The sequence below is a fragment of the Moschus berezovskii genome, chromosome 14, assembly GCF_049115385.1.
Source record: "Moschus berezovskii isolate FMDL1 chromosome 14, NW_MosBer_1.0, whole genome shotgun sequence".
Taxonomy (NCBI): domain Eukaryota; kingdom Metazoa; phylum Chordata; class Mammalia; order Artiodactyla; family Moschidae; genus Moschus; species Moschus berezovskii.
In genome coordinates this window covers 84035411-84107499 of record NC_142473.1, presented here as the reverse complement: position 1 = coordinate 84107499, position 72089 = coordinate 84035411, and the positions used below count along the sequence as shown (strand labels likewise).

General features: G+C 41.4%; 6 protein-coding genes and 1 pseudogene across 6 annotated transcripts; 5 read left to right on the top strand and 2 right to left on the bottom strand.

Annotated features, from left to right (window-relative positions):
• Positions 1 to 8779: 8779 nt before the first annotated feature.
• Positions 8780 to 9712, top strand: LOC129554134 (olfactory receptor 4C16-like). Its single transcript, XM_055422762.2, has one exon. It carries the CDS (start codon positions 8780 to 8782, stop codon positions 9710 to 9712), a length of 933 nt encoding a protein of 310 aa, XP_055278737.2.
• Positions 9713 to 17234: 7522 nt separating this feature from the next.
• On the top strand, positions 17235 to 18182 carry LOC129554125 (olfactory receptor 4C46-like). Its single transcript, XM_055422755.2, has one exon. The coding sequence runs from the start codon at positions 17253 to 17255 to the stop codon at positions 18180 to 18182; it is 930 nt and encodes a 309-aa protein (XP_055278730.2). The 5' UTR covers positions 17235 to 17252.
• A 4651-nt stretch (positions 18183 to 22833) lies between these two features.
• On the top strand, positions 22834 to 23742 carry LOC129554072 (olfactory receptor 4C3D). Its single transcript, XM_055422718.2, has one exon. The coding sequence runs from the start codon at positions 22834 to 22836 to the stop codon at positions 23740 to 23742; it is 909 nt and encodes a 302-aa protein (XP_055278693.2).
• Positions 23743 to 29323: 5581 nt separating this feature from the next.
• On the top strand, positions 29324 to 30253 carry LOC129554128 (olfactory receptor 4C45-like). Its single transcript, XM_055422758.2, has one exon. It carries the CDS (start codon positions 29324 to 29326, stop codon positions 30251 to 30253), a length of 930 nt encoding a protein of 309 aa, XP_055278733.2.
• Positions 30254 to 46230: 15977 nt separating this feature from the next.
• Positions 46231 to 47138, bottom strand: LOC129554074 (olfactory receptor 4C3-like; annotated as a pseudogene).
• A 7128-nt stretch (positions 47139 to 54266) lies between these two features.
• LOC129554075 (olfactory receptor 4C45-like) lies at positions 54267 to 55196 on the bottom strand. The gene has a single exon (XM_055422721.2). The coding sequence runs from the start codon at positions 55194 to 55196 to the stop codon at positions 54267 to 54269; it is 930 nt and encodes a 309-aa protein (XP_055278696.2).
• Positions 55197 to 55835: 639 nt separating this feature from the next.
• Positions 55836 to 69089, top strand: LOC148775713 (uncharacterized). Its single transcript, XM_088843415.1, is given in 4 exon segments — positions 55836 to 55898; positions 63997 to 64236; positions 64328 to 68197; positions 68658 to 69089. Coding segments are annotated over 4 exon segments (4605 nt in total).
• Positions 69090 to 72089: the final 3000 nt, after the last annotated feature.

Below are 72089 nucleotides of genomic sequence, written 5' to 3'. Positions count from 1 at the left end.
TTTCTATGTACAAGTCTTTTGTTTCCTTAGGTAGATATATTCCTAAGTATTTAATTCTTTTTATTGCAACAGTGAATGGAATAGTTTCCTTAATTTCTCTTTCTATTTTCTCATTATTAGTGTATAGGAATGCAAGGGATTTCTGTGTGTTGATTTTATATCCTGCAACGTTACTGTAATCATTGATTAGCTCTAGTAGTTTTCTGGTAGAGTCTCTAGGGTTTTCTGTGTAGAGGATCATGTCATCAGCGAACAGTGAAAGTTTTACTTCTTCTTTTCCAATTTGTATTCCTTTTATGTCTTTTTCTGCTCTGATTGCTGTAGCCAAAACTTCCAGAACTATGTTGAATAGTAGTGGTGAGAGTGGGCACCCTTGTCTTGTTCCTGACTTTAGGGGAAATGCTTTCAGTTTTTCACCATTGAGGATAATGTTTGCTGTGGGTTTGTCATATATAGCTTTTATTATGTTGAGGTATGTCCCTTCTATTCCCACTTTCTGGAGGGTTTTTATCATAAATGGATGCTGAATTTTGTCGAAGGCTTTCTCTGCATCTATTGAGATAATCATATGATTTTTATTTTTCAGTTTGTTAATGTGGTGTATTATGTTGACTGATTTGCGGATATTGAAGAATCCTTGCATTCCTGGGATAAAGCCCACTTGGTCATGATGTATGATCTTCTTAATATGCTGTTGGATTCTGATTGCTAGAATTTTGTTCAGGATTTTTGCATCTATGTTCATCAGTGATATTGGCCTGTAGTTTTCTTTTTTTGTGGGGTCTTTACCAGGTTTTGGGATTAGGGTGATGGTGGCCTCATAGAATGAGTTTGGAAGTTTCCCTTCCTCAGCAATTTTCTGGAAGAGTTTGAGTAGAATAGGTGTTAGCTCTTCTCTAAATTTTTGGTAGAATTCAGCTGTGAAGCCATCTGGACCTGGGCTTTTGTTTGCTGGGAGATTTTTGATTACAGTTTCAATTTCCGTGCTTGTGATGGGTCTGTTCAGATTTTCTATTTCTTCCTGGTTCAGTTTTGGAAAGTTGTATTTTTCTAGGAATTTGTCCATTTCTTCCAGGTTATTCATTTTATTGCCATATAATTCCTGATAGTATTCTCTAATAATCCTTTGTATTTCTGTGTTGTCGGTTGTGATCTCTCCATTTTCATTTCTAATTTTATTGATTTGGTTCTTCTCCCTTTGTTTCTTGATAAGTCTGGCTAGTGGTTTGTCAATTTTATTTACCTTTTCAAAGACCCAGCTTTTGGCTTTGTTGATTTTTGCTATAGTCTCCTTTGTTTCTTTTTCATTTATCTCTGCCCTAATTTTTACAATTTCTTTCCTTCTACTGACCCTGGGGTTCTTCATTTCTTCCTTTTCTAGTTGCTTTAGATGTAGAGTTGGGTTATTTAGTTGCCTTTTTTCTTGTTTCTTGAGGTGTGCCTATATTGCTATGAACTTCCCCCTTAGCACTGCTTTTACAGTGTCCCAGAGGTTTTGTGTTGTTGTGTTTTCATTTTCATTCATTTCTATGCATATTTTGATTTCTCTTTTGATTTCTTCTATGATTTGTTCGTTGTTCAGCAGCGTGTCGTTCACCCTCCATATGTTGGCATGTTTAATAGTTTTTCTCCCGTAATTGAGATCTAATTTTACTGCATTGTGATCAGAAAAGATGCATGGAATGACTTCAACTATTATGAATTTACCAAGGCTAGATTTATGGCCCAGGATGTGATCTATCCTGGAAAAGGTTCCATGTGCACTTGAGAAAAAGGTGAAATTCATTGTTTTGGGGTGAAATGTCCTATAGATATCAATTAGGTCTAACTGGTCTATTGTATCATTTAAAGATTGTGTTTCCTTGTTAATTTTCTGTTTAGTTGATCTATCCATAGATGTAAGTGGGGTATTAAAATCTCCCACTATTATTGCATTATTGTTAATTTCCCCTTTCATACTTGTTAGTAATTGTCTTAAATATTGCGGTGCTCCTATGTTGGGTGCATAAATATTTATAATTGTTATATCTTCATCTTGGTTTGATCCTTTGATCATTATGTAGTTTCCTTCTTTGTCTCTTTTCACAGCCTTTGTTTTAAAGTCTATTTTATCTGATATGAGTATTGCTACTCCTGCTTTCTTTTGGTCTCTATTTGCATGGAATATCTTTTTCCAGCCCTTCACTTTCAGTCTGTATGTGTCCCTCGTTTTGAGGTGGGTCTCTTGCAGACAACATATATGGGGGTCTTGTTTTTGTATCCATTCAGCCAGCCTTTGTCTTTTGGTTGGGGCATTCAACCCATTTACGTTTAAGGTAATTATTGATAAGTACGATCCCGTAGCCATTTTCTTTATTGCTTTGGGTTCGAGTTTATACACGCTTTCTGTGTTTCCTGTCTAGAAAAGATCCTTTAGCATTTGTTGGAGAGCTGGTTTGGTAATGCTGAATTCTCTCAGCTTTTGCTTGTCTGTAAAGCTTTTGATTTCTCCTTCATATTTGAATGAGATCCTTGCTGGGTACAGTAGTCTGGGCTGTAGGTTATTTTCTTTCATCACTTTAAGTGTGTCTTGCCATTCCCTCCTGGCCTGAAGAGTTTCTGTTGAAAGATCAGCTGTTATCCTTATGGGAATCCCCTTGTGTGTTATTTGCTGTTTTTCCCTTGCTGCTTTTAATATTTGTTCTTTGTGTTTGATCTTTGTTAATTTGATTAATATGTGTCTAGGAGTATTTCGCCTTGGGTTTATCCTGTTGGGGACTCTCTGGGTTTCTTGGACTTGGGTGATTATTTCTTTCCCTATTTTAGGGAAGTTTTCAACTATTATCTCCTCAAGTATTCTTTCATGGTCTTTCTTTTTGTCTTCTTCTTCTGGGATTCCTACGATTCGAATGTTGGAGCGTTTAACATTGTCCCAGAGGTCTCTAATATTGTTCTCATTTCTTTTAATTTGTTTTTCTTTTTTCCTCTCTGTTTCATTTATTTCTACAATTCTATCTTCTAGCTCGCTTATCCTGTCTTCTGCCTCTGTTATTCTACTGTTTGTTCCCTCCAGAGTGTTTCTGATCTCATCTATTGTATTATTCATTGTATATTGACTCTTTTTTATTTCCTCTAAGTCCTTATTAAACCTTTCTTCCATCTTCTCAATCCTTTTCTCCAGGTTATTTATCTGTAACTCCATTTTGCTTTCAAGATTTTGAATCATTTTCACCACCAAAATTCGAAATTCTTTTTCATGTAGATTCCCTATATCTTCCTCTTTTGTTTGTGTCGGTGCGCATTTATCTTGATCCTTTACTTGCTGGGTATTTCTCTGCTTCTTCATCTTGCTTATAATGCTTTGCTTGGGGTGGCCTTTCCCTCTTCTGGCCGTTCGTGGAGTTCTCTTTATTATGTAGTTTCCTTGCTGTGTGTGGGGTTGGACAGGTGACTTGTCAAGGTTCCCTGGTTATGGAAGCCTGTGTCGGTGTTCTGGTGGGTGGAGCTGGATTTCTTCTCTCTGGAGTGCAATGAAGTGTCCAGTAATGAGTTATGAGATGTCAGTAGGTTTGGAGTGACTTTGGGCAGCCTGTATATTGAAGCTCAGGGCTAGTTTCCTGTGTTACTGGAGAATTTGCGTGGTATGTCTTGCTCTGGAACTTGTTGACCCTTGGGTTTAGCGTAGGTATGGAGACGTTTGATGAGCTCCTATCGATTAATGTTCCCTGGAGTCAGGACTTCTCTGGTGTTCTCAGGATTCGGGCTTAAGCCTCTTGCCTCTGGTTTTTGGTCTTATTCTTGGAGTAGTCTCTAGACGTCTCTATCTGTCATTTCCAAGGTGGTTCCCTCTGTTTTAGCTTCTGTCTGCTGGTCTCTTCAGTGTCTAATTTCCGCCCTGATACTAGGGGGTGGGTGGACACTTTTTAAGGCTCAGTTGTTCAGTCCTGTTCTGGGAAGGGAGGGACGCTGCAGTCAATTATCTCTGGCGTCTGTGGGGAGTGCTCGCAGCGTCTCGGCCACACTGGGTTTGCCCCCGCTCACAGCACGTATGCTGTCCCAGTCTACACTGCACAGGCTCTAGGTTGCTCTGCCGGGAACTGTCCGAGGCCGGCACCGGGTTGTATGCACTTCCCAGGTCTGAGCGGCTCAAGTTCAGGTTCTCAGGTACTCCACAAAGGCGCAGACTTGGTTGGGCCTGCGTTTTGTGCCTTCCCCGGTCCGAGCAGCTCAGGGGACCAGGTGTTTGGCGAGCGCGGTCTCTGCGACTTATCGCCTCCCCAGTCCCCGCCACTCAGTTTTCTGGGTGTCCAACCGGCGCACCTTCTCAGGGGCATATCGACCAGCCCGAGCCCAAGAAGTCCTGAATAGCAACAAGCCTGCCTGCAGTTTGTATCGGATGCCTTTCTGGGGCCGCGGTTGCCCGCTCCGGCTCTGGCTGACCTCCCTACCTGTCTCGGCGGGGGACGGGGGATGGGCCAGCCGCAGCCGGCTCGCTCTGCTTAGACCTTTATTCTGTGAGCGGGGCTGGCCAAGTCATAGGTTAGAGCTTTCTGCCTTTTCGTGGGGAAGCTATTCCACAGTCTGCTTTGCTCTCCCCAGTTCTCTCAGATTGTTCTCGCGGCATTCAAGCCCAGTCCTCTCTCCAAGCAGTTCAGCCGGCTCCTCCCTGCCCAGCCCCCGCTGCTAATGGCCTATGCGGGCGTCTGCGCTGCTTCTCCGCTGGGAGTTACCGTTTGGCGGGTAGTCTGTGGGTTTTAAAAAAATCTTAAAAAAAAAGAGGGTTATGTGGCCCTCTGAGCTTCCAAGGCTCGCCACAGATTCTCCAGTGAGAATGTTTCCTGGTGCTTGGAAACTTCTCTCTTTTTAAAGCCTCCCTTCCCGGGACGGAGCTCCGTCCTTACTTCTTTTGTCTCGCTTTTTATCTTTTATGTTTTTTCCTACCTCCTTTCGAAGACAATGGGCTGCTTTTCTGGGTGCCTGACGTCCTCTGCCAGCATTCAGAAGTTGTTTTGTGGACTTTACTCGCGTTCAAATGTTCTTTTGATGAATTTGTGGAGGAGAAAGTGGTCTCGCCGTCCTATTCCTCCGCCATCTTATTCCTCCCCTCGACCCACTTTCTTTTTAATGAATAACTTTTTTATTCTTTTTTTTTTAACATTCTCTCTCTACCATTCATTTGTTTTATTCCTCTTTTTTCCCTGGTAAGGTTGTTCAGAGGGAAGAAGCTAAGAATTCCAAATACTTGTTTATATGTGATTAGAGGGCGTGAGAAAAATTGACTTGTTTTCCTAATAAGATAAACAGACAAATGAAAGCTGTTTATCACACATGAAGTGTTTCTGACCAGCACAGTTGGGGGACTTTCGGGAGGACACTGTCTATGATGCCAAACCTTTTGTCATTGTTTCTTAAAATAATCCCCCTGGAATTCAGAGAAGAACGATTTTTTTTGCTGCTCTGTGAAAAGGTTGCTATCATAAAGGATGGTCAGAATTGACACTTCCTCAGTGTCTTCTAGCAGGTAAGTGAAACACATTTTTCATGTTTTACTCTAGTGGCGTAATTACAAAATTAGCCATCACAATTTTCTAATATATTTCCATATCTATTTTGAATGCACTTATAACCACAGAACTCTGTGAAAGTTTTTTTTTTAAGATTTACTGTTAATAAAAGAAATAAATAAAATGAACACAAATGAGGAAAAACGATGTTACAAACTCAATAAATCTTGACATGTTAAAACTCATATTGTAACGAAATAATAGAGGAATGTATTTCATGTGTTATTGTTTTCATTACAAATTCTAGAGATAGCAGAGTGTAAGAAAGTTCATGCATAACGTTGATGCAAGGAAGTGTGAGAAGATAAACCCTCACTAGGAGTTAGGAGTACTAGAAATAACACATGTACACCCAGGGCAGATTCAGGTCAATGTATGGCAAAACCAATACAATAATGTAAAGTAATTAGCCTCCAATAAAAATAAATAAATTAAAGGCTTATGGAAACAGTGATCTTCACATAGCTTTGGGAAAATGGTAACTTTTCCATCTCCATGTGACAACTTTGCACAGAATATTGCATATCACTTTATAGAATCATTCAGTTCAGTTCAGTTCAGTTGCTCAGTCGTGTCTGACTCTTTGCAACCCCATGAATCACAGCACGCCAGGCCTCCCTGTCCATCACCAATTCCTGGAGTTCACTCAAACTCATGTCCATCGAGTTGGTGATGCCATCCAGCCATCTCATTCTCTGTCGTCCCCGTCTCCTCCCACCCCCAGTCACTACAGCATCAGAGTCTTTTTCCAGTGAGTCAACTCGTCGCATGAGGTGGCCAAAGTATTGCAGTTTCAGCTTTAGTCAGTCCTTCCAATGAACACCCAGGATTGATCTCCTTTAGAATGGACTGGTTGGATCTCCTTGCAGTCCAAGGGACTCTCAAGAGTCTTCTCCAGCACCACAGTTCAAAAGCATCAATTCTTCGGCGATCAGCTTTCTTCACAGTCCAACTCTCACATCCATACATAACCATGGGAAAACCCATAGCCTTGATTAGACGGACATTTGTTGGCAAAGTAATGTCTCTGCTTTTTATTACTCCTTCTATTCTCCCAAAATAGCATCATAAGTTTTTAATTGGCGCTTTCCACATTTCAAGCATTTAATTTGAAAAGGTAAATACCTAATTCTCAGAAAACTTTTGGAGGAAACACGGCAATGAAGAGCCTGAAAACTATAATTAAGTTGAAAGATAATGTGTCATTTATGGGGGATGAGCACTCCTGAGAAATATTGGGTAGAAATATTTTCTTTTCATCAGTATTTGTATCTGTCAGTGTTCTTCCACATTTGGTCTTTTTTACCCTTACCCCTCCACCAGGCACCAGTTCTATGCCTAATAAGATTTGAACAGAAAAGAAATATTAATTTATCTCTACATATGGTAAGCAGAGATATACATAAAGCATGAATAATGAGCGCCTTGGGGCCACTTTCTGACTCGCAGGCCGGCTGTTTTCTAAGGCGTCTGTGGGTCAGATAATCAGGAATCGTGCGGACAGATGAGGAGCTCAGCGAGGGAAGATTATGTACTCTTTTCCTTGGACTATTGAGTGATAAATAATCTCCGGACAATCTGTTGAAGTTTCCACAAAGAATGGCAAGTTCTGCAAAGAAATAAAGTGAGTGGAGAATTTCCTCTAAAGATGGACATCTAGGGCAACCGAGTCAAGGGGAAGTGGACAAAGAGCCTCCTTAAATTAAGCAATGCTTCTCCCTGTGGCCTCTGCCGTAAGACAGCTCTTTAAGCACAGAAGAATCTGCCTAACGCTAAATAGTTAATGTTTCACCCTTATCTATTTTTCAGCTTTGCCTGCGTGCTTTTCTTTTAGGCCTTCTCTCCCAGCCCCCACATCAAAAGATTATCTCCTTAACAAATATAGTCATTTTAAATTTGTAGCATCCATTTCAAGAGTAGAAGTGAAGACCGTATCTATTGAAAACCAGCATTGCTTCTTTTTAAAAGTACATCTTCTGTCTTCTCCTTCTTTGCTTTTTTCTGAGACTTGAGGATTTTCAGGTACTTGAAAAATACAAGCTCTCCTGGGAATAAAACCATGATTGGATCCTATACCAACCACCTGATGGCACACAACTATCTCCCCAAATTACTCCAGATCTAAGATGCTTAAGAGAAAAATACTAACTTTTGAGCAATAACCCGCCATCCTTCATTTAGTACCATAACTTCAGGAATTCTGAGTTTTCTAAATGGTGTTTTTAGAAGTTGGAAAAAGATAAACTGGAATATTTGAGATAATAGCATATGAAATAACATTTATTTCTGATCGCTGCTGCTGCTGCTGCTAAGTCACTTCAGTCATGTCCGACTCTGTGTGACCCTTTAGACGGAAGCCCACCAGGCTCCCCCGTCCCTGGGATTCTCCAGGCAAGAACACTGGAGTGGGTTGCCATTTCCTTCTCCAATGTGTGAAAGTGAAAAGTGAAAGTGAAGTCGCTCAGTCATGTCTGACCCTTAGAGACCCCACGGACTGCAGCCTACCAGGCTCCTCCATCCATGGGATTCTCCAGGCTAGAGTACTTTAGTGGCTTGCCATTAGTATTTGTTTAATACAGAATTTCACATTCATTACGATAATAGCAGATTATTTAAAGAGTATATTTCCTGTTCATTGCTCAAGTTGCAATAATTGGAATAAGAGTGCAAGGAAGAGGTGGAACACATGAAATATATATATACATATATATGATTATATATCTCTATGTATAGCAATTATGTGATACATAAATGTTTATGCATGATGTTTTTAACAGAGTTAAAGGGGTAGTGTGACCTTATATTTATATCATGAACCTCCAAAGGCAGTCATGTATATCCTAAATCCCAAGTGATATACCATGAAAAACATGTGCCATAAAATTTTTGAATATGACAAACAAATGAAAGAAATAACAAAGACATATCTCTTAACTATGCATTCAACAAATTGGAAACTTTAATCAATAATGGTATCACACTTAGCAAGCTTTATGAAAAGAAAATCTTATAGGAAATTCTTACTTTCAGAAGCTTATTTGAAACTCACAGTAAACCTTTGCAGTGATCATTAAAAATTATCACACAAAGTTTTAACATGAGTTATTAAGAAATCACAGGTACAATGGCCCCCAAAAGCAATATTCCATAACATCATGTAACATCCTATGAATTATTTCCTTATTTTTTTCAGATTAATCATTTAACACTCATCTCTTCTCCTCTTTCATAAAATCATGCAGCTGAAAAATAATGTGACTGAATTTATTCTGCTTGGGTTGACACAAGATCCTGTTAGGAAGAAAATAGTGTTTGTCATTTTCTTGATTCTTTACTTGGGGATATTGCTGGGTAACCTGCTGATTATTGTCACCGTCAAGACCAGCCGGGCACTTGGGAGTCCAATGTACTTCTTCCTTTTCTACCTATCCTTATCTGATGCCTGCTTCTGTACTTCCATAGCTCCTAGAATGATTGCTGATGCCCTTTTGAAGAAGACCACTATCTCTTTCAGTGAGTGCATGATCCAAGTCTTTGCATTCCACTTCTTTGGCTGCCTGGAGGTCTTCATCCTGATCCTCATGGCTGTTGACCGCTATGTGGCCATCTGTAAGCCTCTACACTACATGACCATCATGAGCCATCGAGTCTGCGGTGTGCTAATGTCCCTGGCCTGGGTGGGGTCCTGTGTGCATTCATCAGCTCAGATTCTTCTAGCCTTGAGTCTGCCTTTCTGTGGTCCCAATGTGATTGACCACTACTTCTGTGACTTGCAGCCTTTGTTGAAACTTGCCTGTACAGACACCTATGTGACCAACCTACTCTTGGTGTCCAACAGCGGGGCCATCTGTACCGTGAGCTTCGTCATGCTGATGCTCTCCTATGCTATCATCTTGCATTCTCTGAGAAACCACAGCGCTGAGGGGAGGAGAAAAGCCCTCTCCACCTGCATCTCCCACGTCATCGTGGTCATCTTGTTCTTTGGTCCTTGCATATTTATATACACTCGCCCGGCTACCACCTTCTCCATGGATAAGATGATAGCTGTGTTTTATACAATTGGGACACCTTTGTTGAACCCTCTGATTTATACCCTGAGGAATGCAGAAGTGAAAAATGCCATGAGGATGTTATGGAGTAAGAAGTTGATGTCAGATGACAAAATATGAGTAGAAATTTCAAGATTTATTCAGTGTTTGAACTGACCTAGAAAAAGTCCATAGAGACCATTCTCGTCTCGTTGTGCAGTTAGCATAATTCTATCTTAGGGTGTGACAGCCACTGCCCTTAAGATTGAAAAGCAGCGTGCACACACATACTTGTTAGTGTTGAGTCCGTCTTATGTAGAGGAAGAGAGGACACTAGGTATAAGCAGGCTTTAAAGCCCAGCAGCTTGGACGCTGTGTCTCTGTATCTCTCACTTGCTGTATTAATGTCTCTGAGGTTTTCATCTAATGTGTTCCCTGCCCTTCTTCACCTTGCTGTCTCCTGTTTTGCTCCTATGTAATCTTGCCCTATATTCTTAAATACACAACTTAGTAACATTTTTGTTTCCTCAACATTTTTATTAAAAGTTTCTCTTTCATCATGTCTAGTCAATGCCCTTCAATTAGCTTTTTTGTTCCTGATTAATACTAGATTCAAATAACAGCAGAAGCTTCATGTAGTAAGAGACAGTATATCAGATCAGATCAGATCAGATCAGTCGCTCAGTCATGTCCGACTCTCTGCGACCCCATGAATCACAGCACGCCAGGCCTCCCTGTCCATCAGAGACAGTATATAATCTAGCATTTTTTTCCTTTCAATATTTTTTGATCACTCCAAATTCTTACCATACATTTAAGCAAACCCTTCCTTCTCAGGTGGAAAGTTAACATTCTGAGGTCAGATTTTTCAATCTTAAGAAGGTTTTAATTGTTCAGTTTCTTCTCACTTTCGCATTTTTAATAAAGTCTACACTGTGCTCCTCACATGACTGAAGTGACTTGGTTCACATGCACACTATGCTCCTAATATGGTTTCTTCTAATTCGGGGACAATATAAAGGTTTCTCTTGAATCGTACCAATCATGATATTGAAAAAATAATGGTGGCTATTATAAATATAGTATGTATATTACAAAATAAATAGATTTATGTGGGACTGTAGATAGAGTGTAGACAGTTGATGTCAGTGAATTTCAAAATATTAATATATTGAATATGCTGAATGATATAAGTCAGAAGTTATTTATGCTTGAGAAAGAATTATTTATGTACACATATATGAATTATGAATTTCCTTTCTTGAAAAGGAAAAACTAGAATCAGGAAAAAGTATAGTGGTCTCTAGAAATTCCAAAGGAGAAGCAATGGGAAGAATAGGTAGCACAAAAACCAGTTTTAGCAAAGGAAAATAATTCTGTTTTAGATACTTCAAAGACGACATACAAATGAACAAGAGGCATATTAAAGATGCTCAATATTACTAAGTATTAGAGAAATGCAAGGTGAAGCTACAATAAGATGTCACCTCACAGCTCTCAGAATGACCATCATTAAAAATGTCTACAAATGATGAATGTTGAAGAGGGTGTGGGGAAATGGGAACTCACCCTCATTGCTGGTGTGAATGTAAAATGATACAATACCTAAGGAGAACGATATAGAGGTTCCTTAAAAATGTACTCAATATACCTACTATGTGACCCGGCATACGTATCCTGGAAATATACTAGGAGAAAATAACGGTTCAAAATGTTACACGCACCCAATGTTCATCACAGTGCTGTTTACAATAGCCAAGACTTGGAAGCAACTTAAATGTCATAAAAGAGAATGGAGAAACAAGATACACTGTATATATATATATATATATATATATATATATATATATATATATATATATATACATACACACACAATGGAATATTACCCAGTAATTAAAAAAAATGAAATATACCAATTACAGCAACAAGGTTGGACCTGAGATTAATATACTAAGTGAAGTAAGTCAGACAGAGAAAAACAAATATCATATGATATGGCTTATATGCCAGAATCTTAAAGTAAAAGATACAAATAGACTTATTTATAGAACAGGAACAATCAGAGACTTAGAGAACACAATTATGATTAACAAGGGGATAAAGGGGGGAGGGGAGGGATAGACTGTGAGTTTGGGATTGACATGTACATGCTGCTGTATTTAAAATAGATAATCAAGAACCTAATGTACAGCACAGGGACCTCTGGTTAATATTCTATAATAATCTAAATGGGAAAATAATTTAAAAAACAAAGGATGCTTGTATGGGAATAACTGAATCACTTTGCTTCATACATGCAACTAACACATTATTGCTAATCAATTGTATTTTAATATAAAATAAAAATATAAAAACAACTAAATGAACGAAAGCAAGGTTGTGAAGTGCTGATACAAGAATAAACATAAAAATCATTGAAACATAATTGAAAGTCCATAAATAGACTTAAAAAATGAAAAGTTTTACAAAGATATTGAAGTAATTAAAGCAGAAATTATATATTTTTCAACAAATTATACCACATCAATTGGATATCCTTATATAAAAAAAGGAACCTCAATCACTACCTCATGCTATAGATGAAAATTAGCTCAAAATGAGTCATAGATCAAAAAGTCAAAGTTAAACCCATAAAAATTCTGTAAAAAACTACAATAAGAACCATAAAGAAACTAAAAAGTTGACATTGTTAATATTTTAAATCTTCTGATCATTAGAGATCATAATTTTGAAAATAAAAAGGCAGTTCACAGAGTACGAAAAAGTTGTATCTACATCCACATGTACCAAATTTTACATTATATATAAATTTATGTGTAAAATTGTATATGTAAATTCATTTTATATATGATGCATATATATGAAAGAAGAACTGTATCTAGAATATATATATAAATCACCTACAATTTAGTGATGAGAAACCCAGAACTCCTATTTTAAATTGCATAGAGTGTTGGGCCAGCCTTTGCCCAAACCAACGTCTGGGTGGGCGACCCTGGGACCCAAGCACCATGCCTACAGATGCAATCAGCAAGAGGATTTTATTGAATGTTTGCGCAAACGGGCCCTCCATGTCAAAAGCGAGCCGAGGACCCCTAGCAACAGTTACAGACCGGTTTTAAAGCCCAAAATCTACATAATTAGCATATCACACGGGTATACAGCTCAGGGACTTTCCTTGAGAAACGTGAGCCTCTGGGGAGGGGCTGTTTTTTTTCCCTTCTGCAAGGCACTTTTGGTTGCTCAAGTCCCAGGAACTTGTGAAAGTGTGAGCAAATGTTGGATTGCCCAAGTCCCAGGAACTTGTGAAAGTGAGCAAATGTTGGATTGACGTTTACGGTGGGGGGGGGGGGGGTTTCAAGAGTTCTTAAAAAAATTCCAAAAAAGGTATAGATATTGCCTCTAATATAATTTTAAAAATTATCAGCTTCAGTAGTTATCAAGAAATCAAAGTAAAAACTCAATAGTTTATCACTACATACTTCCTAGAAGGACCAAAATGATACCAAGTGACAGAGACGTCAAATAATTCACTTTGACATCAGAACTAATTTCCTGTGTTTTATGTATCTATCCACATGTGTAATGTCACTCAGTATTCCACAATGTCTGTCACAACTGTCCCAGACAAAACTTATTGAAAAACTTTTTAGAGTTTCTCTTTATACTCATAGCCTTCTAATGATTGTGAAGAACAAGTTTTGTATTCAAATACTTTTAAATGGCTGCCATTAGTCTTATGGCCTCACTGCTCCAGCTCTCAAGAAATCAGTACTAGGTTTCCAGGAACTCTGATACTGATAACAAGAAAGACGTTCTCTGACATGAGTGCAGAAATTAACTTCATCGCAGGTCCCAAGGCTGGAATACTGCTCTCCTTGTCATTCACATGGCATTGTCCTTCTTAGAAAACCAGGCTCGTATAAAGGGGATTCACCTATTTTAGCTGCAAGTGCAGGGAATACAACTCTCCACTCAAGAATGAGTGTTTCTCAAGCATGTCTCTTCAGAATACCTGCTTGTAAGAAAAAGCCTTTCCATCAAAGCAGATAATTAGTTCCTGGGAGAGAAAGAGCAGCTATAAGACAAAGTCCTTGAACCTTTATTGGAACCTTGTTAAATATCCACACGTGCAATTGAAAATGTTTTTATCTGCTGTTTACATTTCCAGAGAAAGACTTGTCAAGAGTTGAAAGATCCATTTGAAGGTGTTTCCACCACATTTTCTGCCTACTGAGTTTTGGAGTAGACCATCCATGGATGATCATTTCTCCATGGTTTTCTATCTCAATTTATTCTAAGTTCAAGTTCCAGGTTTTCTGTGAAATTTCATTGACTCTTTAGGCTAGAAGGAAATATGTAAACATATAGAATGACTTATCTCCTACTGATTTGATACTGAGTTATCTGAATAGCTTCTTTCTGAATGTGTCGCATCTTTCTTATTGAAAGTTCCTTATCCTAAGAGGAGGTCAGTTTGAAGATGGGACTAGTTCTGAATACCGTCAAATATCATTAATGTCATCTAAGACCAGAAGGTAAGTTCTTCAGCAGTGGTGATGCTTAGTAAAGACTGTTACTTTATGTACGTTGCTGTTGTTCAGCTCCTCACTTGTGTCCGACTCTTTGTGGCCCCATGGACTGCAGCACGCCAGGCCTCCCTGTCCTTCACCATCTCCTGGAGCTTGCTCAGACTCCAGTCCATTGATATGAGCTTATGTATATAGTAATTATGTTTTAACACTTTTCAAAAGCAATAGCAATTTTGAGTGGGGTTCAGGATGGGGAACACATGTTCACGTGTGGTGGATTCATGTCAGTGTATGGCAAAACCAATACAATATTGCAAAGTAATTAGCCTCCAATTAAAATAAATATATATAAAAAAGCGATACTTAAAATGTTAAAAAATAAAGAATTAAATTTTAAAATTTATTTTTAATTGTAAAAGAAAAAATTCACGTTACTCTTCCACAAAATGTTGAAAATGACAGTCCCAGTGATTGAGCATATTAGCTTGGGAATTAGAAACCCAGATTAGAATCTTGCCTTTTCCCACCTGCAGCTTCTTGATCTGGGGTGCATTTCTTGCCCTTTTTTTCTTATTTCTTCTAATATCAAGTGAGAAGACTAATCTCCCTCACAGGCTGTTATGTGAATATAAATGTATCCAGCACACCATTGAAGACACACAGGAGAACTTTACTTATTTTTATCACTATTTTTCACAGAGGACTAGGAAGAATTTACTTTTTTGGAAATAATACAGAAAAAAAATTAACCCTACATTAAACCGAGGAACAGTCATCTCCAATTTTAAAGAAGCCAAAGAGGCCCATATTATGCATAGCAGTTGCTCCAAAGAGTTCTACATATCCATGTTTGGACTAAACAAGTCATGGTTTGTATCAATTAATAATCATGTTGATGTATTTTTGTGTGTGAGGTGTATTTAAATTTTGTTTCCAATGGCATGACTAGTCTTAATCATTAAAAAAAGTATATGATGGCAAAATAAGTGTAGGTTAGAAAATTGGGTCTTACAAATTTCTTAATCTGATGAGATTCAATTTTTTCATTTGTCAAATTAAGTTAATGACATAATTATTGCTATTGTGTGCTATGATTATTTCTTCTATATGGATGGAATGATACCATTCACATAGATTTATCCCAGATCACTTCTCTACCTGGATGACTCCTTGCAGGTAGCTCTGTCTGTGTTTGAAAGCTGAATGGTCCATTCATAATGTACATATTTATTTGTGCATCGTTTGCATACACACTTTTTTTTAGCAGTTTACTAATATCACACATTTAGCCTCTGATTATTTGCGACTTCATATACTAACAGTCCAGAAGTGTACTTGTTGGAAAGGAACTGTCCTTTTTTTTCCTGACCCCCTCCCCAACTCCCCCATCATTCTTTCCAGAAGTAATGAACTGCAGTTAATGGCTAGATGTGCATTTTTCTAGATGGTTTGTATGCATAAGGGTATATTTTGAAGCGGCAGTGGGTCATAAGGTATAGCTGATTTTTTAAGTGTTACTGAATAGTGTGGGCACCTTTTTATGTGTGTGTGTGTGTGTGCTTCTGCCTAATCCTTTTCCTGTTGTCTGGTCTGTGTTCATCACTTTAATAGCTGCTTCCTATTCTGTGAGTCATTCAATCCAGTCCTCATGATGGGACTGATCTTGTAAATAACTTTACAGCCAGCATCTTTGCATACAGCTGTTTGTCCCTTTATCTGCTTCCTCAGGATAAACTCCTAGAAATGAGGTTGTTAGAGCAAAGGTAGGTCTTTACATGGAGGGCCCAGGAAGTTTTGCCAGCCTGAAACTCTCATTGGCAGTGTTGAGAACCCATTTTCTCCCAGCTGTCTTCACTGGTCACTGCACAGATGGGCCTGCCACCAGTATTAACAGCCACACATCTTAGGCTGAGGCTCTAAGCTTAAATTTGCATTGATCTCTGTTTACTCGGCATGCCCACTTTTTTCTCTATCACTGCACACTATGAAGTAGCACTAGTGGTAAAGAGCCCACCTGCCAATGGAGGAGAATTGAGATGTGGGTCTGTTTGCTGGGTCAGGGCGATTGCCTGGAGAAGGAAACGGCAAGCCACTCCAGTATTCTTGCCTGAAAAGTCCCATGAAGAGAGGAACCTGTTGGGTTACAGTGTATGGGGTCGCATAGAGTCAGACACGACTGGGGTGACTTAGCATGCACACAGCCATGCCATGCATGTAGTGATCTATCGTTAGCAGTGTACCTATGAATGACTGGATTAGGGAAATTTATAGGAAAGGTGTTAATTCTGTTGCAGTCACTGCTGTATCTTTTCAGTACTTTCCCATACCAATGCTCGGCTACAACTTGTGTCAGCTCGTATGTAGTCTGATTCCTGTATTCTTTCAGTCTTGCATCCTCCTGTCATACAAATCACACAAATATCTTTACTGGACTTAAATGCAGCATTCCCTGTTTCTCAAATCTCTGTTCATCCTTATACTCACAGTCTCAGTTACCTGACGCGGTTTCCCATTTCCTAAGAGTAGCGAGAAAATCCATCAGCCATTCATAACTTTCACATCCATTTTCAGCCTCTTGGGCTTAGCTACTACTGTGGGCTTACTCAGTCATGTCTGACTGTTTATGGCCCCATGGACTGTAGAGCATCTGGCTGCTCTGTCCATGGGATTTTCCAAGCAAGATGGAGTGGGTTGTCATTCACTTTTCCAGGGAATCTTCCTAACCCAGGGATCGAAGCTGCCTCTCCTATTTTTCTTGCATTTTCTGGCAAATTCTTTCTCACTGAACTACCTGGGAAGCTTTGCTACTACTATATGTAAGATCTGTTGATTCTCATTAGGCTCTGGGTCATCTCAAATGATTAAATGTGCACAGATGGTCTACTGCTGTGTGTGCATAGGGTTCCTCATGTCTCCAACTATAAACATATCCTAGGAGAGGATTTGAGTTAACTTCGTTAACTTCAAGAGATCAGAAATATTTTCTTCCTTTATCAAAAGAAAAAAAATACTCTTCAGAATTCAGAACTCAATAGAACTTGGCTTTTATTACATGGAAAGGATAATGAATTCAAGATTGAGCTAATATGATGTATTTTTTTTCAGGTTATGTAATGGGTTATGTAATTAATCATAATATAATATACATGGAGAATAGGAACAATGTGACAGAGTTTGTTCTACTGGGACTCACACAGGATCCAAAGCTGCAGAGAGTCATATTTGCGGTGTTTCTGGTCATCTACATTGTCTCTGTGGTAGGGAATGTGCTCACCTTGGTCACCATCACAGTCAGCCCATTATTGGGGTCCCCGATGTACTTTTTCCTGGCTCATCTCTCTTTTATTGATGTTTGTTACTCCTCTGTCAATAACCCGAAATTGATTGTAGATTCCCTTCATGAAACAAAAACTAGCTCTTTCAATGAATGCATGACTCAGATCTTTGGGGAACATTTGTTTGGAGGTGCTGATGTCATCCTGCTCACTGTGATGGCCTATGACCGCTATGTGGCCATCTGCAAGCCATTGCACTACACAAGCATCATGAACCGGCAGTTGTGTTGGCTGCTAATCGGAGTGGTGTGCGTGGGGAGCTTTCTTCATGCAACCATTCAGATCCTCTTCATCTTCCGCTTACCCTTCTGTGGCCCTAACGTCATAGATCACTTTATGTGTGATCTGAACCCTTTGCTCAACCTTGCCTGCACTGATACCCACACTCTAGGGCTCTTTGTTGCTGCCAACAGTGGTTTCCTCTGTCTGTTAAACTTCCTCCTCTTTTTGGGCTCCTATGTGGTCATTGCGTGCTCCCTAAGGACACATAGTTTGGAGGCGAGGCGCAAGGCCCTCTCCACATGTGTCTCCCACATCACAGCTGTCATCATATTCCTTGTGCCCTGCATTTTTGTGTACCTGAGACCAGCAACTACTTTTCCGATTGATAAAGCAGTTACTGTGTTTTATACAATGATAACTCCCATGTTAAATCCCTTAATCTATACCTTAAGAAATGCCCAGATGAAAAATGCCATTAGGAATTTGTATAAAAGAAAAGTGATTTCAGGTGATAGATAAAATTTACAGGAAGCCCAGCATAGATTCTTTCAAAAAGACATTGCTGATGCTTTCAGCAGAGAATACCTATGAGATAAAAGGAAAATAAGTAGCCAGTATACATCACAGATTCTGCAGGTGGGAGAAGAAATGGGTATAAGAAAAGTCAGGAAAAACTTAGCAGGAGACTACTTTTGCATGTTTGGAACATTCTACCAGGTTGGGGCTTAGTTTTTCTAGTTTCTTCAGTGTATGTGGATCAATAAACTCATTCTAATAAAATAAAATAAATTAAAAAAAATTCATATCTAGCAGTAATCTCTGTAACAGTCCAATGAAGTAGACATTGCTACTACCATCATTTTAGAGGTGGGAAAGCAAGCAGAACGAGGAAAGTTCCAAAACAGAAATATTGAAGATTATTTAGCTGTATTTAGCTGACCTCTCAGACTATGTTCTCAGCTACTGAGCTATGTTGCCAGGCAATGATAACAGAACGGACACATAACTACATTATTACTTCCATTTTTGAGACAGGCACTGTGCTGAAACACACACACACACACACACATATACATATATATAATTTTATATATGGTATATAACTAGTTTAGGGGGTCAAACTAATAGGGCATTTAACCTCTAAGGGGTATGAAAGTTATATTACACCATATTTCCAAACTTTCCTGTTGCTTTCAGAATCATTTTGCTTTGCTTATGTCATGATCTTATCCTGATAATCCATCAAAAATAGTGATGATTTAAGTAAAAGTATAGTTTAATATCAGAAGGAAGAAATATCAGACAGAAATTTTGCTTTATTAAATAAATAAAATGTCATACTCTCTATAATACTTACCTACTTGTTAACAATAGTTTCTGCAAGTAGCACAACATCTGGTTTATGAAAAATACTGAATTGGTTGAGCTCAGTCTCTCAGTCGTGTCCGACTCTTTGCGACCCAATGAACCGCAGCACGCCAGGCCCCCCTGTCCATCACCAACTCCCGGAGTCCACCCAAACCATGTCTATTGTGTCGGTGATGCCATCCACCCATCTCATCCTCTGTCGTCCTCTTCTTCTCCCGCCCCCAATCCCTCCCAGCATCAGAGTCTTTTCAAATGAGCCAGTTCTTTGCATCAGGTGGCCAAAGTACTGGAGTTTCAGCTTCAACATCAGTCCTTCCAATGAACACCCAGGACTGATCTCCTTTAGGATGGACTGGTTGGATCTCCTTGCAGTCCAAGGGACTCTCAAGAGTCTTCTCCAACACCACAGTTCAAAAGCATCAATTCTTCGGTGCTCAGCTTTCTTTCTTCACAGTCCAACTCTCACATCCATACATGACCACTGGAAAAACCATAGCCTCGACTAGATGGACCTTTGTTGACAAAGTAATGTCTCTGCTTTTTAATATGCTATCTAGGTTGGTCATAACCTTACTTCCAAGGAGTAAGTGTCTTTTAATTTAATGGCTGCAATCAGCATCAGCAGTGCCAAAGCAAAAACAATACCCAGCTGTGGATGTGACTGGTGATAGAAGCAAGGTCCAATGTTGTAAAGAGTAACATTGCATAGGAACCTGGAATGTTAGGTCCATGAATCAAGACAAATTGGAAGTGGTCAAACAGGAGATGTCAAGAGTGAACGTAGACATTCTAGGAATCAGTGAACTAAAATGACTGGAATGGGTGACTTTAACTCAGATGACCATTATATCTACTACTGTGGGAAGGAACCCCTTAGAAGAAATGGAGTAGCCATCATGGTCAACAAAAGAGTCCAAAATGCAGTACTTGGATGCAATCTCAAAAATGACAGAATGATCTCTGTTCGTCTCCAAGGCAAACCATTCAATATTACAGTAATTCGTTTCCAAGGCAAACATTCTTTCAGTTCAGTTCAGTTGCTCAGTCGTGTCCGACACTCCGCGACCCCATGAATCACAGCACGCCAGGCTTCCTTGTCCATCATCAGCTCCCAGAGTTCACTCAAACTCATGTCCATCGAGTTGGCGATGCCATCCATCCATCTCATTCTCTGTCGTCCCCGTCTCCTCCCACCCCCAATCCCTCCCAGCATCAGAGTCTTTTCCAGTGAGTCAACTCGTCACATGAGGTGGCCAAAGTATTGGAGTTTCAGTTTTAGCATCAGTCCTTCCAATGAACACCCAGGATTGATCTCCTTTAGAATGGACTGTTCCATATATTGCATGATTCCAAAAGGATAAGTGAGAAATGAACAAAAATCCATATATGGAAGAAAGAGTGGAAGGAAAATGCTAGAAAATTGAGAACTTTCCTTTTTGATGGCAGAACTGAGAGTTATATTTTAATCTCCTTTAAATGTTTTCTAGACCTCGTCTAATCATCCAGATTTATTTTTGTAATTACTCCCCCCACCTTTTCCTTAGAAGATTTGCTGATACGCAACCTTGACAAAAAGCAGAGTGAGCAGCTTTGTCTTTCTTCTGCTCCTCTGTCGGCTCTGTGGGCTTTGTATTCTGGGTCTGAGAGGACCCTTTATGGTGTATGAGGGGGTTCAGGCTGAGGGTGGGAACATATGGGATCTGTGTTCACCTAGCTTCTGTGACTTGGGCTTCTTACTTAGTATGTCAAGGTCAAAACCAAAGATGTGTGTGTCAAATTGTCACAAACACTCTTAATAGATTTTTAAGCAGAAAACATAGGAAGTGATGATTTAAGAAGTCTGCTGTAGCCCATAAATAGATGAAATCCCTCATCCGGTTTTTGAACCTGGGTCACTGAGGATTGTGGGAGATTTCCAAGTCAAAGAAGAGATTATGAAATCATAGATAATTTCTCACTGCATTTTTTTTCTCTCAGCAGGAACTTTTAAAAATCCTGTTTAGGCATTTAACACACATATCATCAAAGTGGGGGGAAGAAAGACCAGATGATGCAGAAATACGGACCAGATGACCTGTTAAGAATTCTATTGGTTCTGTCACCCTGCCATGTTAGAATGTAATAGAAATTCGAATAGGAAGGTATGAACTTTCTTAGATCCAGGTATTGTAAGTTTTCTTTATTTTTTTAGTCAGTCAGCAGATATTCATTGAACACTGCTCCAGCTGTGGCAATGAGGATACCAAGCACAAACAACTTCTGCTTTCGAGCTACTCCTAATGCAGGGTGGAAGAGTGGAGGAAAACCAATACAACACGGTGTGCAAAAGCCTAGGATGGAGATGATATAGGGGTACAGTGGGAGTCCTTATAATCCAGACTAAGGTGAGGGAAGAGATCATTTTCCTTGTGGAAATGTTGAAGCATGTGTAAGAGTCAGTCAGTAGAAACGGGAATGGGTATGTAGGATGGGGCAGTAGGTGGGGTGATGGAATGACACGTGGAAGGCAGTGAGCTGTGAATGAGCGTGACTTGGTCAGAAATTTAGGGTAGTCCACAATAGTGAACAGGGAGCGGAGCTGAACATGGACGGGTTTGCAGGGTCCAGGGACTTGTAATGAGACTAAAATGCTTAGATTTTATCTTGAATATAAAGAGGAGTCTTTGAAGAATTTTAAACTGGATAATGACATGATTGAATGATTATTTTATAAACATCATTGTGATTGCAGTGTGGACCACTGAGCAAGTGTCTGGGTGAGGAAGATGATGGAGACACCAGCTATGATGTTATTGTAGCAACCATCAATTACTTAGATAATTAGTCTAAATCTAGTGCTGAGAACTATGGTTGGGTGTGGTGAAAGTGAAGTGAAAGCGTTTGTTACTCAGTTGTGTTTGACCCTTTGAGAACCCGCCAGGCTGTTATGTCCACGGATTCTCTAGGCAAGAATACTGGAGTGGGCATCCATTCCCTTCTCCAGGGAATCTTCCCAACCCAGGGGTCGAACCTGGGTCTCCCTCATTGCAGGCAGATTCTTTAGTGTCTGAGCCACCAGGGAAGCCCACAGTGTGGTAGGTACTCAAAAATGTTCATGGAATAAATAAATGAACGGATGAAGGTTAAGGAATAAGATTTGGAAAGTTGCATTGATTCATTTTGGTGTTATAAGATGTAAAGGGAAAAGTCAAGGGTGATTTCCATGGTTATAGTTGATGGTGGAGGAAATACAGAAGACAACCAGGTGCATTGAACAGTACAATTGGGAGTTGGGAGTGTGGCTATGAAAAATATTTAGGAAAATTATTTTCCCATAACTGGCTATTTTTTTATATACATATACATATATATTCCATGTTTATATACATCACATTTTTAAAAATTAATTAATTAGTTTTAATTGGAGGCTAATTATTTTAAAATATTGTAATGGTTTTTGCCATACCATAACTGGCTATTTTGAATGAACTTATATATGTATATATATAAACTTTTTATTATAAAAGACTCCTTGAAGATATCAATCTAAAAAAATGAGAATTTATTTTTAACGGTTACAAAGTAAGAGATGTAATATTTTTTCAGAGTTATTTTGTCTGTGATTTAGCTTTGTACTTTGGGAAAATTACTGCAGTGCAGAAAATAATGTGTATGTTTTTGCTTTGGGATTCAGGATTTGGTTTAATTGTATTGCACATTGAATTCCCCCATTTTTTATTTTTGAAATGTCTTATAAGAGGTAGTAACAATTTTTTCTTGGTAAACCTCTTTTCACACAAGTTCTTGTGGCAGCTCACGATTCATGGATAGTCCAAGAAATGTCACAGAGTTTTTCATACTGGGACTCTCACAAAACCCCAAGGTGCAGAGGGTATTGTTTGTGTTCTTTTTGATCGTCTACCTGGTCTCTGTTGGAGGCAACCTGCTCATCATGATCAGCGTTATCTTCAGCCCCGCCCTGGGCTCGCCTATGTACCTTTTCCTCTCGTGTTTGTCCTTTACTGATACTTGCTATTCCTCATGCATGACTCCCAAACTTGTTGCTGACTCCTTGTATGAGGGGAGAGCCATTACTTTTGAGGGCTGCCTGGCTCAATTCTTTGTTGCCCATTTATTAGGAGGGACTGAGATCATCCTGCTCACAGTAATGGCCTATGACCGCTACGTGGCCATCTGCAAGCCCCTGCACTACATGGCCGTCATGACCAGGCATCTCTGTGCCCTGCTGGTGGGGCTGGCTTGGCTGGGGGGTTTCCTGCATTCCCTGGTCCAGCTCCTGCTGGTCCTGCAGTTGCCCTTCTGCGGGCCCAACGTGATCAATCACTTTGTCTGTGACTTGTACCCCTTGCTGGAACTTGCCTGCACCAATACCTATGCCATCGGGCTGCTGGTGGTGGCCAACAGTGGCGTGATCTGCCTGTTGAACTTCCTCCTGCTGGCTGCCTCCTACCTCGTCATCCTGCACTCCCTGAGGTCCCACAGTGCAGAAGGGAGGCGCAGAGCCCTCTCCACCTGCGGGGCCCACTTCACGGTTGTTGATTTGTTCTTCGTGCCCTGCATATTTATTTATATGCGGCCGTCATCTACTTTGCCCATTGACAAAATAGTGGCCGTGTTTTACTGTATTTTGACACCCATGTTCAACCCCCTGATTTATACCCTGAGAAATGCAGAGGTGAAAAATGCTCTGAAAAATCTCTGGAAAAAATAAGCAATTGTGGATGGAGGATACAGGAACCTAGGGAAAGAAACGACCAGTCACTCTCAGAGAAGAATTCTTACTGTCATTGTGAAAGTTGAGAAATCATCAAAAAATTTCAGAATCAAGCTGATTTGAAATTATGTTCAAAATTGAATTATGTTTGAAATTATGCCTATTATATCCATATCCTATGTTGTTGACTATGCAAGTGAGTATATGCCCGTTCATGTTTTTAGTTCTTGAGTTTGTCCTAAACCGCAGAACATGGAAGCACCACATTTCTTGTCTCAGCTTGTGTTTGAGATGGAGCCTTCCTCAGTCATGAGCAAACTCTCCTTATTGAAATGTTACTAACCTGGTCCTCCAACCCTGCACATCAGAGTACTGATCACAACAGCTATTGGTGATTCCCTTGCACCTGATTTATACTGACAGTGATATCAGAAAGAATCTATAGTTTGATGAGACTTTGAGAAAACAGGGAATACAATTAAGATTGACTGAACGAAAGTCATGGAAGTGTGTAGAATAGGTTTATACACTGAAACATAAGCATGATCGTACACTAACTGTAATGTGGTGGGAAATTCTGAAACAAATGTCCGGTGTGCACATGTGACCACACACACCTGCACCCCCACACACATACACCCCTACATGGTGTATGGTTTATCGAACATTGATCTGGTATTAGCACGCACTGCTCCACTGCTCAGATACTCAGTCATGTCTGGCACTTGCAACCCTATGGACTGTGGCCAGCCAACTCCTCTTTCATGGGATTATTCAGGCGAGAATATTGGAGTGGGGTTCCATTTCCTCCTTCAGGGGATCTTCCCCACCCAGGGATTGAACCTGCGTCTCTTAAATCTCCAGCGTTGGCAGGCAGGTTCTTTACCACTGAGCCGCCAGAGAAGCCCCACTTCTTATCATTCAGCTTAGTTCAATTGCTCATTTGTGTCTAACTCTTTGCAACCCCATAGACTGCAGCATGCCAGGCTTCCCTGGCAGTTCCCATACCAGCTCCTGGACTTTGCTCAAATTCATGTCCGAGTCAGTGATGCCATCCAACCATCTCATCATACTGATCATCAGATTATCAGCAGGTTGAGATATTTAGCTACTTTAAGGAGACTCATGTTTCCAGGAAAATAGTAGACTGCTGGTGGGTGGGACAGTTTTTATTTTATCAAAACTTAGATAAACATAGGCATTTGCTGAATATAAAGAGAATAAAGGGTACGTAGGAATATTTTACTTTGGTCACTTCATGCGAAGAGTTGACTCACTGGAAAATACTCTGATGTTAGGAAAGATTGGGGGTGGGAGGAGAAGGGGATGACAGAGAGTGAGATGGCTGGATGGCATCACCAACTCGATGGGCATGACTTTGAGTGAACTCTGGGAGTTGGTGATGGACAGGGAGGCCTGGCGTGCTGCAACCCATGGGGTCACAAAGAGTCGGACACTGCTGAGCGACTGAACTGAACTGAACTGAACTGAGGAATATTTTGTCAGATGAGATTCTAATTTACAAGGACACTGCTTAAGACAGGGTATCGGTTCTTCCTCCTTCCCTTAAGTGAATAGGCAGATAGTCATTTAGTAGAATCTTTCACTGACAGTCACAAAACTCTTTTTTTTTTTTTTAAACATTTATTCATCCCTTTGTACTGTTGAAGGATGGGTAGCTTTTAACTAGAAGGATTTCTCCAAGTTGAAGGAAACCAAAACTCAGAAGTATATATAATGTATAAAGCAAGGGGAAAGAGTAATTTAACTTCTTACACATGATACTGTCTACAGCACAGGCAGAAGTCGGGGTAAATGAGCAAGTGGGGGTAAAAGAGAAGTTGGGCAAGTTTCCAGCTCCGGCCAAGTAAATATCTCCCCATTCTACTTCAGCTTACTTTACATTAATTTGTGTTACTATTGGAAACAAAACAAAACATAGAAAACCTCATTGCATATCAGAAGAAAGATTTAACTGAAAAAGTAGGGACTATACATACAGAGATTTCAGGAAATCCTATTCATGGGTTACTCAAGGGCTATTGTATCTATGTGGAACCTTGCTGAAAACTGTCAGAGTTGTACTCAGGTTGAACTAGAAAAATCAATGTCTGCCAAATGTTCCAATTCAGTAGAAACAAAGTAAATTAAATTTTAGGTAATTAAATTATTATTTTCATGTAATAACTTAGGCATCTAGTACCTAAAGGTCTTCCCTAGTGGCTCAGAGGGTACAGGGTCTGCCTGCGATGCAGGAGACCCAGGTTCAATCCCTGGGTTGGGAAGATCCCCTGGAGAAGGCAATGGCACCCCACTCCAGTACTCTTACCTGGAAGATCCCATGGATGGAGGAACCTGGTGGGCTACAGTCCATGGGGTCGCAAAGAGTTGGACACGACTGAGCAACTTCACTTTCACTTTAACCTAGTGTTCACATGCTCAAAAATAGCTTAATTTTTTAAATGGGAAAAGGACTTGAATATGAATTTCTACAAAGGAGACACACATATGAATAACAAGTATATGAAAAGATGTTCAACAACATTAATCATCAGGGAAATGCAAATCCAAACCACAGTGAGATATCCCCTCACTGTTAGAACATCCATTATATAAAACAAAAGGGTTGGCAAGGATGTGGAAAAATGGGGACTTTTGTCTTACTGTCAATGGGAATATAAACTAGTACAGACTCTTTGGAAAACAGGAGGGGGTTTCCTCAAAACATCAAAGTTAGAAGTACTGTATGTCCTGTAATCCCACTTCTGGGTATTTATTCAAAGCAATTTAAATTAGAATCTCAAGGAAGTACTTGCACTATTAAGTTCATTTCAGCATTGTTCAGTCCCTGGGTTGGGAAGATCCCTGGAGAAGGGAAAGGCTGCCCACTCCAGTATCCATGGGCTTCCCTGGTGACTCAGCTGGTAAAGAATCCCCCTGCAATGTGGGAGACTTGGGTCCGATCCCTGGATTGGGAAGATCCCCTGTAGAATGGAAAGGCTGCCCACTCCAGTATTCTGACCTGGAGAATTCCGTTTACTGTATAGTCCATGGGTTTGCAAAGAGTAAGACATAACTGAACATCTTTCACTTTTCACTATTCGCATTATTCACAACAGCCAGGATGTGGAAACAAGCTAAATTTCCATCAATAGGTGAATGGATTTTCTAATGTGGTGTATACTTATGTGGAAAATTAGTCAGGATTTAAAAAGAAGGAAGTCCTGCCATTTGTAGCAACATGGGTGAACACGCAGGTCATTATTATAAGTAAAATAAGTCAGTGATAGAAGGACAAATGCTGCATAATTCAATTTATTTAATTGTATAAAATAATAAAACTCTTAGAGACAAAGTGAGCACAATTATGGTTTCTAGGGGCTGGAGGAAGGCAGGAATGAGAAGCAATTATTTAACGGATGTGGAGTTTCAATCTGAGAAGATGAAAAATTTATGAAGATGTTTACATGACAATGTATTAATAATTGTATTAAATGCCACTGAACGGTGCACTTAAAATGGTAAATTTCATGTTATGTGTATTGTATGACAATAAAAGAATCAAGGGGGAGGGATAGACTTTGAGTGAGGTTGGCAGCAAAGAGGAGCAAAGTTGTTAACTCTTGTGGTCAGAGCTGAGTGCATGGCTTCTGAACTTCAGGAATGCATTCACTTGGTTTAAAGGTAAAGGCTGATAACAAAGAAAGGTGAATCTGGGCGGGGTTCCAGCTGGCTCTTCATGGCCTCAGAGGTGGAGAGACAGACGACAGTAGTGGAGCCTCCGGTTTGTAGTGTTTCTGTTCTCTGCCTCTGGTCGTCTTTCTTCAGGAGTGACTAGCTGGGTGTGATTTTCTCCATGGCTACTCTGTGAAAGCCTAGGACTTACTGTAAGTTCCCATGATTCCCTCTCTGAGTGGAGAGAAAGCCATGAGAATACCACAGAAACCATGAGAATTTGTCACCTAGGTACTCATCCCAGAGGAAGTTTATACGTTTATGACTTTTAAATTACTCAATTTTTGGGAACTGGGAATCTTGTCATCTAAGTCTCCTCAGAGTCACTCATAAAAACATCACAATATCCCAGGATAAGCTGGCACATAACTTTGAAGACTATCATTTCCATTCTCAGAGCAATCATAGCCTTTTGAACATTCATATTTTCAGAGAGAAATTTATTCTCTGAACTCTGACCTATGCCTAAAATCACCCCATATAGGCTCTGCCAGGGTCACCAATGCCAAAATGAGGAGCTAAGCCCTGTCACCAGACTTTGCACTTACCTTGCCAAGCCTCAGCCTTAACTGTAGCCAGAAGCATATGTTTAACTAAAGCTCAACTGCATTTCTGGCCTCCAATTGTTGTTTGTGGGATCCAGATAGGAGCAAAGGAAAGTCCTTGGCTGACGCATCAGTAAAGATTCCAACAGGACCAATTACTAATCCTCTGAGGACTTGACAGGTCAATGCACTACCAAACCCTGCACTTTGTGAAAATCGATTTAAGCACTCCTCTAGAGTCAATGAAGAAAGAATTGCAAAGGACCTTGAAATAAATAACAACCACAGAACCATAAATCAACAAGGTGAAAATCTGCTTGGGACTCACTGCTCCAAAGGACTCTTTGGCAGACTTGATTTGAGAAAACCATGTCCAATCCAATGGATTTGATTTCCTTATACATTCTATATTTCCATATACTAGTTTTTCCTGATTTGAAGAATTTTTCATAATCCATGTTTGAAGATGCATTTATAACCTCACAAGAAGCCAAGAAAGTGAGTCGAGTCAAAATTAAATCATAGAGCTACCACTTTCTTAACTAACAGTTCATTTTCTGAGTAAATCCAGAAAATGAGAGTTGTCCAGAGACAAAGAACTCCAGTGTTCCTCTTGATAATATACATAGGCTATTTGCAGCTGTGGGGCAAATGCCTGGTGGGAAGAAAACAATGACTGTGGTTAACTTAAAAACCGAGGAATCTACAGTTAACTAATTCAGGTTAGTGATAACATTCTTTTATCTGCCATTTAAGAAAGGTTAACTTAATTTGGCCAATTTTGTTTCACTGAAATAATTTTTGTAGTTAGATTATGTGAACTGAAAGTTAAACTTTCTAAGAATGAATTTGGATGTAATGATGAGAAAATATCAATGAGAAACACTATGATGTTCCCAAAAGGCTTCCCTGGCGCTCAGTGGTAGATGAATCTGCTGCCAATGCAGGAGACATGGGTTTGATCCCAGGGTTGGGAAGATCCCTTCTAGAAGGAAATGGCAAACCACTCCAGTATTCTGGCCTGGGAAATCCCATGGACAAAGGAGCCTGGTGGGCTACAGTTAATGGGGTCACAAAACAGACAAACATGACTTAGTGACCAAACAACAACAATGTTCCCGAAAAGATGCTGTTGAAAACTACAAAAGTCACTTTACAAAACTGTGGTTAGTATTTATGTATTACCAAATAGACTGATTCTGTACATATGAATTATTATGTATTGAATTTGAGACCATCACTCAGAAATATTGTGATCTTTCCAGATCAACTATGTGCTTGCAACTCAAGATGAATTGATGGAGACGATGAGCAATGTAACAGAATTCATCCTACTGGGCCTGACCCAGAATCCAGGACTGCAGAAACTCTTCTTTGTCGTGTTTTTGATCACCTACTTGATCACACTGGCAGGTAACCTGCTCATCTCTGTCACCATCTGCACCAGCCCAGCCCTCCGTTCTCCCATGTACTATTTTCTGTCCTATTTGTCCATGATAGATGGTTTCTATGCTTCCTCCATAGCACCCAAGTTGATCTTTGACTTGGTCTCTGGAAAGAACACCATTTCCTTCAGTGGCTGCATGACTCAGGTCTTTGCTGAACATTTCTTTGCTGGAGCCGAGATTGTCTTGTTGATTGTCATGGACTATGACCGCTATGTAGCCATCTGTAAGCCCCTGCACTACATGACCGTCATGAGTCGACCTGTGTGTGCTCTCCTGGTTGGAACGGCTGGGGCTTTGGGCTTTCTCCATGGAGGGATCCAGATTTTGATCCTGGTTCAGTTACCATTCTGTGGCCCCAATGTCATCGACCATTTTTTGTGTGATTTAATACCTCTCCTGGAGCTGGCCTGCACAGACACGCACTCTCTGGGGCCCCTGACTTCTGCCAACAGTGGGTCACTGTGCTTGCTGACTTTCTCAATGCTGGTTGCTTCCTATGTTGTCATCCTGCGCTCCCTGAGGACTCATAGCTCTGAAGGGCGTCGCAAAGCCCTGTCCACCTGTGCCTCTCATGTCACAGTTGTCATCTTATTCTTTGTACCTTGTTCGTTCCTCTACCTGAGACCCACGACCTCCTTCCCCGTTGACAAAGCTGTGACTGTGTTTTGCACCATAGGAACTCCTATGCTGAACCCTTTAATCTACACCCTGAGAAATGCAGAAGTGAAAAATGTCATGAAGAAGCTCTGGGCACAAATAATGAAAACTGGTGATGAATAAACCTTGTGTGGAGTATTCAGATTAAAAAAAACCCACTAGTGATATTTTATAAAAATTTATTTCCTGTATTAGTCTGGATCAGTTTTTTTCCAGGAGCTCATATATTGTAAGCCAGGGTTGTTATCCATTAAGGCATAGTCGACACTGCCTTCAGTTCACAATAGTTTTAAGAGCCCCTGAAATATTTTAATTTTAAAACAGCAAGAAGAAAAAGGAAGATAAGATGGCAGAGGAATAGGACGGCGAGACCACTCTCTCCTCCACAAATTCATCAAAAGAACATTTGAACGCGAGTAAAGTCCACAAAACAACTTCTGAATGCTGGCAGAAGACGTCAGGCACCCAGAAAACCAGCTCATTGTCTTCGAAAGGAGGTAGGAAAAAACATAAAAGATAAAAAGCGAGACAAAAGAAGTAAGGACGGAGCTCCGTCCCGGGAAGGGAGGCTTTAAAAAGAGAGAAGTTTCCAAACACCAGGAAACATTCTCACTGGCGAATCTGTGGCGAGCCTTGGAAGCTCAGAGGGCCACATAACCCTCTTTTTTTTTAAGATTTTTTTAAAACCCACAGACTACCCGCCAAACGGTAACTCCCAGCGGAGAAGCAGCGCAGACGCCTGCATACGCCATTACAGCGGGGGCTGGGCAGGGAGGAGCCGGCTGAACTGCTTAGAGAGAGGACTGGACTTGAATGCCGCCAGAACAATTTGAGAGAACTGGGGAGAGCAAAGCAGACTGTGGGATAGCTTCCCCACGAAAAGGCGGAAAGCTCTAACCTATGACTCGGCCAGCCCCGCTCACAGAATAAAGGACTGAGCAGAGCGAGCCGGCTGCGGCTGGCCCATCCCCCATCCCCCGCCGAGACAGGCAGGGAGCGCAGCCAGAGCCGGAGTGGGCCACCGCGGCCCCAGAAAGGCATCTGATACAAACTGCACACAGGCTTGTTGCTATTCAGGACTTCTTGGGCTCGGGCCGGTCGATATGCCCCTGAGAAGGTGCGCCGGTTATACACCCAGAAAACTGAGTGGCGGGGACTGGGGAGGCGATAAGTCGCAGAGACCGCGCTCGCCAAACACCTGGTCCCCTGAGCTGCTCGGACCGGGGAAGGCACAAAACGCAGGCCCAACCAAGTCTGCGCCTTTGTGGAGTACCTGAGATCCTGAACTTGAGCCGCTCAGACCTGGGAAGTGCATACAACCCAGTGTCGGCCTCAGATCATTCCCGGCAGAGCAACCTAGAGCCTGTGCAGTGTAGACTGGGACAGCATACATGCTGTGAGCAGGGGCAAACCCAGTGTGGCCGAGACGCTGCGAGCACTCCCCACAGACGCCAGAGATATTCGTCTGCAGCGGTCCTCCCTTCCCAGAACAGGACTGAACAACTGAGCCTTAAAAAGTGTCCACCCACCCCCTAGTATCAGGGCGGAAATTAGACACTGAAGAGACCAGCAGACAGAAGCTAAAACAGAGGGAACCACCTTGGAAATGACAGATAGAGACGTCTAGAGACTACTCCAAGAATAAGACCAAAAACCAGAGGCAAGAGGCTTAAGCCTGAATCCTGAGAACACCAGAGAAGTCCTGACTCCAGGGAACATTAATCGATAGGAGCTCATCAAACGTCTCCATACCTACGCTAAACCCAAGGGTCAACAAGTTCCAGAGCAAGACATACCACGCAAATTCTCCAGTAACACAGGAAACTAGCCCTGAGCTTCAATATACAGGCTGCCCAAAGTCACTTCAAACCCACTGACATCTCATAACTCATTACTGGACACTTCATTGCACTCCAGAGAGAAGATATCCAGCTCCACCCACCAGAACACCGACACAGGCTTCCATAACCAGGGAACCTTGACAAGTCACCTGTCCAACCCCACACACAGCAAGGAAACTACATAATAAAGAGAACTCCACGAACGGCCAGAAGAGGGAAAGGCCACCCCAAGCAAAGCATTATAAGCAAGATGAAGAAGCAGAGAAATACCCAGCAAGTAAAGGAACAAGATAAATGCGCACCGACACAAACAAAAGAGGAAGACATAGGGAATCTACATGAAAAAGAATTTCGAATTTTGGTGGTGAAAATGATTCAAAATCTTGAAAGCAAAATGGAGTTACAGATAAATAACCTGGAGAAAAGGATTGAGAAGATGGAAGAAAGGTTTAATAAGGACTTAGAGGAAATAAAAAAGAGTCAATATACAATGAATAATACAATAGATGAGATCAGAAACACTCTGGAGGGAACAAACAGTAGAATAACAGAGGCAGAAGACAGGATAAGCGAGCTAGAAGATAGAATTGTAGAAATAAATGAAACAGAGAGGAAAAAAGAAAAACAAATTAAAAGAAATGAGAACAATATTAGAGACCTCTGGGACAATGTTAAACGCTCCAACATTCGAATCGTAGGAATCCCAGAAGAAGAAGACAAAAAGAAAGACCATGAAAGAATACTTGAGGAGATAATAGTTGAAAACTTCCCTAAAATAGGGAAAGAAATAATCACCCAAGTCCAAGAAACCCAGAGAGTCCCCAACAGGATAAACCCAAGGCGAAATACTCCTAGACACATATTAATCAAATTAACAAAGATCAAACACAAAGAACAAATATTAAAAGCAGCAAGGGAAAAACAGCAAATAACACACAAGGGGATTCCCATAAGGATAACAGCTGATCTTTCAACAGAAACTCTTCAGGCCAGGAGGGAATGGCAAGACACACTTAAAGTGATGAAAGAAAATAACCTACAGCCCAGACTACTGTACCCAGCAAGGATCTCATTCAAATATGAAGGAGAAATCAAAAGCTTTACAGACAAGCAAAAGCTGAGAGAATTCAGCATTACCAAACCAGCTCTCCAACAAATGCTAAAGGATCTTTTCTAGACAGGAAACACAGAAAGCGTGTATAAACTCGAACCCAAAGCAATAAAGAAAATGGCTACGGGATCGTACTTATCAATAATTACCTTAAACGTAAATGGTTTGAATACCCCAACCAAAAGACAAAGGCTGGCTGAATGGATACAAAAACAAGACCCCCATATATGTTGTCTGCAAGAGACCCACCTCAAAACGAGGGACACATACAGACTGAAAGTGAAGGGCTGGAAAAAGATATTCCATGCAAATAGAGACCAAAAGAAAGCAGGAGTAGCAATACTCATATCAGATAAAATAGACTTTAAAACAAAGGCTGTGAAAAGAGACAAAGAAGGAAACTACATAATGATCAAAGGATCAATCCAAGATGAAGATATAACAATTATAAATATTTATGCACCCAACATAGGAGCACCGCAATATTTAAGACAATTACTAACAAGTATGAAAGGGGAAATTAACAATAATGCAATAATAGTGGGAGATTTTAATACCCCACTTACATCTATGGATAGATCAGCTAAACAGAAAATTAACAAGGAAACACAATCTTTAAATGATACAATAGACCAGTTAGACCTAATTGATATCTATAGGACATTTCACCCCAAAACAATGAATTTCACCTTTTTCTCAAGTGCACATGGAACCTTTTCCAGGATAGATCACATCCTGGGCCATAAATCTAGCCTTGGTAAATTCAAAAAAGTTGAAATCATTCCATGCATCTTTTCTGACCACAATGCAGTAAAATTAGATCTCAATTATGGGAGAAAAACTATTAAACATGCCAACATATGGAGGCTGAACAACACGCTGCTGAACAACGAACAAATCATAGAAGAAATCGAAAGAGAAATCAAAATATGCATAGAAATGAATGAAAATGAAAACACAACAACACAAAACCTCTGGGACACTGTAAAAGCAGTGCTAAGGGGGAAGTTCATAGCAATATAGGCAAACCTCAAGAAACAAGAAAAAAGGCAACTAAATAACCCAACTCTACATCTAAAGCAACTAGAAAAGGAAGAAATGAAGAACCCCAGGGTCAGTAGAAGGAAAGAAATTGTAAAAATTAAGGCAGAGATAAATGCAAAAGAAACAAAAGAGACTATAGCAAAAATCAACAAAGCCAAAAGCTGGTTCTTTGAAAAGGTAAATAAAATTGACAAACCACTAGCCAGACTTATCAAGAAACAAAGGGAGAAGAACCAAATCAATAAAATTAGAAATGAAAATGGAGAGATCACAACTGACAACACAGAAATACAAAGGATTATTAGAGAATACTATCAGCAGTTATATGGCAATAAAATGAATAACCTGGAAGAAATGGACAAATTCCTAGAAAAATACAACTTTCCAAAACTGAACCAGGAAGAAATAGAAAATCTGAACAGACCCATCACAAGCACGGAAATTGAAACTGTAATCAAAAATCTCCCAGCAAACAAAAGCCCAGGTCCAGACGGCTTCACAGCTGAATTCTACCAAAAATTTAGAGAAGAGCTAACACCTATTCTACTCAAACTCTTCCAGAAAATTGCTGAGGAAGGGAAACTTCCAAACTCATTCTATGAGGCCACCATCACCCTAATCCCAAAACCTGGTAAAGACCCCACAAAAAAAGAAAACTACAGGCCAATATCACTGATGAACATAGATGCAAAAATCCTGAACAAAATTCTAGCAATCAGAATCCAACAGCATATTAAGAAGATCATACATCATGACCAAGTGGGCTTTATCCCAGGAATGCAAGGATTCTTCAATATCCGCAAATCAGTCAACGTAATACACCACATTAACAAACTGAAAAATAAAAATCATATGATTATCTCAATAGATGCAGAGAAAGCCTTCGACAAAATTCAACATCCATTTATGATAAAAACCCTCCAGAAAGTGGGAATAGAAGGGACATACCTCAACATAATAAAAGCTATATATGACAAACCCACAGCAAACATTATCCTCAATGGTGAAAAACTGAAAGCATTTCCCCTAAAGTCAGGAACAAGACAAGGGTGCCCACTCTCACCACTACTATTCAACATAGTTCTGGAAGTTTTGGCTACAGCAATCAGAGCAGAAAAAGACATAAAAGGAATACAAATTGGAAAAGAAGAAGTAAAACTTTCACTGTTCGCTGATGACATGATCCTCTACACAGAAAACCCTAGAGACTCTACCAGAAAACTACTAGAGCTAATCAATGATTACAGTAACGTTGCAGGATATAAAATCAACACACAGAAATCCCTTGCATTCCTATACACTAATAATGAGAAAATAGAAAGAGAAATTAAGGAAACTATTCCATTCACTGTTGCAACAAAAAGAATTAAATACTTAGGAATATATCTACCTAAGGAAACAAAAGACTTGTACATAGAAAACTATAAAACACTACTGAAAGCAATCAAAGAGGACACTAATAGATGGAGAAATATACCATGTTCATGGATTGGAAGAATAAATATTGTAAAAATGAGTATACTACCCAAAGTAATTTATACATTCAATGCAATCCCTATCAAGCTACCAAAGATATTTTTCACAGAACTAGAACAAATAATCTCACAATTTGTGTGGAAATACAAAAAACCTCGAATAGCCAAAGCAATCTTGAGGAAGAAAAATGGAACTAGGGGAATTAACCTGCCGGACTTCAGGCTCTACTACAAAGCTACAGTCATCAAGACAGTATGGTACTGGCATAAAGACAGAAATATAGATCAATGGAACAAAATAGAAAGCCCAGAGATAAATCCACGCATCTATGGACACCTCATCTTTGACAAAGGAGGCAAGAATATAAAATGGAGAAAAGACAGTCTCTTTAACAAGTGGTGCTTGGAAAACTTGTCAGCCACTTGTAAAAGAATGAAACTAGAACACTTCCTAACACCATACACCAAAATAAACTCAAAATGGATTAGAGAGCTAAATGTAAGACCAGAAACTATAAAACTCCTAGAGGAGAACGTAGGCAAAACACTCTCCGACATAAATCATAGCAGGATCCTCCATGACCCACCTCCCAGAATATTGGAAATAAAAGCAAAAATAAACAAATGGGACCTAATTAAAATCAAAAGCTTCTGCACAGCAAAGGAAACTATAAGTAAGGTGAAAAGGCAGCCTTCAGAATGGGAGAAAATAATAGCAAATGAAGCAACTGATAAAGGATTAATCTCCAAATTATACAAGCAGCTCCTGCAGCTCAATTCCAGGAAAATAAATGACCCAATCAAAAATGGGCCAAAGAACTAAACAGACATTTCTCCAAAGAAGACATAAAGATGGCTAACAAACACATGAAAAAATGCTCAACATCCCTCATAATCAGAGAGATGCAAATCAAAGCCACAATGAGATACCATTTCACACCAGTCAGAATGGCTGCTATCCAAAAGTCTACATGCAATAAATGCTGGAGAGGATGTGGAGAGAAAGGAACCCTCTTACACTGTTGGTGGGAATGCAAACTAGTACAGCCACTATGGAGAACAGTGTGGAGATTCCTCAAAAAACTGGAAATAGAACTGCCATATGATCCAGCAATCGCACTCCTGGGCATACACACCGAGGAAACCAGAATTGAAAGAGACACGTGTACTCCAATGTTCATTGCAGCACTGTTTATAATAGCCAGGACATGGAAACAACCTAGATGTCCATCTGCAGACGAATGGATAAGAAAGCTTTGGTACATATATACAATGGAGTATTATTCAGCCATTAAAAAGAATACATTTGAATCAGTTCTAATGAGGTAGATGAAACTGGAGCCTATTATACAGAGTGAAGTAAGCCAGAAAGAAAAACACCAATACAGTATACTAACACATATATATGGAATTTAGAAAGATGCAAATGATAACCCTGTATACGAGACAGCAAAAGAGACACACATGTATAGAACTGTCTTTGGGACTCTATGGGAGAGGGTGAGGGTGGGATGATTTGGGAGAATGGCATTGAAACACGTATGTTGTCATATGTGAGACGAATCACTAGTTCAGGGTCAATGCATGTTATAGGATGCTCGGGGGATGACCCAGAGGGAGGATAAAGGGAGGAGGGAGGTGGGAGGGGGGTTCAGGAGGGGGAACTTATGTAAACCCGGGGCAAATTCATATCAATATATGGCAAAACCAACCAATATAATATTGTAAAATAATTTGCCTCCAATAAAAAATAATTACCTTAAAAAAAAAAAAAGCTCAACATTCAGAAAACAAACAAAAAAAAAACAGCAAGAAAAAATTAATATAATTTAAATTCAGCTTGGATTATAGTAATCTATATAGCAGTCAGAAAATATGATTTTTAATATTTTATGGAGGAAATGATCCATGAGGATGAAAGTACCAAGGGCTCACAAAAATCATAATGTTGCCCGGATTGTGGGTATGAAACAGATCAGCAGCAATATTCTTGAACACTCATTACACCAAGCACTATAGCTAGAGTGAAGTTTTATTTTAAAAGAGGGAAAGCATGAAAAAAATGTGGAACAGTAAAGAAAGTCTTCTAAAATACATTTATCAAAGTATACTTTTTTCTGATCACCCTAGGTTTGAGAGGTTTTTAAATGTTTTCCCACTACAGTAATTAAAAAAACCAACTTTTAACTTATCACCTTCCCAAGAAGAGAGGATTTGTACACAGACGTAGTTTTCAAAAATTACATTGCCATCTTCCCCTGTAGTATACCATAGTTCACAAAAAGAATTGGAAATGGAATATTGGCGAGCATAAAAGAAACATCATTTATAAAGTCTGTACAGTTAAGGCAGAAAATACCTATACATTAAAGTAGTTTTAGACTCCAACAAAGGAAAAGAGGACTCTGAAAATGAAGCAAATCTTATGGGAAATTACCAGTGATTTAAGAACAAGGGTGTGTCATAGAGGGTTTCGCTGGTGGCGGAGTAGTAAAGAATCCGTCTACCAAGACGAAGAAGTGGATTTAGTTCTTGGTTTAGAAAGATCCCTTGGAGAAGGAGAGGCAACCCACTGCAGCACTCCTGTCTGGTAAATCCTATGGACAGAGGAGCCTGGTGGGCTACAGTCCATGGTGTCACAAAGAGTGGGACATGACTAAGTGACCAAGCGCAAGAATGTGTGCCCCAGAACTTGGCAGCAGTCGCAAATCTCTGTTATAGAAAAGAATCCATACCATAAATGGAATGAAATTCCAAGAGATTTAGAAGCAGTCAGTTGTTTTGAAATGAGAGCTAGGAGCTTCGGCTTAAAAAGTCTTGATTTCTCATCTTGCCTGAAGCACGAGCCAGCTTTGTCAGCATCAGCAAGTTGCTTCACGTCTGCTTTTTTGTCGTTGTGTTGGCTTTTCATGTAAAAGGGAACTAATGTTATAAACTTGCTTAAGTTGTGAGGATTAAATGACTGAGCTGGGAAAATGAGTCTGCGAAAATCTAAGATTGCTCAGACATTGTTGTAGCTTTCAGAGATGCCACCAGAGCATAAGGGATGATGGTGATAGTGGTTCCTGACAGAGGAGCCCAGAAACCACTACTGTTATTCACTAACCACAACCACAGGGAGGCCAAACGTCCATCCCAGCCTCCCTTCACTGCAAAATGTATCATGTCAGCCAGTGTGCAGGTCTCTGAATATGAGAGCTAATCTCTTACCAACTTCCTGTTCTGAGATTAAAATGCCCTTAAGTATCTCTACAGTGACAAGTGGGAGAGCTGGTGGGATCAGCTGTGAGATGCTTGAGCAGCACTTATTTCAGAAGCTCTCACTGATGGGGATCCTGTCCTGATCCTGTCCTTGGGAAGAAAGAGGAGAAGGGACAGCTCAGTTCCAGAGACCAAAAGGCCGATCTCCATACAGAGCTTGTGATTTCCAAGGGAAAGCTCAGAAAATTGTTTTCATGAAATTTCTCAACCAAGGATTTGAATATCAGGCGATGCTGGCTTTGCATTTCTCATGTTCTTCGGACTTTATTATCAGGTTAGATCTCACTGAGTATATAAAGGCTTTAAAAAATAGATATTTTGCCATAACCTTCCAGAGTGATCATTTTGTAAATATATGTAAGCAACTGTGTGTTTTAAAAAGATCACATATATCTTTTAAACATCTAACTGTAGTCCCCAAGAAAGCTGGAATGAAACAGGATGATGCAAAAGCAAAGGTAACAGTGATGATAATGATGGCTGTTTACTGAGCCCTTTCTGTGAGCACAGTCTTCGTCTGAGCACGTACTCATTTTATATGCTTTGGAGGAAACAGATTTGTGACCTTAATTTATGTCTCTCTTTAATTTGTCTCAAACTGTGGAACTTATCTCTGTCTCAAATATTTCTTTGCCTGGACATAATGGTGAACCTATGTTAAGGATGGTGTGAATGTAAATAAATCAATGCTAGTGTAAAAAATTATGACAGCTTTTCTTACTCATGTTTTCACCCTGTGCAAAGTGGTTTATATTCGTTTTATTTAATTTTCACTATTGCCCAAAAATTGCAGTCATATTAATATTCCCATTTCATAAACTAGGAAACGAAGTGTCAGAGAGGTTAGGTATATTGCTAGAGATCAGTTATCTAAAGTTTGGCTGAATGAGAATTTAAATCTAAGCCTGTGTGACCCACAGCCTTAGTGCTTTACCAAAACCATTTTGAACCCCCCTAATATAAACAGCCAATAAACTGAATTTCTCATGTTTCCCTTGAATCTTTGGAATTCTCTTCCTGAAACCTTTTGGCCTTCATGTGTTAACCAACCGGAAAGTGGACTTTCTTTCACAGACCTGAAGTGCATGATTCTGAGAAGAGCCAGCTACTGACTGGGTGGTGATCCCACAAACTTTTGATTCCCATGTAGCAGGAAATTCCTCTGAAATTATTTTCTTCTCCATCTGCACTAGTTTATACATAACGACTGGCTTATACTGTAGTACTTTCCTTGGTTACTTTTTTTAAATTAGCAAATATATTTGATATGAATATGTATTCATTCTGCTGTTGTCCATTAAAATATATATAAATAAATAAAATAATACTCTGCTTGAGGTAGGGGAGTTCAAGAGAGCCGGTACACTTTTTATTAAGTAGCTGAGCAATAGCCATGTGACCATGACCAGTGGAATGATAATGCCAGATACAGTTTTTATTTTCTTTTTATTCCACAAGTATATTTTCAAAAATTCATTAGACTCCTATCACCTATCAGATACAATGCTCTTCATAGTCAGTCTCCTTTCATTAGGTCATAAGGATGAGATTGCCCTGCTTTTTAAATTTTTTAATTAAAATTTAAAAATTTTTTAAAATTACAAATTAAATTTAATTAAAAAATTAAAATTGAAAGAACATTTATTTTGGCAAAAGAAGAGAGTGAAAAACTTGGCTTAAAGCTCAACATTCAGAAAACTAAGATCATGGCATATCTAAGATCATGCCATCACTTCATGGCAAATAGATGGGGAAACAATGAAAACAGTGACAGACTTTATTTTCTGGGGCTCCAAATTCACTGCAGATGGTGACTGCAGGCATGAAATTAAAAGACGCTTGTTCCTTGGGAAAAAAGCTATGACCAACCAAGACAGCATATTTAAAAGCAAAGACATTACTTTGCTAACAAAGCTCCATCTAGTCAAAACTATGGTTTTTCCAGTGGTCATGTATGGATGTGAGAGTTAGACTATAAAGAAAGCTGAGTGCAGAAGAATTGATGCTTTTGAACTGTGGTGTTGGAGAAGACTCTTGAGAGTCCCTTGGACTGCATAAGATCCAACCAGTCCATCCTAAAGGAAATCAGTCCTGAATATTCATTGGAAGGACTGATGCTGAAGCTGAAGCTCAAATACTTTGGCCACCTGATGCGAAGAACTGACTCATTTGAAAAGATCGTGGTGCTGGAAAAGATTAACGGCAGGAGGAGAAGGGGACGACAGAGGATAAGATGGTTGGATGGCTTCACCAACTTTATGAACATGAGTTTGAGTAAGCTCTGGGAGTTGGTGATGGACAAGGAAGCCTGGTGTGCTGCAATCCATGGGGTCGCAAAGAGTTGTACAGGACTGAGCAACTGAACTGAACTGAACTGGTTCTTGCTTCAGGCACGTGGTCTTCTCTAGCCCTGGCCTGTGGGCACTAGAGCCCTAGGGCTCAGTAGCTGTGGCTTTTGGGCTTCTCTGTGGTATCTTAGTTCCCTGACCAGGGATTGAATCTGGGCCCCCTGCATTAGGAACGCGGAGTCTTAGCCGCTGGACCCTCAGGGAAGTCCCTAAACTGCCCATTGCTGGATGAGCAAACTGAGGATCAGAAATGTTTGTTTGCCGAAGATACCTTGTAAACTAAACAAAGAAACAATTTAGTCCCAGAGAGTAACTTTTAGAATGGTAGAAGCTCAACCAAGTTTGTAGAAGTAGCTGAAAGAATAAGTGGAAGAGAAGAAAAAGATGATGATGATTAAAAGGATATTTACCAAACTATTGATGGTGATTACCTCTAGGTAGTCGGCTTATAAGTGGATTTACACTCACACACACACACACACACACACACACACACACACACACATGCATGTGTGTGTTGCCAGTCTTATTTTCTAAATTCTAAGAGATTTGTGTTTAGGAGGAAAAATATTTTACCTAGTCTTGGATATAACACTTCCTTTGTAAACAAGATCAGCAATAATTTATAAATCATCTAGAAAACTTCTGGTGGTATTTAGTGATGTGTTTATTCCAACAGGTTGAAATTTTTAAAAAATGAGCAGTATTCATAAGACAATTGAGCCGCTGTTAATCATAACTTGAACAACAAAAAACAAGAGGGCACTACATCAGTCCTTTTGGCTATTTGCTATTTTAACTGTAATAAAAATAAAAGTGCTTTTTGAATTTCAAAAGTATTTTTTTCTAGAAAAGCTTCCTGAGATTTAACTGTGGGAAGCTGGTTTGGCTACATTTTAGTAACCTTCCCAATGATTTCATATTTTGTAGTTAATTGGAAAATGAGCTCAATTATATTTTTGTAATCTAACAGCAAAAATGAATTGGTAAAGGCTCAAGATCTGCTATACTCAGCTGTTATTAACTACATCATCAAAATGTAGTAAAGTTAAGAAAGACAATATTTTGCCTAAGAATTTGGCAGCTGTTGTTTTTGTTATGCATAGAAGTTCAGGGTAAAGCAATAACTATTTCCTAATTATCTCTGGAACTTAATGGTTCTTGGAGACTGATTTTGAATACCTGTAGTGGCCACAGGACTGGAAGAGGTCAGTCTTCATTCCAATCCCAAAGAAAGGCAATGCCAAAGAATGCTCAAACTACTGCACAATTGCACTCATCTCACACACTAGTAAAGTCATGCTCAAAATTCTCCAAGCCAGGCTTCAGCAATATGTGAACCGTGAACTCCCAGATGTTCAAGCAGGTTTTAGAAAAGGCAGAGGCACTAGAGATCAAATTGCCAACATGCGCTGGATCATGGAGAAAGCAAGAGAGTTTCAGAAAAACATCTATTTCTGCTTCATTGACTATGCCAAAGCCTTTGACTGTGTGGATCACAATAAACTGTGGAACATTTTGAAAGAGATGGGAATCCCAGACCACCTGACCTGCCTCTTGAGGAACCTGTATGCAGGTCAGGAAGCAACAGTTAGAACTGTACATGGAACAACAGACTGGTTCCAAATAGGAAAAGGTGTACGTCAAGGTTGTATATTGTCACCTTGCTTATTTAACTTATATGCAGAGTACATCATGAGGAACGCTGGGCTGGAAGAAGCACAAGCTGGAATCAAGATTGCTGGGAGAAATATCAATAACCTCAGATATGCAGATGACACTACCCTTATGGCAGAAAGTGAAGAGGAACTCAAAAGCCTCTTGATGAAAGTGAAAGAGGAGAGTGAAAAGGTTGGCTTGAAGCTCAACATTCAGAAAACAAAGATCATGGCATCTGGTCCCATCACTTCATGGGAAGTAGATGGAAAAACAGTGGAAACAGTGTCTGACTTTATTTTTGGGGGCTCCAAAATCACTGCAGATGCTGATTGCAGCCATGAAATTAAAAGACGTTTGCTCCTTGGAAGGAAAGTTATGACCAACCTTGATAGCATATTAAAAAGCAGAGACATTACTTTGCCAGCCAAGGTCCGTCTAGTCAAGGCAATGGTTTTTCCCGTGGTCATGTATGGATGTGAGAGTTGGACTGTGAAGAAAGCTGATTGCCAAAGAATTGATGCTTTTGAACTGTGGTGTTGGAGAAGACTCTTGAGAGTCCCTTGGACTGCAGAAGATCCAACCAGTCCATCCTAAAGGAGATCAGTCCTGAATATTCATTGGAAGGACTGATGCTGAAGCTCCAATACTTTGGCCACCTGATGCGAAGAACTGACTCATTTGAAATTACTAAAAAAAAAAAAAAAAAGTAAATAAATGTTAAATCCCAGTTTGTTAATGGAGGTAGTAAGACTCATTTCTTGGATAGTTCCTTAAAAAAAAAAAAAGAAAAGATCGTGGTGCTGGAAAACATTGACGGCAGGAGGAGAAGGGGACGACAGAGGATAAGATGGTTGGATGGCTTCACCAACTTTATGAACATGAGTTTGAGTAAGCTCCGGGAGTTGGTGATGGACAAGGAAGCCTGATGTGCTGCGATCCATGGGGTCGCAAAGAGTTGTATAGGACTGAGCGACTGAACCGAACTGAACTGGTTCTTGCTTCAGGCACGTGGTCTTCTCTAGCCCTGGCCTGTGGGCACTAGAGCCCTAGGGCTCAATAGCTGTGGCTTTCGGGCTTCTCTGTGGTATCTTAGTTCCCCGATCAGGGATTGAATCTGGGCCCCCTGCATTAGGAACACGGAGTCTTAGCCACTGGACCCTCAGGGAAGTCCCTAAACTGCCCATTGCTGGATGAGCAAACTGAGGATCAGAAATGTTTGTTTGCCGAAGATACCTTGTAAACTAAACAAAGAAACAATTTAGTCCCAGAGAGTAACTTTTAGAATGGTAGAGGCTCAACCAAGTTTGTAGAAGTAGCTGAAAGAATAAGTGGAAGAGAAGAAAAAGATGATGATGATTAAAAGGATATTTACCAAACTATTGATGGTGATTACCTCTAGGTAGTCGGCTTATAAGTGGGTTTACACTCACACACACACACACACACACACACACACACACACACATGCATGTGTGTGTTGCCAGTCTTATTTTCTAAATTCTAAGAGATTTGTGTTTAGGAGGAAAAATATTTTACCTAGTCTTGGATATAACACTTCCTTTGTAAACAAGATCAGCAATAATTTATAAATCATCTAGAAAACTTCTGGTGGTATTTAGTGATGTGTTTATTCCAACAGGTTGAAATTTTTAAAAAATGAGCAGTATTCATAAGACAATTGAGCCGCTGTTAATCATAACTTGAACAACAAAAAACAAGAGGGCACTACATCAGTCCTTTTGGCTATTTGCTATTTTAACTGTAATAAAAATAAAAGTGCTTTTTGAATTTCAAAAGTATTTTTTTCTAGAAAAGCTTCCTGAGATTTAACTGTGGGAAGCTGGTTTGGCTACATTTTAGTAACCTTCCCAATGATTTCATATTTTGTAGTTAATTGGAAAATGAGCTCAATTATATTTTTGTAATCTAACAGCAAAAATGAATTGGTAAAGGCTCAAGATCTGCTATACTCAGCTGTTATTAACTACATCATCAAAATGTAGTAAAGTTAAGAAAGACAATATTTTGCCTAAGAATTTGGCAGCTGTTGTTTTTGTTATGCATAGAAGTTCAGGGTAAAGCAATAACTATTTCCTAATTATCTCTGGAACTTAATGGTTCTTGGAGACTGATTTTGAATACCTGTAGAAGGAAATTATTTTTCCATACTAATTTCTAGTTTTTTGTTTTTTTTTTTTTAGTGTAAAAAATGGATTAGTAATTGTCAAACAAGGTATAAGCTTATTATAAATTATAGGCATCCATACTTCTAAACGGTGCAGCTTGGGATGGATGTGGTCAGAGTTTCATTCCTCTCATTCCAAGAAAGGAATGAAATGAACATGGATGCATGTTTTAAACTCCAGAACACTAGGATCCCACAGAGTTTGAAACAGAGTCAGTAAATTTATAAGGAAATGTCACTTTCCGTCATTGGCCAAAAATAAGCCATTCTGTTCTAAATGAAGTGTGTGTTTCAAACTTCAAATAGATACAGAAAAGTGAAAGAAAGCAGCCTCTTTATGGAAGGTTGCAGAAGGTTGAAGTAGAAATAGCAGTAGAAGTAGAAGGTTGCAGAAGGTTGAAGTAGAAATAAATTTAGGGGGCCATATGTGCCATAAATTGGATTAAAAACTTTACATAGATTGTCTAATTTAATTCTTATGGTAATGCTTTGGACACGTTTATTTTATGTCTATTTTCAAGACAAGCACCAGAGGCTTTTAAAGGTTTTGTCACTTGCTCTAGTTTGTGCCATGAAGAAGTATGGGAAATGAGACTGAGACTCAGGTTGATCTGTCTCCGGAACTGAGATCTTACCCTCTGCTGTATTGTAGTAGCTGATGCTATAAATGTGATGAGAAGCAGGAGAAGCCAGACCTGTATGCACACAGACTACTACATATGGCTATGAGTGAAGTTATTTGCTTTAAGGGTTTTGCCTCTCATTTCTCAACTCAACTGATAATCATACAGACTCCAGTGATGTCAGCATAGATTGCCATTTAAAGATCGGTAAGACGGATCAAAAATAACTGATTCTGAGTTTTTTGTTTCAGGCAGTTCGAAGCTAGGTAATTTTAATGAATCAATTAACCGCATCAATAGATATAGTTTCTTCATTTCTAAAACAGGAATAATAATCATTCATGCCATATGTATTTCATGTAGTTGTTTTATTATCAAATTAGGCAATTCATATGAAAGTCTAAGTAAATCAATAAAGTCTGTGAAGATGAAAGAATGGATAAGATGGATTAAGATGTATATGGCAATAAGTAACAGGTTTTGGTTTGTTCCTCTTTCCAAAATAAAGTCATTTTATTTCCTACTTTCCAACTTATCAGCTACATTTAAGATCTTACTGTGTGAAGAACTTTGTCAAAGCATTCTTTACCTCTTCATTTCTCAGAGTGTAAATGAGTGGATTCAACATAGGAGTCAGGATACCGTAAAATACTGCCATGTTTTTGTCTATAGATAAGTAGATGACGGCCGCATGTAAGTAAATATACAGGGCACGAAGAACAAAGCAACAACCGTGAAGTGGGCCCCGCAGGTGGAGAGGGCTCTGCGCCTCCCCTCTGCACTGTGGGACCTCAGGGAGCGCAGGATGACGAGGTAGGAGGCAGCCAGCAGGAGGAAGTTCAACAGGCAGATCACGCCACTGTTGGCCACCACCAGCAGCCCGATGGCATAGGTATTGGTGCAGGCAAGTTCCAGCAAGGGGTACAAGTCACAGACAAAGTGATTGATCACGTTGGGCCCGCAGAAGGGCAACTGCAGGACCAGCAGGAGCTGGACCAGGGAATGCAGGAAACCCCCCAGCCAAGCCAGCCCCACCAGCAGGGCACAGAGATGCCTGGTCATGACGGCCGTGTAGTGCAGGGGCTTGCAGATGGCCACGTAGCGGTCATAGGCCATTACTGTGAGCAGGATGATCTCAGCACATCCAAAAAAGTGAGCTCCAAAGAGCTGAGCCATGCAACCCTCATAGGAGATGGCTCTCCCCTCATACAAGGAGTCAGCTATGAGTCTAGGGGCCATAGAAGAAGAATAACAGGTATCAATAAAGGACAGGTTGGCCAGGAAAAAATACATAGGGGAAACCAAGGTGGGACTATAGGTAATGGTGATCACGATGAGAATATTGCCACAAACTGTGATCCCGTATACGGTCAAAAAGGCCACAAAGAGAGCTCTTTGTACTTCTGGGTTCTGTGAAAGGCCCAGCATGAAAAATTCTGTGATATTGTGTGGTATTTCCATAGAGTCCAAGGACACTGAGGATGTAAGTACAGCTTTGCCTATAAAGTCAAGAGAGAAACAAAATGTTACAAGATTTCCGTTAGCCAAACCCACTTCTCTTTACCCTCTTAACCCTTTCTGTTCCAAAATTTGTGTACCAATTCATTCCGTTAACCACAAAATGTAAGCATGTCTGTTAACTTTAGCATCGCTGGGTAATAGAGATCTAAGTTATTATATGAAAATAATTATTTAATTATCTAGAATTTATTTTGTCAAATGGAATATTTGGTGGACATCGATTTTCTAATTTGACCAGAAAACATCTCTGACAGTTTTCAGCAGGGTTCCACATAGATACAATGGCTCTCAAGAAACCCATGAATAGTTAGGCTCTTCTGGAATCTCTGCATGCGTAGTTCACACCCTTTGGATTAACTCTTTCTTCTTCTTTGCAGTGGGGTTGCTACATTTTCTGTTGTGCTTCCGATAGTAACAGAAATTGATGCAAAGCAAACTGAAGCGGAGTAGGAGACACTGACTTGCTTGCAGCTGGAGGCGCCCGAGTTCTCGGTTTCTCTCCTTGTTCATTGACTCCCACCTCTGCCTGTGCTGTGGGCAGTATCACATATAAGAAGTTAAATTACTCTCCCCCCTTGCTTTACACATTATATGCGTGTCTGGGCTTTACTTTCCCTGGACCTGGTGAAATCCTTCTAGTTAAAGGCTTCCAGTCCTTCTATAGTCTACAGGGAGGAGTCAAAGTTAAAAAAGTGACCAGCAGTGAAAGATGCTATTAAATGATTATCCATCTATTCACAACATAAAGGAAGTTACAGGAGGAGGAAGAAGAGATACTCTGTCTTAACCAATGTCCTTGTAAATTAGAATCTCATCTGCCAGGTTTGATGCATGATACAGGATGCTTGGGGCTGGTGCACTGGGATGAACCAGAGGGATGGGATGGGGAGGGAGGTGGGAGTGGGGTTCAAGATGGGGAACACATGTACACCCGGGGCAGAATCATGTTAATGTATGGCAAAACCAATACAATAATGTAAAGTAAAAAAAAAAAAAAAAAAGAATCTCATCTGACAAAATATTCCTACTCATGCTTTATTCTCCTAATTATATAAAGGAAATATCTGTGCTAGTCTTGATTTGATTAAACAAAAACTGTCACTCATCCCACCCACCAACCATCTATTGTTTTCCTGGAAACATAAATCTTTTTATTTTTCATTTTTTTTTATTGGAGGCAAATTACCTTACATTAATATATTGTTTGGTTTTGCCATACATTGACATGAATTCGCCCCGGGTGTACATGTGTTCCCCTTCTTGAACTCCCCTCCCACCTTCCTCTTCCCCATATCCTCCCTTCAGGTCATCCCCGTGCACCAGCCCCAAGCATCCTGTATCATGCATCGAACCTGGAGTGGTGATTCATTTCACATATGATAATATACATGCTCCAATGCCATTCTCCCAGATCATCCCACCTTCACCCTCTCCCACACCCCAAAGACTGTTCTATATGCCTATGTCTCTTTTGCTGTCTCGTATACAGGGTTAAGTTTACCATCTTTCTAAATTCCATATATATGCGTTAGTATACTGTATTGGTGTTTTACTTCCTGACTTACTTCACTCTGTATAATGGGCTCCAGTTTCATCCACCTCATTAGAACTGATTCAAATGCATTCTTTTTGATGGCTGAAAAATACTCCATTGTGTATATGTACCAAAGCTTTCTTATCCATTCATCTTCAGACGGACATCTAGGTTGCTTCCATGTCCTGGCTATTATAAACAGTGCTGCAATGAACATTGGAGTACATGTGTTTCTTTCAATTCTGGTTTTCTTGGTGTGTATGCCCAGGAGTGCGATTGCTGGATCATATGGCAGTTCTATTTCCAGTTTTCTGAGGAATCTCCACACTGTTCTCCATAGTGGCTGTACTAGTTTGCATTCCCACCAACAGTGCAAGAGGGTTCCCTTTTCTCCACACCCTCTCCAGCATTTATTGCTTGTAGACTTTTGGATAGCAGCCATTCTGACTGGTGTGAAATAAGTAACTAAATCTCTCATTTTGCTGAGGATTTGATGCTCAGTATGATATGCATGAAAGGAGAATCATTGAGTGTCAGAGGAAGATACGCGCAAATATAGGAAGTGCGGTGAGAAGACCCTTGTATTGATCAGGAAGCTGCACACTTTCTTTCTAAGCTTGGTTACAAAGTCAAATACAGTTTCTGCAGGAAACAAATCTGATTACGACCTTTTCAGAGGAGAACATTATGGCCAAGAGCATGAATGTCAGTAATAAGTGCCACCAGTGTAACACTTAGCCTTTGCAAGCACTGTCCTAAGTGCTTTAAATATATAAGCTCATTTAATCCTCATAACATCCCCACAAGATAGATTATTATTTTTCTCCTCATTTCTTCAGAGGAAGAATGTGAGAGACACATTTAGAAACTTACAGAAGCATACTCAGCTAATAAGTTGCAGAGTTAAGACTTGTGCCAGGCCGTTCTGATATAGTCTGTGGGTTTCACCACAGTATCTTGATACATAAACTCACTTAAGTTTGAATATTTCCAGTACCATTTATTTTCTGTGTAATCATGGACAATTTCCTCAAAGCCAATGTTCTTACCTATAACATGAAAATAGGAGTACTGCTATACCCTGAGTCTGCAAAGAGCAGTCAGTGAAAACAGTGCATGTCAAGTGTTTGCACAGAGCCTGGATGTGACAACCACTCCAGAAATGGTATCGCTGAAGTCACCGTCATCAATGCCATGGACGACAACTTCCATTTATTGGATCTGAGGACCCGAGTATGTCGTCAGGTGTTCTGTCTTTGTTTTTGTTCTTTTACGTCCTAATATCATGAAGTGGTGGACCTGGGCGAGTTATTAAAGGGTCACCTAGACCAGCTCCAAGCATATCAACCCAAATGTCACTGTTTCATGTGCTTAAACTCCTGCATGAGATTAAAATTGCTTTTCTCATTTAGGCAGATCTCACACTGGGGAAGTGCTGTTGATTGCAGGAATGCATCTGAGCTGAAAGTTTCTTAGACTAGTATTAGGAGAAAACCCAAAAGGGCATCATTCATTCACAAGCAGCTGAGAATTTGTTCCATTACCCACTTCCCTCTTATTTCCTGAAAACACTAAGGCATTTAAAATCATCATTTCCAGTTGTCTCTGTTTTAAAGGCGGTGGATTTAAGACTCACAAAGATGAGGTGAAGATGGTCCAAAGGTGAACTGATGGTTTGTGGTGGAGGTGCAGCTGGAACCCAGGTCACTCAGCACTCCTCTCTGCTTTCTGATGTCACCACCACCAATTAGTAGATAACAGTAGATAAGAGATAATAGTAGATAATCCAATGTCTACTTTCTCTATCACTGGGAAGACAAAGAAAATGCTGTGGCTCACGTTAGGGAGAAAAGCCTCAGAACGAAATAGCTGGCTTGTCGTCTCTGCTTTCCACTAACAATGCTCATCAACATGGTCTCAGAAAATCTTTCTCTTGCCACTGAAAAGGGTGACTTATAAGGTGGGCGAGGTAACGTGATTATCACTGCTCGGCTTCTCTGAAGAATCACTCTTCCCCACGGCATCATTGCTGAAACAGTTCTGGGGCTTGGGTTTTGCCTCATTCACAGGGTAGAACACAGTGTGCTGCCAACATTAATTAGTCCCTTTGAATGCAGTTTTGGTCTCACAAGGAAGAGACTTTCACCTTACTTCCTAAAAGTGCCCAGTGTCCTTCTAGTGTCTAGAGAGTCCACAAGTTGTCAGGAGGAAAAGGGAGTCAGGATATTTCAGGAACAGATATTGGAGGGTTAGTGTCTTTAGGAAAATGCTGACTGGACAACAAGGACAAAGGTTAATAGCATTTATTGATCATCTTCGTGTTCTAAGTGCAGGTCCTTGGTGCTTTCACGTATAGTATCCTTTGTCGTTTACTCCCTAAGTTGTGTCTGACTCTTTGCGACCCCACGGACTGTAATCCACAGGCTCCTCTGTCCATGGAATTCTCCAGGCAGGAATACTGGAGTGGTTTGCCTTTTCCTTTTCCAGGGGATTTTCCCAACCCAGGGATCAAACCCAGGTCTCCTGCATTGCATGGGATTCTTTACCGCTGAGTCACTGGGAAGGCCATATACATACAACATTGTTAAGTAAATATCAATATTACTGTACTTACTGGGCTTTAATAAGAATTAAATAACAAAAGAAAAGCTCTTTGCACAGAGTAAACACACAAATAAGAAAAGGTGTCATAATTATTTCTTTTACACTAGCATTGATTTTTTGATGTTTACCCCATCCTAAGGGTAGGTTCACTACTATGTTCGAATAAAGAAATATTTTAGAGGTTTTCTCGGCTTGAGGCTTAAAGAAAGTCATAAATTAAGGTCAGAAATCTGTTGCCTCCCAAACACACAGAATGAGTGCTTAGGTCAAGACTTTATTCACAGAGAGGGCTCAGTAAACAGCTATTGTCATCAGCGTTACAGTATCGTCACCATCATCACCTTTTTTTCTACATCATCTTGTGACATTCCATGTTTCTTGGGAACTACCACTAGATGTTTAAAAGATAATTTTGAGTTTTTAAATACACAGTTGCTTATATATATATATATATATATTTCAAAATAATCACTCATAGGAGATTATGGCAAAATATCTATTGTTTAAAGCCTTTATAAATACAATGAGAGCTAACCTGATAACAAAATCTTAAGAACATTAGAAATGCAATGCTGGCATCACCTTATGTTCAAATTCCTGGTTGGGAACCCTCTTGAAAACAAGTTTCCGAAGTCTTCCCCCATAAATCACAAACTCTGTACAGAGATTGATCTCTTGGTCTCTCCAACTGAGCTCTTTCTTTTTCTCTTTCTTCTGGAGGATGGAAACAGGATAAAAGGATTCATTATCTGTGAGAGCTTCTGAAATAAGTGCTGCTCAAGCTTCCCTGGTAGCTCAGCTGGTAAAGAATCTGCCTGCAATGCAGGAGATCCCGGTTTGATTCCTGGGTTGGAAAGATCCATTTGAGAAGGGATAGGCTACTCACCCCAGTATTCTTGGGCTTCTCTTGTGGTTCAGCCGATAAAGAAACCACCTGCAATGTGGGACACATGGGTTCAATCCCTGGGTTGGGAAGATCCCCTGGAGAAGGGATAAGCTCCCCACTCCAGTATTCCTGGGCTTCTGTGGTGGTTCAACCGATAGAGAAGCCACCTGCAATATGGGACACATGGGTTTGATCGCTGGGTTGGGAAGATCCCCTGGAGGAGGGAACTGGCTACCCACTCCAGTATTCTGGCCTGGAGAGTTCCATGAACTGTATAATCCATGGGGTAGAAAAGGATCAGACATGACTGAGTGACTTTCACTTTCAAACATCTCATAGCTGATCCCACCGGCTCTCCCATTTGTCACTACAGAGATGTTTAAGTGCAGTCTAATCCCAGAATAGGGAGTTGGTGAGGCACTCGCTGTCAACATTCAGAGAACTTTTTATTGGCTGAGATGACACATTTTGGAGTGAAGTGAGGCTGGGATGGATGTTTGGTCTCCCTGCTGTCCTGGTTTGTGAATAACAGTAGCGGTGCTCTTGGGCTCCTCTGTTAGGAACCACTGTCCCCAGCATAGTTTATGCTCTTGTGGAATCTCTGAAAGTTGAAACGAAGTCTGAGCAATTTTTGTTAATTTTTAGCTGACTCAGTTTTCCTCTTGAAGTCATTTAATCTGCACAATTTAAGGAAGCATGTAATGTTATTTTCCTGTTTGTTGTTGTTGCTTAGCTGCGATGGTCCTGACTCTTTGAGGCCCCAAGGACTGCAGCCCACCAAGCTCCTCTGTCCATGAGATTCTCAGGCAAGAACACTGGAGTGAGTTGCCCAGTCCTCTTTCTCCAGCGGATCTTCCCAAACCAGGGATCGAACCTGTGTCTCCTGCTTGGCAGGCAGATCTTTACTACTGAGCCACCTGGGAAATTCTATTTTTTTTTTTTTTAATTAAAGATGAAAAAAATAGAGAGGTGAAACAATTTGCTAATATTTACTGGAATAATTAATGCTGGAGACAATAAGAAAAATTAAGCCTATTTTGTCCAAAGCACTTAATCTCTGGCTATTTTTGAATCTCTTAGAATTTCATTATGTACATGGTATGGATTCTTTAGCTCAGATTTGTGATTTTGTGCTGTTCCATGACAGTTCCATGACTTGTTCTTAAATCACTGGAAAGTTCCGATAGCTGCTATTTTTGTCTTCAGAATCTTCTTTTCCTTTGTCTGTGTCTAAAACCAGACTTTAATGTATAGATATTTTCTGCCTTAGCTCTATGGACTTTATGCTTAAAATTATGCTTATTTTATGCCATCCAATTCTGTTTCTAATTCTTTTTGTAAACTCTTGTATACTACAGGGAATGATGAAATGTAATTTTCAAAAAGTACTTTTGTGTGCAAGTGTTATCTTTTTGGGATTGTGATAAGTAAAAAATTCTTTTTATTGCTGTGTTTATTTTATTGATAAGCCTCTCAAACCTAGAAAGATCAGAAAAAGTGTATAAATGTACTTTTTGAAAACTTAGTTCCTACTGTTCTGTCCTTTTTTCATGTGTAGTTGTTTTCCCGCTTTTAAAATGAAACTTCACTCTAGCTATGGTGCTGGGTGTAACGAGTGCTCAAGAATATTGCTGTTGATCTGTTTCATACCCACAGTCAGGGCAACATTGTGACTTTTGTGAACCCTTGGCACTTTCATCTTCTCGGGTCTTCTCCTCCATCAAAATGTTAAAAATTATCTTTTCTGACTGCATTGCTATATAGATGACTATAATCTAAGCTGCATTTAGATTATATTAATTTTTTTCTTTCTGTTGTAAAAGAAATTAAAACATTTCATGGCCTCCTAAAACTATCGTGGGTTCTTGGCACTGTGTCTGCTATGCCTTCTGAATATCAACCCTGGCTTACAATGTATGAACCCCTAGAGAAAATTGATCCAGACGGAAGAATCAACCCAGTTCAATCAATTAAGAAGGGGGAAAAATTTCGGTAAAATATCACTAGATTTTCCTTTTTTTTGCCTAAATACTCCACACAAGGTTTATTCATCATCAGTTTTCATTATTTGTCCCCAGAGCCTCTTCATGACACTTTTCACTTCTGCATTTCTCAGGGTGTAGATTAAAGGGTTCAGCATAAGAGTTCCTATGGTGCAAAACACAGTCACAGCTTTGTCAACGGGGAAGGAGGTCGTGGGTCTCAGGTAGAGGAACGAACAAGGTACAAAGAATAAGATGACAACTGTGACATGAGAGGCACAGGTGGACAGGGCTTTGCCACGCCCTTCAGAGCTATGAGTCCTCAGGGAGCGCAGGATGACAACATAGGAAGCAACCAGCATTGAGAAAGTTAGCAAACACAGTGACCCACTGTTGGCAGAAATCAGGGGCCCCAGAGAGTGCGTATCCGTGCAGGCCAGCTCCAGGAGAGGTATTAAATCACACATAAAATGGTCGATGACATTGGGGCCACAGAATGGTAACTGAACCAGGATCAAAATCTGGATCCCTCCATGGAGAAAGCCCAAAGCCCCAGCCGTTCCAACCAGGAGAGCACACACAGGTCGACTCATGACGGTCAGGTAGTGCAGGGGCTTACAGATGGCCACATAGCGGTCATAGGCCATGACAATCAGCAAGACAATCTCGGCTCCAGCAAAGAAATGTTCAGCAAAGACCTGAGTCATGCAGCCACTGAAGGAAATGGTGTTCTTTCCAGAGACCAAGTCAAAGATCAACTTGGGTGCTATGGAGGAAGCATAGAAACCATCTATCATGGACAAATAGGACAGAAAATAGTACATGGGAGAACGGAGGGCTGGGCTGGTGCAGATGGTGACAGAGATGAGCAGGTTACCTGCCAGTGTGATCAAGTAGGTGATCAAAAACACGACAAAGAAGAGTTTCTGCAGTCCTGGATTCTGGGTCAGGCCCAGTAGGATGAATTCTGTTACATTGCTCATCGTCTCCATCAATTCATCTTGAGTTGTAAGCGCATAGTGGATCTGGAAAGATCACAGTATTTCTGAGTGATGATATTTTAAATTCTATAGAAAAAATTTCATCATCTCTTTAGCTCGGGTCCCTGGGACTGGTGGAGCTACTCCCTTCACTTACCTCTGATATTTTACAGAGAGTTGTAAAGAAGAATGGGTGGAGTTTAAATCTCTCCTGATTCATATAATTTAAATATATCATGACAATACCTTGCAAATACCACAATAAAAGCAAGATTTTTTAAATGAATATTGACATGCAGCCAACTTCTAAATTTTCTTTTTAGCTCAATGTCTCACAGATAGCTTTCTTTTACTCTAGGGGACAAATTTCATTGACAATTCTTTATAAAGTTATATTAATGCTTGTCTATTGGAATGAATATTCATAGGTATATGGACACAATATTTTAAAAATCAACTTTGTATCAGACAGGAAAAGTACCAATCAAACCTTACTCTATACCAGCTGTGTTCTGTGACCTGTTATTCATTTTTTAATTAATGCACACGCACACACAGGGACAGAGCTGCAGATGGAGTTTTTGTCCTTCAAAATGCCAAGAAACTCTCTTTATAACAGCTCTTTGGGCAGTATTCACTCAGCAGCCCCGGATGTTGTGTCTGGCTCAACAAGATAGTTATGCTCACTCTTTCTACATCTTTGAATGTGAACATGTAAGTGGTGCAAAGTTCCCTGAAAAGTTCTCAGTATTTCTGAAACGAGCTTTCTGTGCAATTGTTTTTTCACTGCAGATAGAATAATGCTCCGGATTAGCTATATTACCCTACTCACATTTTGCTATGAAATGATACAAGTCAAGAAGTTTTCCTGAGTTTCCTATTGACCAGACAAAAATGTTAGGAACACCTGAAATGATACAATTTCCCCTTTTGGAATAAGTTTTTATCAATTAAGATGAACTTGAAATTTTCATTCCTAATGTAAAAATAAGAATGCATTCTTTTCTTGGGGAGTGAGCCTGTATATAGGTTTATAAGATAGACTACACGTTGTTCTAACCAAGATCATAAGCTATTTTATTCGTTATCTCTCTTTTCCTCTTCTTCAAAAACATAACCACATATTTTTTCCTCAAAAGTTTCTGGGCACAGAGCTCAGCATTATGATCTCTCAGGTTTCAATAAAGATGAAATAAGATTGTTTAGAGTTTTCAGGAAAGCTTATGCCTGAGCTGTTTTTCTCTCTCCACGACTCCAATGATGGTGATTATGGCCAATCATTCTTCAAAGATTTAACTCACAAATTCTTCAGTGTGGTGGAATGAAAGGCATGAAAAGAGGAAAGAATTTGTAATAATTATAGAGATCTTCAGAATCAATCTATTTAGTGAGACATAAATGTTAATCCCAATTTTATAAAAGTGACTTTAGTGATTCTCAACAGCATCTTGCCTGGGAACATTCCATACAGTATTTTCTATTGACATTTTCACATCATTGTGTCCGAATTCATTTTTAAAGAGAAAGGCTAAGTTTCAATTTACAGTTCAGTTCAGTTCAGTCGCTCAGTCGTGACTGACTCTTTGCAACCCCATGAATCACAGCACGCCAGTTCTCCCTGTCCATCACCAACTCCCGGAGTTCACTCAAACTCATGTCCACAGAGTTGGTGATGCCATCCAGCCATCTCATTCTCTGTCATCCCCGTCTCCTCCCGCCCCCAATCCTTCCCAGCATCAGAGTCTTTTCCAGTGAGTCAACTCTTCGCATGAGGTGGCCAAAGTATTGGAGTTTCAGCTTTAGCATCAATCCTTCCAATGAACACCCAGGATTAATCTCCTTTAGAATGGACTGGTTGGATCTCCTTGCAGTCCAAGGGACTCTCAAGAGTCTTCTCCAACACCACAGTTCAAAAGTATCAGTTCTTCGGTGATCAGCTTTGTTCACAGTCCAACTCTCATATCCATAAATGACCACAGGAAAAACCATAGCCTTGACTCAACGGACCTTTGTTGGCAAAGTAATGTCTCTGCTTTTTAATATGCTATCTAGGTTGGTCAAAACTTTCCTTCCAAGGAGTGAGTGTCTTTTAATTTCATGGCAGTATCTAACTACAAATATTATTTCAGTGAAATGAATTTGGCTAAGTTAACCTTCTTAAATTTGGGGGAAAAGAATTAATTATCACTAACTTGGATCAGTTGGTTGTGGTTTCCTCAGTTTCTAGATTAAATCCAGACATCGCTTTCTTCCCACCAAGCATTTGCCCCACAGCTGCAAATAGACCGTAAACTAACAAGGAGGACAGTGGAATTCTTACGTCTCTAGACAACTCTCCCATTTTCTGGATTTACTCAGAAAACAAGCTGTTTTAGTTAGGAAACTCTGATAGCTTTCAGATTTAATTTTAACTCACTTTCCAGGCTTATTATGAGATTATAAATGCATCTTCCAAGCATATATTATTCAAATGTATACATCACATTTTTCAAATTTGATTCTTCAGAGTAAGAAAAATCTTGTATATGAAATTGTAGAATGTATATGAAAGTAAAAGTATTAGTTGCTTAGTTGTCTTCAACTCTTTGCGACCCAACGGATTGTAGCCCACCAGGCTCCTCTATCCATGGAATTCTCCAGACAAGAATACTGGAGTCGGTTCAATTCACTTAGAGTCTGAAATGGCAACCCACTCCAGTGTTCTTGCCTGGAGAATCCCAGGGATGGGGGAGCCTGCTGGGCTGCTGTCTATGGGGTCGCACAGAGTTGGACACGGCTGAAGCGACTTAGCAGCAGCAGCTTTCTATTATTTAATATAATAATATTGGTTCAATCCCCAGCTAGGGAAGACCCCCTGGAGAAAGAAGTGGCAACACACTCCAGTGTTCCTATCTGGAGAATCCCATGGACAGAGGAGCCTGGTGGGCTACAGTCCATGGGGTCACAAAGAGTTGGACATGACTGAGCAACTGCACTTTCACTTTTGAGGTATAACTGGCAGTTAGATTTTTGAATTTATATTACATTCAAATAAAACTTTCTAAGAACACCACCACACAAGAAGAAAAAAGAATATTCTGAAGAGGATAAAATAGCATATGATGCAACGCGACATCCCCCAGACTTATTTGAAACATTATGATTCACTCTGTTCAGTTCAGTTGCTCAGTTGTGTCGGACCCTTTGCGACCCCATGAACCACAGCACGCAGGCCTCCCTGTCCATCACCAGCTCCCGGAGTCCACCCAAACCCATGTCCATCGAGTTGGTGATGCCATCCAACCATCTCATCTATCGTCCCTTTCTCCTCCTGTCCTCAATCTTTCCCAGCATCAAGGTCTTTTCAAATGAGTCAGCTCTTCGCATCAGGTGGCCAAAGTATTGGAGTTCCAGCTTCAACATCAGTACTTCCAATGAACACCCAGAACTGATCTCCTTTAGGATGGACTGGTTGGATCTCCTTGCAGTCCAAGGGGCTCTCAAGAGTCTTCTCCAACATCACAGTTCAAAAGCATCAATGCTTCGATGCTCAGCTTTCTTTATAGTTGGAGAACTTTTGTCATTTTAGGTTTCAGAAGAATTTTGCAAATCAAGCTCAGTTTAGGGAAGACTATGAAAAATTCTCTAGATCTCTTTAGAAAACAGGTACTTTTAAGGTAAGGAAACTAAAGCATTATAATTTGTTTATCAGCATGTGTTCTGTGCAGTCAGGTGTTTCTAAATTCTGTTTTCAGATTAGCAGCTATATGATGTTATGTACAGACCTTAGTCTTATTGCCCCTAAACTTTCTCACATACAAATTAAGAAAAATAACAGATGGTATGGAGGAATTGAAGAATATTATTATTATATAGGTCAAAATGCTATACTAAAAGTAAAATGTATAACTTTCCACATACTCCAAATTTTTGATGAGTATAAAAGTGAAAAAACAGACATATCATTATTCTTATCCTTAAAATACTTGATTATTATAGTTAGTATTTAGAAAGAACAAAAATAAAGAGAGAAAATAAGGGAATTAAGTAATCAGCTCAAGAGGTTAGAAAAGCAACTAATTGTATTCAGAAAAAGTTGAATGCAGAAATCAGTATATTAAATAGTAGAAAGCTAGTAGACTATAAATGAATTCAAATTTTTTTTAGAAAAATATGAATGAAATAAAGGAGCAGATAAGCTCAATAAGAGGTAAGTATGGTCAAACTGTAAAAGGTCATTATTTTTAAAGAAAATTTGAAGAAATATTATGTGTAGTTCATAAATTATTTTTTAACAACTGAATAGATACTTTTCAAATAAAGCCTATCTTTTATGCCATCACCAAATAAAGAGAAAAAGAGATAGAAAAAAAGGGTAGCATGCATTAAAGACTTTCAGTAAAACAGATTTCTTCAAAAACAGAAAATCAAAAGAACAAATATATATATATCTCATCTCTAGGTGGGGAAGAGCATTTTAAGCAAAATTCAGTGGTATAAAAACTAGGACAAAGCTAACAGATTTAACTGCATAAAGGTACAGAACACATTGGAAAACTATTTGCAACAAGTATGATAGATCACTATTATCATAGATGTAGTTTTTGCAAAAAAAAGTTCTACCTACACAATTATAAAAATTAACAAAACTTTTTAATAAAAAGAAAATTCTAGAAAAAACACTAGATCCCTTAAAAAAAATCCCTGTTTCATAAGCCATCAAGGAAATGCAATTTACAAACAGTGAAATACTTTAAATTGGAAAATGAGCAGAAGTTTATGATAGTTATATTAGTACTGTGTTGATGTAAAATATTCTGGAAAAAAGTTTGACTTTGTATAATCAGGGCTTTATAGTCAGGTCATGCCCCTTGATCCAGTACTCCTTATTCTTCAAAATCTATTCTGTATAAAGATTATGGACAAAAACTGTGTACACAGGCTATATTTCATATTTTGTATGATAATGAAAAAGTGAAAACAATTGAAATGTCTACATAAAGAGGGACAAGTAAGCAAATTATAGTTATGAAATATCAGGTGAACGTTGAGGCTATTTACAAGAAAAATTAATGGTGTGAAAAAATTCTTCCAACATAATATTAAGTAGAAAACACAAGATACTAGACAATTTCTTTATTATGATCTAAATGGTCCAAAATGACATATAAAGATAGAAAAGTACCTGAAAGAAATACTCTAGAGACTAGTAATGCTTATTTGGATTATGGATTTAAGATAAATTTTGTATTCTTTTAAAATTTTTCTGATCTGAATTTCCTACAAAGAGAATATGTTACCTTTATAATAAGAAAAATAATTTAATAAAAGATAATCTGTGTGACTCCTTTTCTCAGTATGTTGGTCACTATTTATAAAAATCTGTGACAGTAGAAACGGATGTTTAAACCTACTGCTGCTGCTGCTAAGTTGCTTCAGTCGTGTCCGACTCTGTGTGACCCCATAAACGGCAACCCACCAGGGTCTTCAGTCCCTGGGATTTTCCAGCAAGAACACTGGAGTGGGCTGCCATTTCCTTCTCCAATGCATGCATGCATGCTAAGTTGCTTCAGTTGTGTCCGACTGTGCGACCCCATGGACAGCAGCCCACCAGGCTCCTCCATCTACAGGGTTCTCCAGGCATGAATACTGAAGTGTTTAAACCTAACTCACCTGTAATTTGAATACCCTAGTATGAGATGGTTGGCATCACCGATTCAATGGACATGAACTTGGGCACTTTCTGGGAGATGTTGAAGGACAGGGAAGATTGGCCTGCTGCAGTCCATGGGGTCGCAAAGAGCTGGGCATGGTGACTGAACAACAACGAAGTATCACCTTGAGAAAACGTGATAAAGAAACCACAGATTGTACTTACCTCTCCGGATGCATTTGGGAAATAAGTGGCATGCTCATTTCATAGCAAGGTGTTACTTGTAGAGCATAATTTGCTTGGGGGTAACGATCATTGACCTATCAACAACTGCTGCTTTAAAGGTTTGTTCACTTTTTATCTTAAATGAAAATTTCCTTTTCCTTACTTAATGATTTGAAAATGACTGCTGAAAGAGAATTCCTAAATAATGCTGAGTTGATGGACTGGGTTTTAGGTTTGCTTTATTGGCTCATACCATTATGTGAGTGGGGCACACACAGCTCAGCTCAGATAACAAATTTCTTTAGTCTGACACCTTCTGAAGTGTTAGGCTTCAAAAGAAAGTGATGGGAAAAAAGTCTAACCATTGGAGGAAATTTCCATTTATGCCATCTTACTATACGTTTGTCAGTCTTTCTTGTGCCCAGATGAAGTGTATTAAAAAGAGCCACTTGACCTGAGATCTATCCTGACTCAAAGCCCTGGAAATAGCACACTGTTAAAGTAGAAAAATTAGGAATTGCAAGCACCATAAAATCAGCAACAAATAAAAGTTGATTTGAAGTAGCAATTCCCTGAGGTTAGCCCTTTCAAATCTTTTTCTTACTAAGCCTGTGCTCAGCCTATAGATGTCTTCCTTTGTTCCTAGGAGTCTGGATCCAAATGTTTTAGAGACTCAAAACCACACAGCTTCTGTGATCCAGGGATGGTTATGCTTATATAGTCTTCCTGGGTTCATCTTCACCAACACTTTCAAGTGTGTTTACAGGGAAATATTTAAATAAGTATTACTCTAGTGCAAGGAGTTAGGGAGTCTCCGATCTCTCAATTCCCAGAGGATTAGAACTAGCAGCTTCAACCAAGATGGCAGCCAAATCAGTTTATCCATTCTCCCTTGTGGCCATGACATCTCTGATTAAGAAGACGAGGGAGAGGCATCTGGGCTGGGTTTGCAGCCCCTCTATGAGTGTGTTTAGAAAATGATCTTGGACTCTGGGACCCAAGGACAGAAGGTCCTAGTCATGGGATAATCGATGCATGAGCTCCCTAGTGTTCATCAGTTCAGTTTGGTTCAGTCACTCAGTCGTGTCCAATTCTCTGCAACCCCATGAACCGCAGCATGCCAGGCCTCCCTGCCCATCACCAAAAGAGCCTTATTCATACCTGTCTGACAGAGTTATAGGGGGGATTGAGGAAGATAACATGTGGAAATATCTAAGTCCCTGCAAAACTGCTATTCTACTGCTAATGCCCTGTAGATAAAGGCATGTAGGCTAGATTGGCTAAGACTGTAAAGTATTTGCCTGCAATGCAGGGGATCTGGGTTCAGTCCGTGGGTTGAGAAGGTGCCCTGGAGAAGGGAATGGCAACCCAATCCAGTATTCTCGCCTGGAGAATTCCATGGACAGAGGAGCCTAGGGGGCTACAGTCCTTGGGATTGCAAAGAGTCAGATGACTGAGCAACTGCAAGGCTAGAGAAACTGCTTTTAGTGACCAAATAGTGGATCATGATTAACTGTGAGAGTTTGGCTGCCGCTTCTCTTTGCTAACTATGTGATCTTGGGCAAGTTCCTCAGCCTCTTTCTTTATACTGAGTTCTCACACTTGTAGAAGAGGGCGATAGGAGTGCCTGTCACAGGATATCGTGGGGTTTCTACGAGTTAGCACATGTAAAGTGCTTACAGCGGTGCTTGGCGTAAAGCAAAAGCTCATTGGTGTCTGTTGTCACTTTCTGTATAGGAAACCAGAGCACATGGCTTGACTGATTCACATTTCTGGAAAGAACTGTCTCAACTCACATACATGGATTCTTTATTCTTATGGTGTTAGGAGCCCTAACATCTGAGTAGCTGTGATAGGCCTGAGATCTTGCTTAGGCCTAAGTTTCAATTTCCTGGAGATAGGGTGGAGGCTGGGTTCATAGAAACTCCTCCCTAAGAAGATCCTGCCGGCGCCAAGAATTAAGAAACTCCTCCCTAGAAAAATCCCGCCGGCGCCAAAATTGGGCCAATCAGAAGAAAAAGGGAAATCCCCCAGAGAAAACCCTGCGCGGGTATAAACTGGCCAATGAGCTTCCGCGCGCGCATGAATTGGCCAATGAGCTTCCGCCAGCTTCATCTTTTAAACAGAAATAGGTGCTTATGTAACCTGAGACTATAAAAACCGCTGTAAGCTGGGCTCGGGGCTCTTGTCCGCATTCCACTGCACTGGGAGGGGCAGGAGCCCTAGCTCGAGCTAGAAATAAACCCCATTCTTGCTTTTGCATTGCTGCGAGTGTCTTATTCTACCAGTTAAGGGGGACCGGACTCAGGGCATAACATTTGGGGGCTCGTCCGGGATCCCCCTGACTGGCGAGAATAACGCTCTCCCGGCAGAAGGGGTTCATCAGCCCGGAGGAGGGCTGATAACAGCACTGGTGCAAGGTCTGTTCAGGGGCGATCGCCGTAGCCAGCGTAAGGCCGAGGCCCAGCATTCACGCTGGAAGGCAGCTGGATTTGCAAGGTCTGTTCAGGGGCGAATTGGTCGCCGTAGCCACAGTAAGGCCGAGGCCCAGCATTCGCGCTGGAAGGCAGCTGGCTCTGCGGGAGAGAGGAGGTCTCTCCCGATCCGGAATCTGGTGGGCAGTAGACGCCCTTCGGTAAGGTTACTTTAAACTGCAGGAAGCCTCAGAGGTCTCAGAGATCTAGTAGTGTGTTTTCGGCCGAAGTTTGTCTGTCCTCAGTTTGTCATGTTTTCGTGTGTGCCGGCATTGTCTCTGTCTCTCTCCTGTGTCTGTTCTCTGCCGTAATCTATTCTGTGGTCATGGGTCAAGGAAGCTCTACCCCGCTCTCCCTCATGATGGATCATTTCTCTGACTTTAAATCTAGGGCGCGAGACTTGTCTCTGCTGGTGAAGAGGAATAAGCTGGTGACGCTCTGCTCCTCGGAGTGGCCCACTTTTAATGTCGGGTGGCCGAAGGAAGGAACCTTCAGCCTGCCCATCATCCGGGCTGTCGGGGGGAAGGTTCTCGCGCCCGGCTCCTCTGGCCACCCGGACCAGATGCCTTATATCCTAGTCTGGCAAGATCTGGTGGAAAACCCACCAGCATGGATGAAACCTTTTGTTTCCCCAGCGACGCAGGTCCCACAGGTCTTGGTCTTGGAAGCTCCAGACGAAAAGAAGACTGAGAGCCGTGGAAACCGAGCTCCAACTCCCCCCGTGCTCCAAGACTTCACTCTACCCTGACCTGATTGACCTAGATTCTGAGCTTCCCCCCCCCACTTATTTACCCCCTCCTTTGCCCCCTCAGGTACCCCAAGTATCGTCTGGGGAGCCAGGGAGGGGCAGTGAGCCTTCGGCCCCGCCCCGAGAGGGGGGCCCAGCCCTCGGGACGCCCGGAAGGACAAGGGAACTTTCGGTCCCGGCAGGTGGCTTGGATCAGGAAGGCCCCACCTCCACTGCTTGGGCGCTACCTGTTCGGGCGGGGCCAGCCCGCCAGGATGGGGAGTGTACTTATCAGTACTGGCCCTTTTCCACCAACGACTTATACAATTGGAAAACCCAGACACCCTCATTTTCGGAGAGACCCCAGGGACTTATTGACCTCTTAGAATCTATCCTTTTCACCCATAATATCACCTGGGATGACTGTCAGCAGCTGTTACAGGTGCTCTTCACCACGGAAGAATGGGAGCGGATCCTATCGGAAGCTCGGAAACATGTCCCGGGTGTAGACGGAAGGCCTACCATGCAGCCGAACCTAATTGATGAGGGATTTCCATTGGCCCGGCCCCAGTGGGACTTTGAACGTGCGGAAGGTAGGGAGCGTCTCCAAGTGTACCGCCAGACTCTTATGGCAGGCCTCTGAGCAGCTGCCCGGAGACCAACGAATTTGGCTAAGGTAAATTTGGTGAGACAGGAGCCTACAGAGAGCCTGGCAGCATTTCTAGAAAGACTAATGGAAGCTTTTAGGCAGTATACCCCCATGGACCCGCAGGCGGATGAGACCTGTGCGGCTATCATCCTAGCTTTTGTGAATCAGGCGGCTCCAGACATTAGGAGGAAATTGCAGAAAATAGACAGATTGGGAGAGAAGACGATTCAGGAGCTGCTAAGGGCTGCAGAAAGGGTATATAATAATAGAGAGACCCCTGAGGAGAGGGAAGAACGGATTAGGAGGGAAGAAAGGGAAAGCAGGGCAGAAGAAAATCGTAGAAATCAGCAAGAGTTAGCTCGCATATTCTTTGCGGGAGCCAAAGGTGGTCAGGAGAATTGGCAAATCAGAGACGCCAGACCAAAGGGAAAGGAAAAACTAAAAAGAGATCAATGTGCCTGTTGCAAGGAAAAAGGACACTGGAAAAATGAATGTCCCAGGAGAGGCCAAAAAGAGAGATCGGGCAAAAGTGAGACCTCTGCCCCGGCGACTCGCATTCTATATACTGGGGAAGAGAGTGACTAGGGGAGTCAAGACTCGGTGCCCCTCCCCGAGTCCTGGGTAACTATTGCAGTGGAGGGGAAACCGGTCGGCTTTATGGTAGACACTGGAGCCCAGTACTCGGTCCTTAATCGAAGAGAAGGACCCCTGTCCAAAAGGACAAGCTGGGTACAAGGGCCCACCGGGACAAAGCAATACCAATGGACTACTAAACGACAGGTGGACTTGGGAGCAAAGTGGGTGTCCCACTCGTTCTTAGTCATACCAGAATGCCCGGCACCCTTGTTAGGAAGAGACTTGTTGTCTAAAGTCAACGCCCAGATTCATTTTGCCCCCGGAGGGATCTCTGTTACTGATGGGACGGGACATCCAATCCAAGTCTTGTCGCTCGCTCTGAAAGATGAATACAGGTTGTATCTGCCAATGCCCTCCCCAGATATCAACCCTACGGTCCAACCTTGGGTTCAGCGCTATCCTTCAGCATGGGCCGAGACTGCTGGGGTGGGATTAGCCAAACAGAGACCCCCCATCATCGTTGAGTTAAGGGCGAATGCCACTCCTGTGAGGGTGAAACAATACCCTATGAGTCAGGAGGCCCGGCAGGGAATCACGCCCCATATCCAGAGACTGCTGAACACGGGAATCCTCAGGCGGTGTCGGTCACAATGGAATACTCCCTTATTGCCAGTGAGAAAACCGGGGGGGACTGACTATAGGCCAGTCCAAGACCTCCACGAAGTCAACAAGAGGGTAAATGACATTCATCCTACGGTCCCTAACCCTTACACCCTCTTGAGCGGCCTGTCCCCAGACTGTGTTTGGTATACAGTCTTAGACCTGAAAGATGCTTTTTTCAGCCTTCCCCTGGCACCCCAGAGCCAAGAAATCTTTGCCTTCGAATGGACTGATGGAGACAATCAAACCACTGGACAGTTAACCTGGACTCGCCTCCCGCAGGGATATAAGAACTCGCCGACACTGTTTAATGAGGCCTTAGGTGAGGACTTGCGTGAGTACCGGGCTGAACACCCAGACATCATTTTATTACAATATGTAGATGACCTCTTATTGGCAGCCAAGACCGAGAAAGCATGCCTGCAGGCCACTGGAGACCTCCTTCGCGCCTTGGGGGAATTAGGGTATAGGGCCAGTGCCAAAAAGGCCCAGATTGCTCAGCAGGAGGTCACCTACCTGGGGTATAAGATTAAGCAGGGGCGACGATGGCTGACCCAAGCCATTAAAGAGACTATCTTGCAGACTCCTGAACCAACCACGCCCCGCCAAGTGAGGGAATTTCTGGGGACTATTGGATACTGCAGACTATGGATTGGGGGTTTTGCTGAAAAAGCTCGGCCCCTCTATGAGGGCAGCAGGGAAAGCAAAGACTGGGTGTGGACTTAGCCGATGAGAAAGGCCTTCCAGGAGCTTCAGCAGGCCCTGTTAGAGGCCCCAGCCCTCGCCCTCCCTGACCCGTCCAAGCCGTTCCAGTTGTTTGTAGACGAGAAGCAGGGAGTGAGAAAAGGAGTCCTGACCCAACAATGGGGACCCTGGAAGCGGCCTGTGGCCTACTTGTCCAAACGACTGGACCCTGTGGCGGCGGGCTGGCCGCCTTGCCTCCGCATCATTGCAGCAACCGTGCTCCTCATCCACGACGCAGACAAGTTGACATATGGACAAAACCTCCTGGTCTACGCTCCCCATGCCATTGAGGGGACTCTCAAACAACCACCGGGTAAGTGGATCACCAACGCCCGCCTAACGCACTATCAGGCCTTGCTACTAGATACCCCCCGGCTGCGTTTCCAGACCCCCTGCTCCCTAAGCCCCGCCACTCTACTGCCAGTCCCCGAATCCCCTGGGCCGATGCATGACTGTGCTGAAGTACTAGCTGATGTTGCGGCACTCCGGGGAGACCTCAGAGACACACCCCTAGGGGATGGCGATCTGGTATGGTTTACGGAAGGGAGCAGTTACGTGGCAGATGGGCAAGGAAGGGCCGGGGCAGCAGTGGTAGATGCTTCCGGGAATGTGATTTGGGCAGACGCCTTACCCGCTGGGACATCAGCCCAAAAGGCAGAATTGATTGCCCTGGCACAGGCGCTCGAGATGGACAAAGGCTGGAGAGTCACCATATATACTGATAGTCGTTATGCCTTTGGTATGGTGCATATCCAAGGACCCATCTACAGAGAAAGGGGCTTTTTGACAGCAGAAGGAAAAGAAATTAAAAACCTGTCTGAGATTCGTAGGCTCCTGGCCGCCATCCACCTTCCTCGAGCGGTGGCCATAGTCCACACCCCGGGACACCAGAAGGGAGAAAACATAGAGGCCCGAGGTAACCGCGCCGCAGATGCGGCGGCACGGAAGGCTGCCGAGGAAGGATATGAGACCCGCGCCCTAACTGTTGGGCTGCCGGCCCCAGGGATGGGATCCCTGCCACCAACCCTAGTACTCCCCTTTGGACCGAGAATGGATCCAAGCCAAAGGCACCAACCCAGAAGACCCAGATGGATGGTGCCGAGATTCAGCTGGAAACTTATTGCTTCCTTCCGACCTGGGATGGCATCTCTGCTCACACCTGCACCAAACCACCCACTTGGGAGAGAAAAACATTGCGTCCCTCCTGCAAACAGCACGTCTTCGGTTTCCTCGACAAAAGGCGATTATACAAGAAATTACTCATTCCTGCAAAGCTTGTCAGATGATGGCACCAGGGAAAAGAAAGGGACAACACACGGGCATAAGGTACCGGGGAATAAGACCAGGACAGCACTGGGAGATAGATTTCACTGAGGTAAGACCAGGCAAGTATGGATATCGATATCTATTAGTCATGGTAGATACATTTTCTGGGTGGGTAGAGGCATACCCCACTAGGAGGGAAACAGCCGTGGTGGTAGGGAAAAAGCTTTTAGAGGAAATAGTGCCTAGGTTTGGGCTGCTGGCCTCTATTGGCTCTGATAATGGACCTGCTTTTGTGAGTAAAGTCGTTCAGGGATTGGTTTCGGCTATGGGGATTGAATGGAAATTACACTGTGAATACAATCCCCAGAGCTCGGGCCAAGTAGAAAGGATGAATCGGACCCTAAAAGAAACTTTGGCAAAATTGGCAATAGAGACTGGCGGGGACTGGGTGACTCTCCTTCCCTATGCTCTTTTCTGGGCACGGAACACCCCCTATAGAATAGGTCTGACCCCCTTTGAGATTGTCTATGGGGCCCCTCCGCCAGCATGTCCCACCTTCGAGGGGAAAGAACCACCCCCGAGCCTAAAAGAGTTCAGAGAAGCAGTTTTAACTCTGGGCAAGTTACATAAACAAGTATGGACTCTAATTAGAAATATTCATGAAAGACAAAACCAGGGAATGGTCCCATTGCATGACATTGGGCCGGGGGAATGTGTATGGGTCAAAAGGCACCAAGCAAAAACCCTAGAACCTAGATGGAAAGGTCCTTATGTTGTCCTTCTCACCACCCCCACCGCTCTAAAGGTTGACGGCATCGGACCTTGGGTACACTGCGACCACGTACGCCTTGCCACCCCAGAAGAACAAGACAACGCCCGGATAGAATGGAAGGCCAGCCGTCACCCGTCAAATCCCCTAAAGCTAAAAATCACGCGACGGAAAGCCCCCTAAGGCTTATGGTCTTACTGCTGATGACCGCCTTCGTCAGCTACGGGACAGCAAGCGGGAACCCACACCAGCCGGTCAAAATCACCTGGAAACTTCGAAACGGGCTGACTGGTGAGATACTCAACTCGACCACCGAAAACCACCCCCCCAACACTTGGTGGCCAGCCCTGTATTTTAACCTCAAAGACATCATAGAAGGTTCAACAGAGACCGGGGGACTTATGCAGGTCAACGGGTTTTGGGCGTGCCTGGGGTATATGAGAAACTGGAGGCAATGTGGGGGGATGCAACATTACTGGTGCAGTTCCTGGTCCTGCGTGACCTCAAATGATGGCAAAAACAGGTGGGATGTTGGGAACAGGGATGGGGTTAACTTCTCATTCGTAAAAAGGGCCCCTAATGGATTTGCACACTCCCTAGGTCCAGACGGGAAAGACAAATATGCTCAGATCAAGGTGATGTTCAACCAGGAGGCAGCCAGAAAACTCCAATGGACTTCAGGGCTTAGCTGGGGGCTCCAGACCACTATGAGGCCCCTATGGCATGGCCCCTACTACGGGGGTATCTTAACCATCCTCCAAACCATAGAACCAGTTGTGATAGAGAGCATAGGCCCCAATCTAGTCAAAAGTCGAAGCCCACCAAAGAAGTCTAAGGCCATTCCCCAGGGCCATGACACTGCAACCCCGGCAGGGGTCTCCCCATCAGACGCCCCTCACCCAAGGACAGAAGAGGCTACCCACGCCCCCATTCGGGGACCAGAAGAGACAGTCCACTCCCCTAGCACGCAGGCTGCAGATCCCTTATGGGGTTTAATTAATGCCGCCTTCACAGCATTAAACCATACCGACCCTAATGCAACCCGCTCTTGCTGGCTCTGCTATAATCTTTACCCCCCTTTTTACAAAGCAATAGGCCTCAATGTTTCTTACACCTTGTCTCACTACTCAGAACGATGTAAGTGGGGAGACCATAAGGTCGGTCTTACCACTAGGGAAGTCTGGGGAAAGGGACTTTGTTTGGGTACCATCCCACTCGAAAAGGCCCCTGTTTGTGCTCAAATCGGCAACATTACAGAGTTAAATGATACCCAATGGATCATTCCGGAGGCAGGGGGCTGGTGGATTTGTTCCCATACTGGGCTGACCCCCTGTTTGCATGCAAAGGTTTTTAATCAGAGTCAGGAGTTCTGTGTTTTGGTCACGGTTATGCCAAAAATTGTCTATCACTCTGAAGAAGTCATGTATTCCCACTGGGGTAGAGGGGAAAATGAACATCTCGGAGAAATGTCAATACAAAAGCGAGAGCCAATCAGTGCTATCACCTTGGCTGCTGTGATGAGCTTTGGGCTGGCAGGAGCAGGGACAGGTATAGCCTCTTTGTCCCTGCAAAACCAAGGACTCACCTCTCTGCGGGCAGCTGTAGATGAAGATCTCACCCGCATTGAAGAGTCTATCAGTCATTTAGAAAAGTCCTTAACCTCACTATCCGAAGTAGTATTGCAAAACAGAAGGGGACTAGACCTGATTTTCTTGCAACAAGGAGGGCTTTGTGCAGCCTTAGGGGAAGAATGTTGCTTTTATGCAGATCACACAGGAGTAGTGAGAGAGTCTATGGCCAAGGTAAGAGAGGGACTAGCCCAGCGAAAACGAGAACGAGAAGCCCAACAGGGATGGTTCGAGTCATGATTTCAGAGCTCGCCTTGGTTGACCACTCTAATCTCCACCTTGTTGGGACCACTCATCATATTAATACTAATACTATCATTCGGCCCCTGTGTCCTAAATAGACTTGTGACATTCATCAAAGAGCGTATCAACACAGTCCAGTTGCTAGTACTTAGACAACAATATCAAACTTTACCCACGGAGGAAGATTCCTCCGTTTGAACAACAGAAAAGGGGGGAGATGTTAGGAGCCCTAACATCTGAGTAGCTGTGATAGGCCTGAGATCTTGCTTAGGCCTAAGTTTCAATTTCCTGGAGATAGGGTGGAGGCTGGGTTCATAGAAACTCCTCCCTAAGAAGATCCTGCCGGCGCCAAGAATTAAGAAACTCCTCCCTAGAAAAATCCCGCCGGCGCCAAAATTGGGCCAATCAGAAGAAAAAGGGAAATCCCCCAGAGAAAACCCTGCGCGGGTATAAACTGGCCAATGAGCTTCCGTGCGCACATGAATTGGCCAATGAGCTTCTGCCAGCTTGATCTTTTGAACAGAAATAGGTGCTTATGTAACCTGAGACTATAAAAACCGCTGTAAGCTGGGCTCAGGGCTCTTGTCCGCATTCCACTGCGCTGGGAGGGGCAGGAGCCCTAGCTCGAGCTAGAAATAAACCCCATTCTTGCTTTTGCATTGCTGCGAGTGTCTTATTCTACCAGTTAAGGGGGACCGGACTCAGGGCATAACAATGGTTGGTAGAATCTGGGCAAACACAGAAATGAAGAGAGAAGGAAGGTTAAGTTTTAAGGTATTGCATACTGATTCATAAGTCATGATAGTTCAGAAAGCTGTGGATGTTCAGCCATCTCTCACTAAAAAAATCTGACCGTGTAGCTGAGTCCTAGAAAGGCTCAGGATTCAGGAGATGTGGATGCAATGAGAACTAACGGATAATGAGCACTCTGCACTCACATCACTGTGCTACATGTGGCGTTTCATCCAACTCTCATGTAATCTCCCTGTGGGAGATGTTAATCCGACTTTATGTCAATGGAAATTGATGCTTACTGTAAGCATTTTTTGACCAAGATCTAAAAGCAAATAATAAGTAGGCCTTGGAGTGAAATGAAAGTTGGTATAATTTCTAAGCTTGAGCTCTAACAGTTATGTTAGTGTGGGCACTGGACATTGATTCCATGATGTGTTTTGTGCACTGGGATTGGTGGGGGAGGCGGTGCTGGTTCCGACCAGCTGTGCATTATGTAGAGGTTTGCTTTCACCCCAGTGGCAGGGAACACGTATTCCTCAGACAGACCCCCTGTGTAGCACTGACCAGAAAGGAACAC

Excerpts from the sequence above, each read along its gene's own strand:
- LOC129554134 (XM_055422762.2), top strand. The coding sequence starts at position 8,780 with ATGCAGCTGAAAAATAATGTGACTGAATTTATTCTGCTTGGGTTGACA.
- LOC129554125 (XM_055422755.2), top strand. The coding sequence starts at position 17,253 with ATGGAGAATAGGAACAATGTGACAGAGTTTGTTCTACTGGGACTCACA.
- LOC129554072 (XM_055422718.2), top strand. The coding sequence starts at position 22,834 with ATGGATAGTCCAAGAAATGTCACAGAGTTTTTCATACTGGGACTCTCA.
- LOC129554128 (XM_055422758.2), top strand. The coding sequence starts at position 29,324 with ATGGAGACGATGAGCAATGTAACAGAATTCATCCTACTGGGCCTGACC.
- LOC129554075 (XM_055422721.2), bottom strand. The coding sequence starts at position 55,196 with ATGGAGACGATGAGCAATGTAACAGAATTCATCCTACTGGGCCTGACC.